The sequence below is a fragment of the Homo sapiens genome, chromosome 20 (genome assembly GCF_000001405.40).
Source record: "Homo sapiens chromosome 20, GRCh38.p14 Primary Assembly".
In the NCBI taxonomy this organism is placed as follows: Eukaryota; Metazoa; Chordata; class Mammalia; order Primates; family Hominidae; genus Homo; species Homo sapiens.
Genome location: NC_000020.11, coordinates 31,183,651 through 31,248,048, shown reverse-complemented (window position 1 = coordinate 31,248,048; position 64,398 = coordinate 31,183,651). Strand labels below are relative to the sequence as shown.

General features: G+C 39.0%; 3 annotated features.

Moving 5' to 3' along the window:
• Positions 4,477-5,050: an enhancer, noted in NCBI's record as "OCT4-NANOG hESC enhancer chr20:29830802-29831375 (GRCh37/hg19 assembly coordinates)". NCBI's record gives its function as "activates a minimal SCP1, AML or CMV promoter by ChIP-STARR-seq in primed H9 embryonic stem cells {active_cell/tissue: H9 hESC(primed)}" and the evidence as "EXISTENCE:reporter gene assay evidence [ECO:0000049][PMID:30033119]".
• Positions 13,579-14,090: an enhancer, noted in NCBI's record as "OCT4-NANOG hESC enhancer chr20:29821762-29822273 (GRCh37/hg19 assembly coordinates)". NCBI's record gives its function as "activates a minimal SCP1, AML or CMV promoter by ChIP-STARR-seq in naive H9 embryonic stem cells {active_cell/tissue: H9 hESC(naive)}" and the evidence as "EXISTENCE:reporter gene assay evidence [ECO:0000049][PMID:30033119]".
• Positions 14,091-14,603: an enhancer, noted in NCBI's record as "OCT4-NANOG hESC enhancer chr20:29821249-29821761 (GRCh37/hg19 assembly coordinates)". NCBI's record gives its function as "activates a minimal SCP1, AML or CMV promoter by ChIP-STARR-seq in naive H9 embryonic stem cells {active_cell/tissue: H9 hESC(naive)}" and the evidence as "EXISTENCE:reporter gene assay evidence [ECO:0000049][PMID:30033119]".

Genomic DNA, 64,398 nt, shown 5'->3' with positions numbered 1-64,398 from the left:
CTAGATTTTGGTCACACTCTCACTTAGGTGAGCATGACCAAAAGGGGGCAATTGTTAAATAAAAATTGTAAGAGGCTATTGTTCTGGACTAAGTTTCTGTACTAGGCCTCAAGAGACCAGACTAAAAATCAAAATGGAGTCACCCATGCTAAAGTTTCATGTCACCAAACCCAAACTAATCTGTTATTCCACCTTCCAAGAAATCAGAAGAAAGATGTAACAGCCAATTTCCCAAACGGGCCAATTTAAATCTACAATCGGCATGATAATGAAGTTCACAACATTATCTTTATTTGTTACACAACAGAAGGTAGTCTGAAGTAACCTGCTGTTAATTAATCAGTTATTCTTCTACTGTTCTATCTCCCTGTCCGCATCCTACAAGAAACATAGCTTTGAAGCAACTAATACATAGCTTCGAAGCAACTCTGTTCTTTTCTTCTGTTTTTTTTTTTTTTTTCTTTTGAGACGGAGTCTCACTCTTGTTGCCCAGTCTGGAGTGCAATGGCCATGATCCTGGCTCACTGCAACCTCCACCTTCCGGGTTCAAGCGATTCTTCTGCCTCAGCCTCCCGAGTAGCTGGGATTACAGACATGCGCCACCACGCCCTGCTAATTTTTGTATTTTTCATAGAGACAGGGTTTCAGGGTTTCTCCATGTTGGCCAGGCTGGTCTCAAACTCCTAACCTCTGGTGATTTCACCTGCCTCGGCCTCCCAAAGTGCTGGGATTACAGGCTTGAGCCACCGTGCCTGGCCTTTGCTTCTGCTTTCTTCAGCCCTTCTCTTTCTACAAGGCCAAACATTTCTGCTCAGTTCATCAGAACACTTATTCTATTTTATGAAATGAAGTGTTATTTGATGCTAGAATTGCAATAAAGCCAATTTAGATCTGAAAATTTATTGAAACTTTGTCCCTTGACATTATTTTTGACCATTTTGACTTTTAATCTTCATACTAGTGTTATGTATGATTTACCTACCACTATTGCATTATTGGAGTATTCTGAATTTGACTATGTATTTACCTCTACCAATGAGTTTTATACTTTCACATGTATTTATGATAGTCATTATTGTCCTTTTGTTTCCAGTTAAAGAACTCTCTTAAGCACTTCTTGTAAGACAGATCTAGTGGTAATTGATTCCTTCAGCTTTTTCTTGTCTAATGAAAGACTTTATTTCTCTTTCATTTCTGAAGGCAGCTTTGCTGGGTAGTATTCTTGGAGTGAAGTGGTGCCTTACCCCCAGGGACCCAGAGCTCAAGGAGCTGGCCCTAAGGTGAGGGTGCACCAGCGACTTGGATGTGGAGGATAAGTGGCTAACTGATAGCTTGGCCCTAGGGAGAAGGTCATAGCAGCAGCTCTGCTCGAGGATGGCACACTACCAGGTGGGCATGGTGCAGTGGCGGCTGAACCTCAGGGATGGAGGGATGCAAATGCTACTCACTCCCAGAGTAGGAAGCACTCTAGCAGTGGTTCTAGCTTCAAGATGGCACAAGGAGGTAGCAGCACAAACCAGGAGTGAGTTCGGTGGAGCACAGTGTGGGCTCCTTCTCTGGGGGTAGCTCAGCATATGGAGTCTAGGGACTTCCCTCAACGGGACTCAGAGCCTTTGAGGACTGCAGAAGTGTTTGTAATAGTGATGAGTGTTGCTGGGGTCCCCTTGCTTAACTTTTCCATCACAGCTCAGAGCTGGGTCTCAACTTGGGGAAGGGTGTGGTGGAGGCAAGGTGTTTCCTTACCTTTTGTTTGTGGTCATCCTGGGTTGCTGTGGTCTATGGGATTTCTGCTGCTTCTTTGCTGTTCTCCTGTGCTCTGCTTTAGCTAGCAGCTCCTGGTCGGCCATCTTGCTGATGTTCTGAAAATCCTCAATGAGATTCTGGACTTCTCATAAAGATATTTTGTTACCTATATCATTGTCAGATCTCTGTTTGTGTGAGAGAATGAGAGCTAAGACTCCCTATTCCACCATCTTGCTGATATCACTATATCAAATAAGTCACTTTCTGATTGTTAAATTTTGGAGTTCACCTATCTATTTTAATTATTTTCTAAATCAAAAATAAAATTTGTTGGGTAGGTAACTGGGGCAAAAGCAGTGTTTGGGGCATGAGGCAGCTTGCACGGAAATATTTTAACTCTGAAAACCTTCTCACCAACACTAACAGCCATATATTGTCTTAGTATGGCAGATTTTTTGAGAAGTTCCTGTGTATTTCAGAGGCTTCAGATTGATATCACTTGCCAAAATTCTGCAGCTGACTGAAGTCAGACCTAATGTCATTGATCACCTGATAACAAGCTCTTCTATTTGCCACATTTCTAAACTGTTCTTTTCAGTTTAGGATGTGGTAAGAACATGCAGTTTCTCTCTTGACCCCCAGGGCGATGCCACACAAAGCTTGGGATCTACCTGCAGGTATTAACATAATCAGAGCATGATGTTCCGAGAAAGGGATAATTAATTTGGCCCTGCAGGGTGTGCCACGTTTCTTGGACAACTCAGTGTACAATTTGAGATTTACTGAGCCATGAATGGGCTCTTGGCAGCTCCATTTATTTGCTTCTTATTACATTGTATTCCACTACACTCCATTCCTTTCCACTCCACTCCATTCCACTCCACTCCATTCCTTTCCTGTCCAATCAATTCGATTCCTTTCCACTCCATTCCATTAAATTCCATTCTATTCCATTTTATTTCATTCCGTTCCATTGCATACCATGCCATTCCATTTGATTCCATTTTATTGCATTCCATTCCATTCGAGACCGTTCAACTCCAGTCCATTCCATTCTAGTCCATTCCTCTCCAATCCATTCCATTTGATTCCATTGCATTCGATTCCATTCCATTCTATTCCATTCTCTTCAATTCCATTCCCTTCGATTCCATTACACTGCATTCAATTCCATGCCATTCGATTCCATGTCATTCGATTCCATTCCATTCGAGACCATTCCATTCCAGTCCATTCCATTCGAGTCCATTGCATTCCAGTCCATTCCATTCAATTCCATTCCATTCGAATTTGTTCCATTTGATTTCATTACATTCTATCTTATTCCATTTGATTACATTCCATTCAAACCCATTCTATTCGATTTGATTCGATTCCATTCCTTTCCATGCGAGACCATTCCATTGGATTCCATTCCATTCGATTCTTTTCCATTCGAATCCATTCCATTCGATTCCATTCCAATCGAGACCGTTCCATTCCAGTCCATTACCTTCGAGTCCATTCCATTCCAGTCCATTCAATTCTATTCCATTTCGTTCAATTCCATTACATTCGATTCCATTACATTCGATTTCATTTCATTGCATTCCATTCAATTCCATTCAAATCCATTCCATTTTATTCCATTCCAAGAGACCATTCCATTCCAGTCCATTCCATTCGATTCAATTGCATTGCAGTCCATTCCATTCAATTCCATTCGATTTCATTTCATTCAATTCCATTCTATTCGATTCCATTCCATTAGATTCCATTCCATTGCAATCCTTTCCATTCCATTCGATTGCGTTTTATTCGAACCCATTCTATTCGATTCCATTATATTAGTTTCAAATTCCTTTCTTTTGTTTCCATTACACCCGATTCCATTCCATTCAAATCCATTCCATTCAAGTCCATTCCATTACATTCCATTGCATTCTGTTCCATTCCATTGCATTCCATTGGATTGCATTCCATTCAAGTTAATTCCATTCCATTCCATTCCATTCCATTCCATTCCATTCCATTCGAATCCTTTCCATTCCATTCCATTCCATTCGAGTCCATTCCCTTCGAGTTTGTTCCTTTCAAGTCCATTCCATTACAGTCCATTCCATTCGATTCCATCCCATTTGAATCCATACCCCTCGGTTGTATTCCTTTCAAGTCCATTCCATTCGAATCTATTCTGTTCGAGTCCATTCCACTCGAATACATTCCATTTCAGGCCATTCTACTCGAGTCCATTTCATTCCAGTGTATAGCATTCAATTCCATTCCATTCGAGTCCATTCCATTCCATTCCATTTAATTGAATTCCATTCCATTCGTTTCAATTCCATTCCACAAGGTTCAATTCCATTCGATTCAATTCTATTCGATTCCATTCCATTCGAGTCTTTTCAATTTGAGTCCTTACCATTCCATTCCTTTAAATTCGAGTCCATTCCTATTCCATTCCATTCTATTCAATTCCATACCATTCTATTCCATTGCATTTCATTCGATTCCATTCCATTCCATTCCTTTTGATTACATGCCATTCGAATCCAATACATTCCATTCGATTGCCTTCCATTCGAGTCTATTCCATTGGAGTACATTTCATTCGAGTCAATTCCATTCTAGTCCATTCCAATCGATTCCATTCCTTTCCATTACATACGTACGGTTCCATTCCAGTCCATTACATTCGAGTCCATTCAATTTGATTCCATTAAGTTCGACTCCATTCCATTCCATTCAATTCCATTCCATTCGATTGCTTTCCATTCGAGTCCATTCAATTGGAGTCCGTTTCATTCGAGTCCATTCCATTCTAGTCCATTCCAATCGATTCCTTTCCATTCGATTCCATTCCATTCGATTGCATTCCGTTCGAGTCGATTCCATTTGATTCCATTACATTCGAGTCAATACAATTCCGCTCCATTGCATTCGAGTCCATTCCATTCCATTCTATTCCATTGCATTCCATTCAATTCCATTTGATTCCATTCCATTCAATTCCATTCCATTCGATTCCATTCCATTCCATTCCATTCGATACCATTCCATTCCAATCCATTCAATTCGAGTCCATTCCATTCGATTCCATTCTATTACATTCCAATCGAATCGATTCCATTCCATTCAATTCCATTCAGTATGATTTGATTCCATTCCATTCGATTCAATTCCATTCGATTCCATTCCTTTCCATTCCATTCCATTCCACTCCACTCCACTCCACTACATTCAATTCCATTCCAACACATTCCATTCCACTCTACTGCACTCCATTCACCACAATCCACTCGATTCCATTCGATGCCATTTGATTTCATTATGTTCCGTTCCATTCCATTCGATTCCATTCCATTTGATTTCTTTCCATTTGATCCCATTCCATTCGATCCCATTTTATTCAATTCCATTGCATTCGATTCCATTCCAATCGAGTCCATTGCAATCCAGTACATTCCATTCGATTCCATTCCATTCCATTCGATTCCATTTGCTTCCATTCCATTGCATTCCTTTCGATTCCATTACATTTGTGACAGTTCCATTCCAGTACATTCCATTCGAATCCATTCCATTCCAGTCCATTCCTTTCGAATCCATTCCGTTTGATTCCATTTCATTCGATTGCATTCCTTTCGGGTCCATTCCAATGGAGTCCATTCCATTCGAGTCCATTCCATTCCAGTTCATTCCATTCCATTCCATTTCATTCGAGTCCATTCCATTCCTTTCCATTACATACGTACGGTTCCAGTCCATTACATTCGAGTACATTCCATTCCATTCTATTCCATTCCATTAAATTTCATTCGATTCCATTCCATGCGAGTCCATTCCATTCAAGTCCATTTATTTGAGTCCATTCCATTCCAGTCCATTACATTCGAGTCCACTCCAGTTCATTCCATTCCGTTCCATTCCATTCCATTCGAATACATTCCATTCCAGTCCCTTCAATTCGAATCCAAACCATTTCATTCCATTCCACTTGAATCCATTCCATTCCATTCCATTCTATTTCATTGTATTCCATTCTATTCCATTCTATTTCTCTGCTTTTGATTCCATTGCATGCCCTTTTATTCCTTTTGATTCCATTCCATTCTATTTCATTCCATTCCATTCTATAACACTACTTTTGATTCCATTGCATGCCCTTTTATTCCATTCGGTTCCATTCCATTCCATTCAATTCCGTTCCATTCCATTCCATTGCATTTTAGTTGATTCCATTCCATTCTATTCCATTAAATTCCATTCCATTAAATTCCATTTCAGTGCATTCCATTCCATTCCATTCCATTCCATTCGACTCACTTCCATTCCATTAGAGGCTATTCCATTCCATTCCATTGCATTCCATTCCATTCCATTCCATTCCATTGCATTCCATTCCATTCCATTGCATTCCATTCCATTCCATTCCATTCCATTCCATTCCATTCCATTCCATTCCATTGCATTCCATTCCATTCCATTCCATTGCATTCCATTCCATTCCATTCCATTGCATTCCATTCCATTCCATTGCATTCCATTCCATTCCATTCCATTCCATTCCATTCCATTCCATTCCATTGCATTCCATTCCATTCCATTGCATTCCATTCCATTCCATTCCATTCCATTCCATTGCATTCCATTCCATTCCATTCCATTCCATTCCATTCCATTCCATTCCATTCCATTGCATTCCATTCCATTCCATTGCATTCCATTGCATTGCATTCCATTCCATTCCATTCCATTGCATTCCATTCCATTCCATTCCATTTCATTCGATTAGATTCCATTCCATTCGATTCCATAACATTCGATTCCAATTCATTCGATCCCATTCCATTCAATCCATTCCATTTGATTCCATTCCATTCGATACCATTCCATTCGTGCCCATTCCAATCGAGTGCATTCCATTGCAATCCATTCCTTTCAATTCCATTCCGTTCTATTCTGTTCCATTGCATTCTATTCCATTCTGTTCCATTCCATTCCGTTACATTATGCTCCAGTTGAGGCCATTCCATTCTAATCCATTCAATTTGTGTCAATTCCATTCGATTCCATTCCATTCGATTCTATTCATTCGATTTCATTCCATTCGAGTCCATTCCATTCCAGTCCATTACATTCGATTCCATTCCTTTCCATTCCAGTCTATTCAATTCCATTCGTTTCCTTTCCATTCGAGATCATACCATTCCATTCCATTCCTTTCGAGGCCATTCCATTCCAGTTCTTTCCGTTCCATTCCATTCCATTCCCTTCCTTTCGAGTTCATTCCGTTCCTTTCCATTGGAAACCATTCCATTCCATTTGATTCCATTCCATTCGATTCCATTCCATATGATTCCTTTCCTTTCGGGTCCATTCCATTCGAGTCCATTCCTTTCACTTCCATTCCATTCCGTTCCAGTCCATTCCATTCTTGTCGATTCCGTTCTATTCCATTCCTTTCCCTTCCACTCCATTCCATTCCATTCCATTCGATTCCATACCATTCCATTCTATTCCATTCAAGACAGTTCCATTCCAGTCCATTCCATTCGTGTTCATTTGATTTGTTCTCATTCCATTATATTCCATTCCATTCAATTACATTCCGTTTGATTGCATTCCATTCGAGTCCATGCGTTTCCAGTCCATTACATTCGAGTCCATTCCGTTCTATTCCACTCCATTCCGTTCCATTCCAGTCCATTCCATTCCATTCGATTCGATTCCATTCCATTCCATTCCATTCCTTTGAATTCTATTCCATTTGATTCTCTTCCATTCGAGACCGTTCCATTCAAGTCCATTCCTTTTCAGTCCATTGAATTCCTGTCCATTCCATTCGATTTTATTCCTTTAGAGTATATTCCAATGGATTCCATTCCATTCGAGTCCATGCCATTCGAGTCCATACCATTCCAATCCATTCCATTCCATACCATTCCATTCCATTCGATTTCATTCTCTTCCTGTCCATTCCATTGCATTCTATTCCTTTTGATTCTATTCAAATCCGTTCCATTCGATTTGATTCCATCTGATTCCATTCCATTCGAGTCCATTCCATTCCATTCTATTACATTCGAGTCCATTTCATTCCATTCAATTACATTCTATTCCATTCCATTCCATTCGAATCCATTCCATTCCGTTGCTTTCCATACCATTCCAATTCATTCTATTCCATTCCGTTCGTTACAATTTCATTCAAGACAATTCCATTCGAGTCCATTCCATTTCAGTCCATTCCATTGCAGTCCGTTCCATTCAAGTCCATTCCATTCCATTATATTTCACTAAATTTCATTCGTTTCAATTCCATTTGACTCGATTTCATTCCATTCGAGTCAATTCAATTCCTGGCCATTATATTCAAGTCCATTCCATTCTATTCTATTCCATTCCATTCCTTTCGATTTTATTCCGTCGTGTCCAATCCATTCGAATCCATTCCATTCCATTCCATTCGAGATTGAACCATTTCAATCCATTCAATTCAATTAAATTCCATTCAATGCCATTCCATTTGATCCCATTCCATTCGAGTCCATTCCATTCCAGTCCATTACATTCGAGTGGACTCTTTTCCATTCCAGTCAATTCAATTCCATTGTATTCCCTTCCATTTGAGCCGTTCCATTCCAGTCCATTCCTTACGGGTCCATTCCATTCCAGTCCTGTCCATTCCATTTTTTTTGATTCCCTTCCATTCGAGTCCGTTCCATTCCATTCCATTGCATTCAATTCCATTCAATTCCATTCCATTCCATTCCATTCCATTTTATTCTGATCTATTCGATTCCATTCCATTCAAGCCATTCCATTCCAGTCCATTCCTTTTGAGTCCATTCCATTCCAGTCCATTCCATTAGACTGCATTCCATTAAAGTCCATTCCATTCGTTTCCATTCCATTCCATTCTTTTCCATTCGAGTCCATTCCATTCCAATCCATTCCATTCCATTCCATACATTTCCTTTCCATTCAATTCCATTCTGCTCCTGTCCATTCCATTCCATTCGATTCCATTCAAATCCATTCCATTCGATTTGATTCCATTCGATTCCCTTCCATTTGAGCCCATTCCATTCCATTCCATTTGAGTCCATTGCATTCCATTCAATTCCATTCTATTCCATTCCATTCCGTTCGAATGCATTCCATTTGATTGCATTCCATACCATTCCAATCCATTCTATTCCCTTCCCTTCGTTACCATTCCATTCAAGACAATTCTGTTCGAGTCCATTCCATTTCAGTCCATTCCATTCCATTCCATTCCATTATATTCCATTCTATTTCATTCGTTTTGATTCCATTTCATTCGATTTCATTCCATTCGAGTAAATTACATTCAAGTCCGTTCCATTCCATTCCATTCCATTCCATTCAAATCCATTGTATTCCCTTCCATTCGATTCCATTGCATTCGATTCCACTCCATTCGACTCCATTCCATTCGAGTCCTTTCTATTTTAGTAGATTGCATTTGAGTCCATTCCATTCCATTCCTTTCCATTCGATGCCATTCCTTTCGATTTCATTCAATTCCGTTCCATTCCATTCGAGACCTTTCCATTCTGATGCATTCATTTTTAGTCCATTCCATTCGATTCCATTCTATTACATTCCAATACATTCGATTCCATTCAATTCGGTTTGATTCCATGCCTTTCAATTCAATTCCTTTCGATTTCATACGATTCCATTTCATTCCATTCCATTTTATTTCATTCCATACATTTCATTCCACTCCACTCCACTCCACTCCACTACATTCAATTCCAATCCAACCAATTCAATTCCACTGCATTCCTCTCCACTCCGCTGCATCTGAATCCATTCGATTCCATTTGTTGCCATTTGATTCCTTTCCGATCGCTTCCATTACATTCGACTCCGTTCCACTCTATTCCATTCCATTCCATCCCATTCCATTTGATCTCATTTTACTCGATTCCATTGCATTTGATTCCATTTCATTCGAGTCCATTCAAATCGATTCCATTCCATTCCACTACATTCCATTCGATTCCATTCCATTCCATTCCATTTGTTTCCATTTGATTCCATTCCTTTTGTTTCAATTCTATTCCATTGCATTCCTTTCAATTCCATTATATTGCATTCCTTCCGATTCTATTCCATTCAAGACCATTCCATTCCAGTACATTCCATTCAAATACATTCCATTCCAGTCCATTCCATTCGAATCCATTCCATTCTATTCCATTCTGTTCGATTGCATTCCCTTTGGGTCCATTCCAATGAAGTCCATTCTATTCGAGTCCATTCCATTCCAGTCCATTCCATTCCATTTCATTCCATTCCATTCTATTGCATTCCATTCCTCTAGAGTCCATTCCATTAGAGTCCACTCCATTTGAGTCCATTCTATTCCAGTCCGTTACATTGGAGTCCATTCCAATCCATTACATTCTATTCCTTTCCATTCCATTCCATTCTATTCCATTCCGTTCCATTCCATTCCATTCGATTTTATTCCATTCCAATCTATTCTTTTTGAATCAATTTCATTCCATTCTCTTCCATTCCATTTGATTCTATTCCATTCGAGTACATTCCATTCCAGTCCATTCCATTAAATTCCATTCGATTCCATTTCATTGCATTCCATTCTATTCGATTCCATTCCATTCGATTCCATGGCGTTTGAGTCCCTTCCATTCGAGTCCTTTCGATTCCACTATATTACACTCGAGTAAATTCCATTCCATTCCATTCCATTCCATTTGATTCTGTTCCATTCTATTCCATTCCATTCCATTTTATTCCATTCCATTCGATTCCATTCCACTCAATTCCACTCAATTCGAGACTGTTCCATTCCATTCCATTCTACTCAAGTCCATTCCATTCGATTCCATTCCATTCGAGACCATTCCATTCCAGTCCATTCCATTCGAGTCCATTCCTTTCCATTCCAGTCCATTCCATTTGATTCAATTCTATTCGAGTCATTTCCATTCCGTTCCAGTCAATTCCATTCCATTCCATTCCATTTGATGCCATTCTTTCGAGTCCATTCCTTTTGAGTCTAATCCGTTGCAGTCCATTCCATCTAGTCCTTTCCATTCCAGTCCAATCCATTCCATTCGTTTCTATTCCATTCCATTCCATTCCATTCCAATCCTTTCCATTCCATTCCATTCCATTCGAGACCTTTCCTTTCCAGTGCCTTCCATTCTTTTCCATTCTATTCCATTCGAGACCTTTCCATTCCAGTGCATTCCATTCTTTTCCATTCCATTCCATTCTATTCCATTCCTTTCCAATCCTTTCCATTCGATTCCATTCCGTTCGAAACCTTTCCATTCCAGTGAATTCCATTCTTCTCCATTACATATGATTCCATTCCGTGAGATTCCATTCCATTTGTTTCAATTACATTCGTGTCCATTCCAATCCAGTCAATTATATTCCAGTCCATGCCCTTCCGTTCCAGTCCTTTCCATTCCATTTGATTCCATTACATTCGATTCCATTACATTCAACTGCATTCCATTCGATGCCATTCCATTGAAGACCATTCCACTCCATTCCATTCCTTTCGAGTCCATTTCATTCCATTCCTTTCTATTCAGTTCCGTTCCGCTCGATTCCATTCCATTCGATTGCATTTCTTTTGATCCCTTTCCATTCGATCCCATTCCATTCGATTCCATTCCATTTGAGTGCATTGCAGTCAAGTCCTTTCCATTCCAGTGCATTCAATTTGATTCCATTACATTCCATTTCATTCCATTCCATTCAATTCCATTCCATTCGATTCTATTCCATTTCATTCTATTACATTCGATTCCATTCCATTCAAATTCATTCCTTTCTAGTCCCTTCCAATTGAGTCCATTCCACTGGAGTCCATTCAATTCCATTCGATTACATTCGAGGACATTTCGTTCCATTCCATTCTATTCCTTTCCAGTCCATTCATTCTAATCTTTTTCATGCCATTCCATTCCATTCATTCCACTCCATTCCATTCCATTCGATTGTTTGCCACTCCATTGCATTCCGTTAGATTCCATTCCATTCCATTCCATTTCATTAAATTCCATACGAATCCATTCCATTCCATTCCAGTTCATTCGAATCCATTCCATTCCATTCCATTCGATTCCATTCTTTTCCATATTATTCCATTCCATTCCATTCCATTCCAGTACATTCTGTTCCTGTCCATGCCATTCCATTCCATTTGATTCCATACCATTCCATTCCATTCCAGTACATTCTGTTCCTGTCCATGCCATTCCATTCCATTTGATTCCATACCATTCCATTCCATTCCATTAGATTCCATTCCATTCAATTCTACTCCATTGTATTCCATTCTTTAGATTCCATTACATTAGGGTCAGTTCCATTCCATTTCATTCCATTCCATTAGAGAGCATTGCATTCCATGCAATTCTATTCCATTCCATGCCATTCTATTCCATTCCATTCCGTTCGAATCCTTTTCATTCAATTCCATTCAACTCCATTCGATTGCACTCCATTCAATTTCATTCGATTTCATTCCATTCCTTTTGATTGCATTTCATTCCATTCCGTTCGAATCCATTCCATTCCTTTCGATTGAATTCCGTTCATTCCATTCCATTCTGTTAGATTCCATTACATTTGATTCAATTCCAATCCATTCTGTTCGAATCCATTCCATTCCAGTCCATTCCCTTCGAATCCATTCCATTCTTTTCAAATGCATTCCGTTCGAGTCCATTCAACTCCATTCCATTCCGTTCAAATCAATTCCATTCCATTCCATTTCATTCAATTCCATTCATTCCATTCCATTCCGTTTGATTACATTACATTCTATTCAATTCCGATCCATTCTGTTCGAATCCATTCCATTCCAGTCCATTTCCTTCGAGTCCATTCCATTCCATTCGAATCCATTCCGTTTGAGTCCGTTCTACATCATTCCATTCAGTTTAAATCAATTCCATTCCATTCCATTCCACTGCAGCCCATTCCATTCCAGTTCATTTCATTCCGATCCATTCTGTTTGAATCCATTGCATTCCGTTCCATTTCATACCATTCCATTCCATTCCATTCCTTTCAATTCCATTCCTTTCCATTCCATTCCATTCCATTCCATTCCATTCCATTCCAATCCATTCCTTTCCAGTCCATTCTATTCCATTCCATTAAATTCCATTTCATTCGATTCTGTTCCATTCCATTCCATTCCATTTTATTTCATTCCGTTTGATTCCTGTCCATTTGAGTCCATTCCCTTCCAGTCTAATCCGTTGGAGTCCATTCCATTCTATTGCATTCCATTCCATTTCAATGGATTCCATTTCATTCCATTTGAGACCGTTCAATTCCAGTCCATTCCATTTGAGTACATTCCATTCCATTCCATTGCTTACCATTCCATTCGATTCCATTTGATTCAATTCCTTTCAATTCCCTTCCATTTGATTCCATTCCAATCAATTGCATTCCATTGACTTCCATTCCATTCTATACCGTTCGATACCATTCACTTCCTGTCCCCTCCATTCAATTACATTCGATTCCATTCCATTAAATTCAATTCCATTCCGTTCGATTCCTTTCCGTTAGATTCCATTCCATTCCAGTCCATTGCGTTCAAGTCCATTCCATTCGAGTCCATTCCATTCTGTTCCATTGCACTTGACTGCATTCCATTAGATTCCATTCCATTTGACTGCATTCCATTCGAGTCCATTGCATTCGAATCCATTCCACTCTAGTCCTTTCAATTCCATTCGATTCCCTTCCATTCTATTCCATTCCATTCCAGTACGTTCAATTCCAGCCCAGTATTTTTTATTGTCTTCCATTGAATTCTTTTCCATTCTAATCCCTTCCATTCGATTCCATTCCATTCCAGTCCATTGCTTTCGACTCCATTCCATTCGGGTCCATTCCATTCGCCTCCATTCCATTTGATTTCCTTCCATTCTATTCCATTCCATTCCATTTGAGTTCATTCCATTCGAATGCATTCCAATACAGTCCATTCCATTCCATTCCAATCTATGCGATTCTATTACAATCCATTCCATTCCATTCCATTCCATTCCATTCCATTCCATTCCATTCCATTCCATTCTATTCCATTCAATTTCATTCCATTCAATTCCATTCCATTTGGGTCATTTCCATTCCATTCTATTTCGTTATATTGAATTCCATTCCATTGCATTTGGGTCCTTTCCATTCCATTCCATTTCGTTCTATTCCACTCCATTCCATTCCATTCCATTCCATTCCATTCCATTGCATTCCATTCCGTTCGATTCTATTCCAATCTATTCCTTTCCATTTGATTCCATTCCATTCGATTGCATTACATTCGAGTCCATTCCATTCGAATCCATTTCAATTGAGTTCATTCCATTCCATTCCATTCGGTTTGATTACGTGCAATTCCATTACAGTCCATTCCGTTCCATTCCATTCTGTTTGATTCCGTTCCTTTCCATTCCATTCAATTACACTCCATTCTATTCGATTCCATTCCTTCCATTCCACTCCATTTCATTCCATTCCATTCTATTCCATTCCATGCCACTCCATTTCATTTCATTCCATTCTATTCCATTCCATGCCACTCCATTTTATTCCATTCCATTCCATTCGACTCCATTCCATTCCATTCCATTCCATTCCATTCCATTCCATCCCATTCCATCCCATTCCTTTCCATTCGGTACCTTTCCATTCCATTCAATGTCGTTCTATTCAGTTACATTCCATTCCATTCAATTCCATTCCATTCGAGTCCATTCCATTCCATTTTATTCAATTCCACTCCGTTCCATTCCATTTCATTCCGTTGCATTCCATTCAGTTCCATTCTATTCCATTCTATTAGAGTATGTTCCATTCCATTCCTTTTCATTCCAGTTCATTACATTTGAGTCTATTCTATTCCATTCCTTTCTATTCCATTCCATGCAATTCCATTTCATTCCATTCTTTTTCATTTCAATCCATTCCATTCGAGTCTGTTCCATGCCAGTCCATTACATTTGTGTCCGTTACATTCCATTCTTTCCATTCCATTCCATTCCAATCCATTCCATTCCATTCCACTCGATTGCATTCCTTTCCATTACATTTGAGTCCATTCCATTCCCTTCCGTTCCCTTCCATTTGATTCCAATCTATGGGATTCCATTCCATTCTATTCCATTCCATTCGATTCCATTCCATTTGATTCCACTCCATTCGATTGCATTCCGTTCGAATCCATTCCAATTGAATCGATTCCATTTGAATCCTTTCCATTCCAATCCAGTCCATTCCATTCGATTCCATTCCATTCAATTACATTACGTTCTAGGGTATTCCTTTGGATTCCAATCCATTCAAACCCATTGCATTCTAGTCCATTCCATTCGTGTCCATTCCATTCGATTCGATTCCGTTGCAGTCCATTCCATTCGAGTCCATTTTGTTCTATTCTATTCCATTCCATTCGATTTCTTTTGATTCAGTTTCATTCGAGTCCATTCCATTCCCATTGTTTTGATTCCATTCCATATCTGTCTATTCTATTGAAATACATTCCATTTCATTCCATTCTGTTCCATTCTATTCGATTCCATTCCATTCGATTCCATTCTGTTCAATTCCATTCCATTCCATTCTATTCCATTCCACTCCATTCCTTTTTATTCCCTTCCTTTCCATTAGTGTCCATTCCATTCCATTCGTGTTCTTTCTTTTCGAGTCCATTCCATTCCACTGCATTCCATTCCATTCCACTACAGTCTACCCCAATTCACTGCATTCCATCCAACTTCATTCCATTTTATTTCACTCCAAGAAATCCATTTCACTCCATACCATTCCATTGCATTCCATTCCATTCCGTTACATTCCATTCTATTATATTCCACTCCTTTCCAATCCAGTCTGTTCAATTACATTCTTTCCCTTTCCATTCCCTTATACTCCATCCACTCCACTCCACTACACTACATTCAATTCATTTCCAACCCATTCCATTCCAACCCATTCCAATCCATTTCACCACAAGCCATTCGAATCCATTCGATACCATTCTATTCCATTCAGTTCGATTAAATTCCATTCTTTCCATTTCATTTGATCCCTTTCAATTTGAATGCATTGCATTCCATTCCATTCCTTTCGATTCCATTCCATTCCATCACATGCCATTTGATTCCATTCCATTAGAATACATTCCATTTGACTCCATTCCATTCAATTCCATTCCATTTGATTTCTTTCCTTTCGATTCCATTGCATTCCTTTCCATTCCATTCTGTTCGATTACATTCCATTTGTTTCCATTCCATTCCATTCAATTCAATTCTATTCCATTCCACTCCATTCCTTTCGATTCGATTCAATTCCATTCCATTCCTTTCCTTTCGATTCCATTCCATTCAATTCCGTTCCATTTGAGTCAATTCCATTTGATTCCATTCCATTCCAGTCCATTCCTTTCGAGTCCGATACATTAGGTTCCATTCAATTTGATTCCATTCCATTCAAGACCGTTCCATTCCAGTCCATTACTTTCGACTCCATTCCATTCGATTCCATTCCATTCGATTCCACTGTATTGGACTCCATTCCATTCGATTCCATTCCAATGCATTCTATTTCACTGCATTCTATTCAATTCCTTTCGAGTCCATTCCATTGGAGTCCATATCATTCCAGTTCATTCCATTCGAGTCCATTACATTCCAGTGCATTCCACTCCTGTCCATTCCATTTGATTCCTTACACTTCAATTTCATTCCTTTCGATTGCATTCCATTCATGTCCATTCAAACAGAGTCCATTCCATTCCATTGCATTCCATTCGAGTCCATTCCACTGAAGTCCATTTCATTCCAGTTCATTACATTAGAGTCCATTACATTCTATCCCATTCCAATCCATTCCATTCCTATCGAGTTCCTTCCATTCGAGTCCATTCCTTTTGACTCCGTTCCACTGCATTCCATTCTATTCGATTCCATCCCATGTGATTCCATTCCATTCGAGTCCATTGCATTTGAGTCCTTTCCATTCGATTCCATTCCATTCCAGTCCATTCCATTTGATTTCAATCCATTCGATTCCATCACATTCAATTCCATGCCGTTCCATTCGATTCCATTCCATTCCATTTGATTCCATTCCATTCCAGTCCATTCCATTTGAGTCTATTCTATTCTACTCCATTCCATTCGTGTCCATTCCTTTCTATTCCATTCCATTCGAATCTGTTCCTTTTGATTGCATTCCATTCGAGTCCATTGCATTCGAATCCACAATAATCGAGTCCATTCCATTCACATCCTTTCAATTCGAGTCCACTCCGTTTGAGTCCTTTCCGTTTGAGTCCATTCCATTCAATTTCTTCCATTACTGTCCATTCCATTCCATTCAATTCCAGTCCATTCCATACGAGTCCATTCCATTCCAGTCAATGACATTCGAGTGCATTCCATTCCATTCCTTCCATTACAGTTCACTCCATTCCTTTCCATTCAATTGAATTCCATTCCATTCCGTTCCGTTCCATTCCAGTCTATTCCATTCCATTCCATTCAATCCCATTCCATTCCATTCTTTTCTATTCCATTCCATTCCATTCCATTCAATCCCATTCCATTCCATTCCTTTCTATTCCATTCCATTCCATTCCATTTCATTCCATTCCAATCCATTCCATTCCATTCCATTTAATTCCATTCCTGTCCATTCCATTTGATTCCATTCCATTCCAGTTACATTCGTGTGCATTCCATTCCATTCCTTCCATTACAGTCCATTCCTTTCCATTCCACTTTTGTCCTTTCCATTCTATTCCATTTCAATTCATTCCATTCGATTCCATTCCATTTCAGTCAATTACGTTCGAGTCCATTCAATTCCATTCCTTCCATTACAGTCCATTGCATTCCATTCCATTCACTTTTCTTCCATTATATTAGAGTCTGTTCCATTCCATTCCCTTCCATTCCCTTCCTTTACATTCGAGTGCATTCCATTCCATTCATTCCATTACAGTCAATCCCATTCTATTCCATTCCATTCGGTTAAATTCCATTCCATTGCATTCCGTTCCATTCCATTATATTCCATTCCATTCCATTCCACTCCATTCCATTCGTTCCCTTCCTTTTGATTCCATTCCATTCCATTCCCTTCCATTCCATTCTATTCCATTCAATTCCATTGCAGTATATTGGATTCCATTGAACTCGATTCCATTCCATTCTATTCCATTCCTTTCGATTGCATTATATTCAATTCCATTCCACTCCATTCCGTTCCATTCCATTCCATTCCATTCCATTCCATTCCATTCCATTAAATTGCATTTCACTTGGTTCCATTCTATTCGATTCCATTCTATTCAATTTGATTGCAGTCCATTCTATTCCATTCCATTCATTTCCATTCCATTCGTGTCCATTCAATTACATACCATTCCATTTGAGTCTAATCCATTCCAGTCCATTACATTCTAGTCCATTGCATTCCATTCCATTCCATTCCAGTCCATTCCAATCCCTTCCATTCCATTTGATTCCACTCCACTCGTTTCCATTGCCTTCCATTCCATTCCATTGCATTCCAATCCATTCGATGCAATTCCTTTGCATTCCATTCCATTATATTCCAATCCATTGCTTTGCCTTTGATTGGTTTGATTGCATACGATTCCATTCCTTTCGAGACCGTTCCATTCCATTCCATGACATTTGATTCCTTTCCTTTGGCTTCCATTCCATTCAATTCCATTCCATTAAATTCCATTTCATTCGATTCCATTCCATTCGATTCCATTCCATTCCAATCCATTCTATTCGATTCCATTCCATTTCATTCCATTCCATTTGATTGCATTCCTTTCGAGTCCATTCTTTTGACTCCATTTCATTCCAGTCCATTCAAGTTCATTCCATTCCATTCCATTCGATTCCATTCCATTCGATTCCATTCCATTTGATTGCATTCCTTTCGAGTCCATTCTTTAGACTACATTCCATTCCAATCCATTCCACTCCAGATCATTCCATTCGATTCTATTTCATTCCAATCCACTCCATTCTATTAATTTCGAGATCTTTCCATTCCACTCCATTCGATTCCAGTCCATTCTATTCCATTGGAATTCACACGACTCCATTCCAGTTGATTCCATTCCATTCGATTCCATCCCATTCAATTCCATTCCATTCGATTGCTTTCTGTTCGATTGCATTCCATTCAAATCCATTCCAATCGTGTCCATTTCTTTCGAGTTCATTCCATTCGAGTCCATTCCATTTGAGTCCATTCCATTTCATTCTATTTCATTCCGTTCCATTCCATTCCTGTTGATTCCATTCCATTCACTTCGAGTACATTCCATTCGATTCCATTCCATTGCAGTCCATTCCATTCCATTCCAGTGTAATACATTCTATTTCATTCCATTCCATTCGATTCCATTCCGTACGATTCCATTCCTTTCAATTCCTTCCCATTTAATTCCATTCCACTCAATAGCATTACATTCGAGACCATTCCTTTTGAATCTATTCCATTCGAGTCCATTCCATTCAAATCCGTTCCATTCAAGTCCATTCCTTTTATATTGATTCGATTCCAGTCCTTTCCATACTCGTACATTCCATTACATTTGATTTGATTCGATTCCATTCCATTCCAGTTCCTTCCATTCCTTTCCATTCCAGTCGATTCCATTCCATTCGATTCCATTCCATTTGAGTCAATTCTATTTGAGTACATTGCATTTGAGTCTTTTCCACTCTAGTTCTTTACGTTTGAGTCCATTCCATTCCATTCCATCCCATTCCATTGCATTCCATTCCATCCCAATCTATTCCATTTGATTCCATTCCTTTCGATTCCATTCCTATCCATTAGAATCCATTCCATTCAATTACAATCCATTCGAGTCCATTCCATTCCAGTCTCTGCATTCCATTCCATTGTATTCGATTCCACTCCGATTGATTCCATTCTATTCAATTCTATTCCATTGGATCCCATTCCATTCCATTCCGTTCTATTCAATTCCATTCCATTCGAACCCATTCCGTTCGATTCCATTCCATTCAATTCGTATCACTTCCATTCGATTTCATTCTATTCTATTCCATTCCATTCGATTCCATTCCTTTCAAATCTATCCCATTCAAGTCGATATCATTCCTGTCCATTCCATTTTAGTCCATTCTATTCCGTTCCATATCATTCCTGTAAATTCCTTTTGATTACATTCCATTCGATTTCTTTCTATTCAATTCCATTCCATTCGATTGCATTCTATTCGAGTCCTTTCCAGTCGAATCCATTCCATTCGAGTCCATTCCATTACAGTCCATTCAATTCCATTCCATTGCATTCCGTTCGTTTCCATTGCATTCCATTTGATTACATTCCATTTGAGTCAATTCCATTCAACTCCATTCCATTCCAGTCCTTTATATTATAGTACATTCCATTCCATTCCATTCCATTCCATTCCAATCGAGTCTATTCCATTCATGTCAATTCCTTTCGACTGCATTCCATTAGAGTCCATTCCATTCTATTCCATCCTATTTGATTCCATTCCACACTACAGCATTCCATTCGAGACCATTCCATTTGAATCCATTCCTTTCGAGTCCCTTGCATTTGAATCATTTACATTCAAGTCCATTCCGTTCAAGTGTTTTCTATTCCAGTCTTTCATTCGTGTCCATTCCATTCCATTCAATTCGATTCCATTCCATTCCATTAAATACCATTCCGTTCCACTCCATTACCTTCTATGCCATTCCATTCAATCCCATTCCCTTCCATTCAATTCCATTCCATTCGATTCCATTCCATTCGATTTCATTCCATTTGAGTCCATTACTTTCGAGTTCATTCCATTCGAGTCCTTTCCATTCCAGGCTTTTACATTCAAGTCCATTCCATTCGAGTCCATTCCATTCGAGTTCTTACCATTCCAGCCCTTTACATTCGAGTCCATTCCATTCCATTTCATTCCAGTCCATTCCATCCCATTCCATTCCACTTGATTCCATTCCGTTCGATACTATTCCATTCCATTCGAATCCATTCCATTCGATTCAATTCCTTTCGATTACATTCTATTCCATTCCATTCCATTCCATTCGATTCCATTGCATTTTATTCCTTTCCATTTGATTCTATTCTATTCAATTCCATTCCATTCGATTTCATTCTATTGCATTCCATTCGATTTTATTCAACTCCATTCCATTCAAGTACATTCCATTCGAGTGCTTATCATTCCAGTCCATTCCATTCGAGTCCACTTCATTCCGTTCCATTCAATTTTCGTCCATAGCATTCTACTCCATTCCATTCATTTCCATTGCATTCAATTGCATTCCTTTCGAGTCCATTCCATTCGAGTCCACTCCTTTCGAATCAATTCCATTAGAGTCAATTCCATTCAATTCCATTCCATTCCTATTTGATTCTATTCCACTCCATTCCATTCCATTCCATTCCATTGCATTCCATTTGAGTCAATTCCATTCAAGTCAATTACATTGCAGTCCTTTACATTCGAATACATTCCATTCCATTCCACTGCATTCTGTTCCATTCCATTGAAGTCCATTCCATTCGACTACATTCCTTTTGACTCATTTCCTTTACAGTCCTTTCCTTTGATTCCATCCAACTTGATTCCATTCCACACGATAGCATTCCTTTTGAGACCACTCCATTTGAATCCATTCCATTCGACTCCATTCCATGCACATCATTTCCATTTGAGTACATTCGATTCGAGTTTATTCCATTGCAGTCCTTTACATTCGAGTGCATTCCATTCCATTTGATTCCTTTCAATATGAGTCCATTCCATTCGAGTGCTTTCCATTCGAGTCCTTTCCATTCCAATCCTTTACATTTGAGTCCATTCCATTGCATTCCATTCCATTCCATTCCATTCCATTCCATTCCATTCCATTCCATCCCATTCCATCCCATTCCATTCTAATTGATTCCATTTCATTTGATTCCTTTCCATTCCATTCGTATCCGTTCTATTCGTTTCCATTCTATTTGATTGCATTCTATTCAAGTCTATTCCATTCCAGTCCATTGCATTCAATTCCATTGCATTCGATTTCTTTTCATTTAATTCCATTTTTTTTGAGTCCATTACGTTCGAGTCCATGTTATTCCAGTCCATTCCTTTTGAGTCCATTCCATTTCATTCCGTATCATTCCATTCCATTCCATTCCATTATATTCGAATCCATTCCATTTGATTCCATTCTATTCGAGTCCATTCCATTGTAGTACAATCCTTTCTATTCCATTCCATTACAGTCCATTCCATTCCATTCCTTTCCATTCCATTCCTTTCCATTCCATTCCATTTGATTGCGTTCCATTCGAGTCAATTCCATTCCAGTCCACTCCATTCCAGTCCTTAACATTCGAGTTCATTCCATTCCATTACATTACATTCCTTTCCAACTCCACTGGAGTCCATTCCATTCGAGTCCATTCCTTTCGAATCCATTCTATTACAGTGCAGTCCATTTGATTCTATCCCATTTGATTCCATTACACTGTATAGCATTCCATTCAATACCATTCGATTTGAATCCATTCCATTCTAGTCCACTGCATTAAAATCCTTTCCATTCAAGTCCATTCCATTCAAGTCCATTCCATTCCAGTCCTTTACATTCGAGTACATTCCATTCCATTCAATTCTATTCCATTCCATTCCATTCCATTCCATGCCATTACATTAGATCCCTTTCCATTCCCTTCCTTTCCATTCCATTCCATTCCAGTCGGTTCCATTCTATTCGATTCCATGCCATTCGATTCCTCAAATGGACGCATTTGAGTCCATTCCATTCGATTCCATTCCATTTGAGTCCTTTCCATTCCAGCCCTTTACATTCGAGTCCATTGCATTACAGTCCATTCCATTCCATTCCATTCCTTTCCATTCATTTCCATTCCACTTTATTCAATTTCATTCCATTCAAGTCAATTCCACTTAAGTCCATTTCATTCCCTTCCTTATATTCGAGTATATTCTATTCGATTCCTTTCCATTCACTTCCGTTCCATTTGAGTCCACTCCATTCGAGTCCATTCCTTTTGAGTCCATTCAGTTACAGTCCATTCCATTGAATTCCATCCTATTTGATTCCATTCCACACGATAGCATTCCTTTCGAGACATTTCGTTTGAATCCATTCCATTTGTGTTAATTCCTTTTAAATCTTTTCCATTCGAGTCCATTCCATTCAAGTCCATTGCATTCTAGTCTTTTTATTCGAGCACATTCCATTCTATTCCATTCCATTCCATTCCATTCCATTCCATTCCATTCCATTCCATTCCATTCCATTCCATTCCTTTCTATTCCAATCCTTTCCATTCCATTCAATTCCATTCAATCCCTTTCCATTCGATTCCAGTCTTTTTGATTCCACTCCAATAGTTTCCATTCCATTTGTGTCTTTACAATTCGAGTCCATTCCTTTCCAGTCCTTTACATTCGAGTCCATTCCATAGCATTCCATTCCATTCCGTTCCATTCCATTTTTTCCAATTCCATTTTTTCCCATTCCATTTGAAGCCATTCCATTCAATTTCCACCCATTCGATTCCATTCGATTCCATTCGATTCCATTCCATTCCATTCCATTCCATTCCTTTCAATTCCTTTCGAATCTAATCCATATGATTCCTTTCCTTTCCATTCCATTCCATTCCATTTCATTCCATTCTTTCCCTTTCCATTTGATTCCATTCCATTTCATGCCATTGCATTGGATTTCATTCCTTTCTATTCCATTCCATTACTTTCCTTTCCATTCCATTTGATGATATTCCATTTGATTCCGTTCAATTCCATGTGATTCAATTCCATTCCCTTCCATTCCATTCGATTCAATTTGATTCTGTTCCTTTCCATTCCATTCCATTCCATTCCATTCCATTCCATTCCATTCCATTCAAGTCCATTCCATTTGATTCCATTGCATTCCATTCCATTTCATTCGATTCAATTTCATTCGAAACCGTTCCATTCCAGTCTTTTCCACTGGAGTCCATTCCATTCCATTCCATTCCATTCCATTCCATTCCATTCCATTCCTTTCCATTCCATTCCATTCCACTCGGGTTGATTCCATTCCATTTGATTCTTTCCTATTCAATTCCATTAAATTCGATTCGATTCCATTCCATTCCATTCCATTCATACCCCTTCAATTCGATTCCATTTCATTCGATTCGAATACCTTACATAAGTTTCCATTCCATTGGATTCCATTCCTTTTGATTCCATTCCTTTCGAGTACAAAACTTTTGAGTCTATATCATTCCAGTCCATTCCATTCGAGTCCAATCAATTCCTTTGCTTTCCATTCCAGTCCATTCCATTGGATTCGATAGCTTTCCATTCGGGTTGATTCCATTCACATCCATTACATTCCACTCCTATACATTCAAGTACATTCCATTTTATTCCATTCAATTCCACTCCTATACATTCGAGTATATTCCATTTTATGCCATTCCATTCCATTCCATTGTGTTCAATTCCATTCGAGTCCATTCTTTTCTAGTCCATTTTTTTGAGTCCCTTCAATTACAGTCCATTTCATTTATATTCCATTGCATTTGATTCTATTCCACTCTATAGCATTCCTTTCAAGACCATTCCATTTGAATCCACTGCATTCGGGCCCATTCCGTTCGAATCCTTTCCATTCGAGTCCATTCCATTCAAGTCCATTCCATTCCAGTACTTTACATTGGAGTACAATCCATTCCGTTCGATTCCATTGCATTTCATTCCATTCCATTCAATTCTATTCCATTCCATTACATTCTATTCTATCGCATTCCATTTGATTCCATTCCATTTGATTTCATTCCATTCAAGTCGATTCCATTCCTTTCCATTGCTTTTGATTCTATTCCATGTGATTCCATTCCATTCCACTCGATTCAATATCATTCCCTTCCATTCCATTCCATTCCATTCCATTCGACTCAATTCCCTTCCATGCCATTTCATTCCTTTCCATTCAAGTCCATTCCTTTTGATTTCATTCCATTCGATTCCATTCCATTCGACTCTTTTACATTTGAAACCGTTCTAGTCCTTTCCATTCCATTCGATTCATTTCCATTCCAGTGTTTTTCGTTTGATTCCTTTGCATTCAATTCCAATCCATTTGATTCCTTTCTATTCAATTCCATTCCATTTGATTGCATTCCATTGCATACCATTCCATTCGATTCCATTCCATCCGAACACATTACATTCGTTTTCATTCCATTCGATTCCATTCCATTCAATTCCATTCCTATTTAGTCCATTTCATTCGACTCCATATCATTAAAGTCCATTGAATTCGAGTCCATTCCGTTGCAATCGAGTCCATTTCATTCCATTTCTTTCGAGTGCATTCCATTCATTTCAAGTCAATTCCATTCCATTGCTTTCGAGTCCACTCAATACCATTCCATTCCTTTCGAGTCCATTCCATTGCATTCCATTCCATTTGAGTCCACTACATTCCATTCCATTCCATTCCATTCCATTCCATTCCATTCCATTCAAGTCCATTTCACTCCATTACGTTCCATTCCACTCGAGTCCATTCCATTCCATTTGTGTCCATTCCATTCCATTCCATTCGAGTCCATTCCATTGCATTCCACTCGTGTCCATTCCATTCATTTCCATTCGAGTCAATTCCATTCCATTCCATTCTGTTCCATTAGTGTCCATTCCTTTCATTTTGAGTCCATTCCCTTCCATTCCATTCGAGTCTATTCCATTCTATTCCATTTGAGTGCATTCCATTCCATTCCAGTAGGATCCTTACCTTTAAGTTGCATTTTATTAAATTCGAGTCCATTCCATTCCATTCCGTTCCTTTCATGTTCATTCAATTCCATTCATTTCCATTCCATACTATTCATTTGAAATCCGTTCCTTTCCATTCCATTCTATTCCATTCAAGCCCATTCCATTCCATAACATTCCACTCCATTTGAGTCCATACGATTCTATTCCATTCCATTCCATTCCAATTGGGTCCAATCCTTTCCATTCCATTCGAGTCCACTCCATTCCATTTGAGTCCATTCAATTCCATGCCATTCCACTCGAGTAATTTCCATTCCATTCCATTCCATTCTAGTCCGTTGTTTTCCTTTGGAGTCCATTCCATTCCATTCCATTCCATTAGAGTCCATTCCATTCCATTCTATTCCATTCCATTCCATTCTTTTAAAGTCCATTTATTTCCATTCCATACGATTTGAGTCCATTCGTATACAGTCCATTCCATTGTATTCCATTCGAGTCCATTCCATTCCACTCGAATCCCTTTCATTTCATTACATTACATTACATTCGAGTCCGTTCCATAGCATAACACTCTGTTTGACGTGAGTCCATTCAATTCCATTCTATTTCATTCAAATCCAGTCTACTCTATTCTATTCGAGTCCATTCCATTTCATTCCATTCCAGTCGCATCCATTCCATTCCATTCCATTCCATTCCATTCGAGTCCATTGCATTCCTTTCCATTCTTGTCCATTCCATTCCATTCGAGTCCATTCCATTCCATTTTATTCGAGTCAATTCCATTCCATTCCCTTCTATTAAATTGAAGTAAATTCCATTCCATTGCACTCCATTCCATTCCAGTGCATTCCACTCCATTCCATTCCATTCGTGTCCATTCCATTCGAGCATATTCCATTCCATTCTATTTAATTCGAGTCCATTCCATTCGATTCAATTCATTCAAGTCCATTCCATTCCATTCCACTTGATTCCATTCCATTCGAGTCCATTCAATTACATTAAATTCCTTTTGACTCAATTCCATTCCATTCACGTCAATTCCTTTCCATTTCATTCGAGTCCGTTCCATTCCATTCCATTCTATTCCATTAAAGTCCATTCCTTTCCTTGCTACTCTTTTCCATTCTATTGCTTTCCATTCCATTCCATTCCATTCCATTCCGTTAAATTCCTTTCAATTCGTGTCCATTCCATTCCATTCCTTTCGAGTCCATTCCATTCCATTCTATTCTATGCGAGTACATTCCATTCCATTCCATTCCAATCCATTTCATTCGAGTCCATTCCATTCCATTCGTGTCCATAACATTCCATTCCTTTAGATTTCATTCCATTCCATGCCACCCCATTTGAGTCCATTCCTTTCCATTCCATTCCAATCCGTTCCATTCTGCTCCATTCCATTCCATTCCAATCCTTTCCATTCCATTCCTTTCTAGTTCTTTTCTTTCCTTTACATTCCATACCATTGTAGTTCATTCCATTCCGTTATGTTCCATTTCATTCTATTCAATTCAAATCCTTTCCATTCCATTTGAGTACATCCCACTCCATGCCATTCGAGTCCATTCCTTTCCATTCGAGTCCAGTCCATTCCATTGCATTCGAGTCCATTCAATTCCATGCTATTCCATTTGAATCCATTCTTTTCTATTCCATTCCATTTGAGTCCAATCCATTCAAACCCATTCAATTCCACTCCTCTCAATTCCATTCCATTCAATCCATTCCATTCCATTCCATTTCATTCCATTCCATTCCAATTCATTCGAGTCAATTGCATTCCATTCCATTCCTTTCCATTTCTTTAGAGTCCATTCAATTCAGTTGCATTTCATTAGAATGCATTCCATTCCATTCCACTCCATTCCATTCCTTTCGAGTCCGTTCCATTCCATTCCACTCCGTTTGGGTAAATTTCATTCCATTTCATTCCATTCCATTCCAGTCCATTCTTTTCCGTTATATTCCACTCCATTCATCTCCATTCAATTCTATTCCATTCCATTTTCTTCCATTCCACTCCATTTCATTTGATACCACTCATTCCCTCTCCATCCACTCCATTGTATTCCATTCGAATTCTTTCCATTCCATTCCATTCCATTCGCTTCCTTTCCATCCCATTCCAGTTCGTTCGAGTCCATCCGAGTCCATTCCATTCCATTCCATTCGAGTCCATTGCATTCCTTTCCATTCGAGTCCATTCCATTCCAACCTGTTACATTCGAGTCTTTTCCATTCCATTCCGTTTGAGTCCATTCAATTCCATCTCATTCCTTTCGAGTCTATTCCATTCCATTACATTCGAGTCCATTCCATTCTATTCCATACCAGTCCATTCCATTGCATTCCATTCTATTCCTTTCTAGTCCCTTCCATTCCATTCCATTCCATTCTTTTCGAGTCCATTCCATTCCGTTCTCGTCCATTCCATTTCTTTCCATTCGTTTCCATTCCATTCCTTTCTAGTGCAATCCATTAAAACCATTTCCACACGAGTCCATTCCATTCCATTCCATTCGAGTGCATTCAATTCCATCCAATACTATTTGAGTCCATTCCATTGCATTCCATTCCATTCCATTCCAGTCCAGTCCATTCCATTCTATTCCAATCAAGTTCACTCCATTCCATTTGAGTCCGTTCCATTTAATTCCATTCCATTCCATTCCTTTCCATTTCATTCGGTTCCATTCCTTTGGAGTCCATTCAAATAAATTGCTTTTCGTTCGAGTCCATTCCATTCCATTCCATTCGAGTCCATTCTATTCCATTGCATTCGAGTGTATTCTTTTCCATTCCACTCCATTCCGTTCCATTTGATTCCATTACATTCCATTACATTTGTGTCCATTCCACTCCAACACATTCCAGTCCATTCGAGTCCATTCAATTCCTTTCCATTCCATTCGAGTCTGTTTCTCTCCATTCCATTCGACTCGATTCCATTCCACTCCATTCCATTTGAGTGCATTCCATTCTATTCAATTCGAGTCCAGTCTATTCCATTCGAATCCTTTCCATTCTATTCCATTCGAGTCCATTCCATTCTATTCCATTATATTTTATTCGAGTCCATTACATTCAATTCCATTCTACTGGAGTCCATTCAATTCTATTCGTATCCATTCCATTCCATTCCATTCAAGTCCATTCCATTCCATTCTATTCCATTTGAATCCATTCCATTCCATTACTTTCTAGTCCATTCCACTCAAACCCATTCCATTCGAGTCCATTCCATTCCGCTCCATAAGTGTCCATTCCATTAGATTCCATTCCATTGCATGCGAGTCCATTCCATTCCTTTGAAGTTCATTCCATTCTGTTCCTTTCAAATCCTTTCCATTCCATTCCTTTCTATTCCATTCAAGTTCGTTCTATTCCATTCAAATCCATTCCATTCCTTTCCATTTCATTCGGGTCCATTCCATTCCATTCCATTGCATTCAAGTGCATTCTATTGCATTCGAGTCCATTCCATTCTATTCCACTCAAATCCATTCCATTCCTTTCCATTTAATTCGAGTCCATTCCATTCCTTTCCATTCCATTCGAGTCCATTCCATTCCATTCCATTCGAGTCGGTTCCATTCCATTCCTCTCCTTTCCATTCCATTCCATTCCATCCCATCCCATTCCATTTGGTGTCTTCCATTCCATTACATTCCAGTCCATTCTATTCCATTTGGGTCCATTCCAATCCATTCCATTTGAGTCCATTCTATTCCATTCGAGTGCATTCCATTCCATTCCATTCTAGTCTATTCCATTCCATTCAATTCCATTCGATTCCATTCCGTTATATTCCACTTCATTCGAATCAATTCGTTTCCACTCCATTAATATCCATTCCATTCCATTATATTCCATTCCACTCCATTCAGGTCCATTCCATTCCATTCCATTCCATTCGAGACCATTCCTTTCCATTGCATTTCATTAATATCCATTGTTTTCCATTCCACTCGAGTCGATTCCATTCCATTCCATTCCAATCCATTCTAGTCTATTCAATTCCATTCCATTCATTTCCATTCCTTTCGCGTCCATTCAGTTCAGTTGCATTCCATTAGAATCCATTCCATTCCATTCCATTCCATTCCATTCCATTCTTTCGATTCCATTCCATTCCATTCCACTTCATTTGAGTAAATTTCATTCCGTTCCTTTCCATTCCATTGGAGAGCATTCTATTCCATTCAATTCCATTCCATTCATCTCCATTCAATTCTATTCCATTCCATTTGATTCCATTCCACTCTATTCCATTCGAGTCCACTCCTTTCCTCACCATTCCATTTGAGTCCCTTCCATTCTATTCCATTCGAGTTCATTCCGTTCCATACCATTCCATTCCAGTCCATTCCATCCCATTCCATTACGTTCGAGTCCATTCGAGGCCATTCCTTTCGTTCCATTCGAGTCCATTCCATTCCATTCCATTAAAGTGCATTCTTTCCATTCCATTATATTCCATTCCATTCCATTCCATTCCATTCGAGTGCATTCCTTTCCATTCCAATCCATTCCATTCCATTTGATTCCTTTATATTCCATTCCATTCGTGTCCACTCCATTCCAACACATTCCAATCCATTCGAGTCCCTTCAATTCCATTCCATTCCATTCGAGTCCATTTTACTCCATTCCATTGGTGTCAATTCCATTCCATTCCATTCCATTCTACTCAATTCTAGTCTAATCTATTCCATTTGAGTCCTTTACATTCTTTTCCTTTCGAGTCCATTCCATTCCATTGCATTCCATTCTAGTCCATTCGATTCCGTTCTATTCAATTTGAAACCATTCCATTCCATTCTTTTCTAGTCCATTCCATTGAAACCCATTCCATTCGAGTCCATTCCATCCCACTCCACAAGTGTCCATTTCGTTAAATTCCATTCCGTTACATTTGAGTCCATTCCATTTATTTGAAATCCATTCCATTACTTTTTTGTCTTTTCCATTCCATTCTATTCTATTCCATTCTAGTGCATTGCATTCCAATCCATTCCATTCCATTACCTTCCTTTCCATTCCATTCCTTTCCATTCCATTCCATTCCATTCCATTCCATTCCATTCCATTCCATTCCATTCGGCTCCATTCCATTCCATTCAAGTCCATTCCATTCCATTCAAGTCCATTCCATTGCATTAGAGTCCTTTCCATTCTATTGCAGTCAAGTTCATTCCATTCCATTCGAGTCCCTTCCACTCCATTCCATTCAGTTGGAATCCATTCCATTCCATTTGAGACCAATCAATTCCCTGCAGTTCAATTAGAGTCCGTTCCATCCCATTCCATTCAATTCGGGTCCATTCCATTGCATACCTTTCCATTCATTTCGAGACCATTCAATTCCATTCCATTGTATTCGAGTCCATTCCATTCAATTCCATTCGATTCCCTTCCATTCCCTTCCATTCCATTCCATTCTTTGTGTCCATTCAATTCTATTGTATTCCATTCGTGTCCATTCCAATCCATTCCATTCCATTCCATTCCATTCAATTTGAATCCATTCCTTTCCATTCCATTACTTTCGAGTCCATTTCGTTCCGTTACATTCCATTCCATTCGAGTTCATTCCATTCCGTTACTTTCCATTCCGTTCGAGTCCATTCATTTCCATTCCATTCCATTCGAAACCATTCCCCTCCTTTCCGTTCGAGTCCAATCCATTCCATTCCATTCCATTCCATTCCATTCCATTCCATTCCATTCCATTCCGTTCGAATCCATTTGAGTCCATTCCATTCCATACAACTCCATTCCATTACATTCCATTCAAGTCCATTCTTTCCATTCCATTCCATTCCATTCCATTCCATTCCATTCCATTCGAGTGCATTCCTTTCCATTTCATACCATTTGATTCCATTACATTCCATTGCATTCGTGTCCACTCCATTCCAATACATTCCAATCCATTCGAGTCCGTTCAATTCCATTCCATTACACTAGAGTCCATTTCACTCCATTGTATTGGAGTCCATTTCTTTCCACTGCATTCCATTTGATTCCATTCCATTCCATTCAATTCCAGTCCATTCTATTCCGTTTGTGTCCTTTCCAATCTTTTCCATTTGAGTGAATTCCATTCTATTCCATTCGATTCCATTCCATTTCATTCTATTCAATTTGAATCCATTACATTCAATTCCTTTCTAGTTCACTCCATAAGAGTCCACTCCAGAAGAGTCCATTACATTAAGTTCCATTACTTTACATTCGAGTCCATTCCACTCCTTTGGATTCCATTCCATTCCATTACTTTTGAGTCCATTCCATTCCATTCCTTTCCATTCCATTCCATTTCATTCCATTCCATTTCATTTGGATCCATTAAATTCCATTGCATTCAAGTCCATTCCATTCAATTCAATTCCTTTCCTTTCCATTGTACTCCAGTCCATTTCATTCCATTCCATTGGTGTCCATTCTATTCCATTCCAATTAGAATCCATGCAATTCCATTCCAATCCAATTGAGCCCAATCAATTTTAATCTGTTCAATTCGTGTCTGTTCCATTCCATTCCATTCCATTCTAGTCCATTCCATTGCATTCCATTCAATTCATTTCGAGACCATTCAATTTCATTCCATTCTATTCGAGTCCATTCCATTAAATTCCATTCGATTCCTTTCCATTCCATTCCATTCTATTCCTTTCGGGTCCATTCAATTCTGTTGCATTCCATTCGGGTGCATTCCAATCCATTCCATTCCATTCCATTCCGTTCCATTCCATTCCATTCCAATCAATTTGTGTCCATTCCGTTCCATTCGAGTCCATTTCATTCCGTTACATTCCGTTCCATTCGAGTTCGTTCCATTCTGTTCCATTCCATTCCATTCGATTCCATTCATTTCCATTGCATTTCATTCGAGACCATTCCACTCCATTCCGTTTGAGTCCAATACATTCCATTCGAATCCATTCCATTCCATTGCATTTGAGTCCATTCCATTAAAATCCATTCCATTCCAGTCCATTCAATTCCATTCCTTTCGAATCCATTAAATTCCATTCCAATTGAGTGCAATCCATTCCTTTCAATTCAATTCGAGTCCATTCCATTCCATTCCATTTGTGTCCATTCCATTCAATTCCATTCGTGTCCCATTAAATTCCATTCGAGTCCACTCCATTGCTTTCCATTCCTTTTGAGTCCATTCCATTCGCGTCCATTCCAATGCATTCCATTCCATACCTTTCAAGTCAATTCAATTCCATTCCATTTCATTTGAGTCCATTCCATACCATTCCATTTGAGACCATTCCATTGCATTCCATTCCATTCATGCCTTTTCTATTATATTCCATTCGAGTCCATTCCTTTCCATTCCATTAGAGTCTGTTACATTGAATTCCATTGTAGGACTTTCAAGTCCACTCCATTCAATTATGTTCCTTTCGTGTCCATTCCATGCCATTCGATTCCATTCGATTCCTTTCCTTTCACGTCCTTTCCATTCCAATCCATTCTATTCCATTCCATTCCCTTCCAATCCATTCCATTCGTGTCCATTCCATTCCATTCCATCCTTGTCCATTGCATTCCATTCCATTCCATTAGAGTCCATTCCATTCCATTCCATTAGAGTACATTACTGTAGATTGCAATCCAGTAAATTCCATTCTATTCCATTTTAGTCCATTCTATTCCATTCTATTCCATTCGAGTCCATTCCATTGCATTCGAGTCCTTTCCGTTCCATTCCCTTCGATTCCCGTCCATTCCATTCCATTCCATTCCATTCCATTCCATTGCTTTGCATTTTATTCCATTCCTCTCCATTTCATTTCATTGCTTTCCATTTCATTCCGTTCTCTTTCATTCCATTTTATTCCATTCCATTCCTTTCCTCTCCATTCCATTCTTTTCCATTCCATTAAATTCCATTCGTGTTCATTCCATTCCATTCCATTCGAGTCTATTCCTTTCCATTGCACAGCATTCGAGTCCATTCCACAGCATTCCATTTCATTCGAGTCCTTTCCATTCATTTCCATTCCTCTCCACTTGGGTTGATTCCATTCCATTCCATTCCATTTCATTCCATTTCTTTCAAATCGATTGGATTCCGAGTCCATGCCATTCCATTCGAGTTCAATTATTTCCACTACATTCCATTCAATTCGAGTCCACTCCATACCAATACGTTCAGTTCAATTTGAGTCCATTCCATTCCATTCCATTCCATTCCATTCCATTCCATTCCGTTCCATTCCATTAGTCCTTTCCACTCCATTCAGTTCGATTCCTTTCCATTCCATTCCATTTGAGTCCATTCCTTTCTATTCCTTTCGAGTAAATTCCATTCCATTCCATTTTAGTCCATTCCATTCCATACTGTTCCATTCCACTCATCTCGATTCCATCTAATTCCATTCCATTTGAGCCCATTCCATTCCTTTCCATTCCATTTGAGCCCATTTCTTTCCATTCCATGGCATTCCACTCTAGTCAATACCATTCCATTCCATTCCAACCGAGTTCATTCCATTCCATTCGAGTCCAATCTGTTCCACTCCATTCGAGTCCATTCCATTCCATTCGAAACCATTCCATTCCATTCCATTACTTTCAAATCCATTCAATTCCATTCCATTCCATTCGGCCTCATTCCATTCCATTTCATTCCATTCCATTCCTTTGCATTCCATTCCATCACTTACGAGTCCGTTCCAATCCATTCCATTCCATTCCATTCCATTCCATTCCATTCCATTCCATCCCACTCCAATCCATTCCATTTGATTCCATTCAATTCTCAAGTGCTTTGCATTCCATTCGAGTCCATTTCATTGCATTCCATTCGAGTCCTTTCCATTCCCTTCCATTCCATTCGGAGACATTCCGTTCTATTCCATTCGAGTGCATTCAATTCCATTCCATTTCTCTCCATTGTGTTCCATTCCATTCCAATCCATTCCACTCCATTCCGTTCCATTCCCTTTGGGTCCATTCTTTTTTTTCCACTCGATTCCATTCCATTCAATTCGAGTCCATCCATTCCATTCCATTAGAGTCCATTCCATTCCATTCCCTCAGAGTCCATTGCATTGCATTCCATTCCATTCCACTCCATTCCATTCTTTTCCATTCCTTTCTGGTCCCTTCAATTCAACTGCATTCCATTCGAGTGCATTCCATTGTATTGCATTCCATTACTTTCCATTCCATTTCGTTCCATTCAATTCCATTCGAGTCCATTGCATTGCATTCCTTTCGAGCTTATTTCATTCCATTACATTCCATTCCATTCGAGTTAATTCTATCCCCTTATGTCCCATTCCTTTCGAGTCCATTCCATTCCATAGCATTCCATTCCATTCGGTTGCACTCCATTCCTTTCCTTTCGAGTCCGTTTCATTCCATTCGAATCCAATCCATTCCATTCGAGTGCTTTCCATTTTTTCCATTCGAGTCCATTCCATTAAATTCCATTCCATTGCATTCCTTTTGATTCCATTCTATTAAATACCATTCCATTCCATTCGTGTCCATTCCACTGCATTCCATTCGAGTCCATTCCATTGCATTCCATTCCATGAGAGTCCATTCGTTTCTTTTCCATTCGAGATGATTCCATTCCATTCCTTTCAAGTGCATTCAATTCCATTCCATTTCATTTAACTCTAGTCGACCCCATTCCATTCCATTCCATTTTATTCAATTCCCTTCCATTCTATTCCATTCTAGTCTATTCTATTCCATTACATTACATTCGTTTCGAGTCCATTAAATTCCATACCATTCCATTCCTTTCCATTCCACTCCATTCCATTCCGTTACTTTCCATTCAACTCCATTCTACTCCATTCGAGCCCATATCGTTGCATTCCATTGGAGTCTATTCCATTACGTTCCATTGCATTCAGAGCCATTCTATTTTATTCTATTCGAGTCCATTCAATGCAATTCCATTCCTTTCCATTCAAGTCCATTAAACTCCATTCGACTCCATTCCATTCCATTCCATTCAGGTCAATTCCATTCCATTTCATTCAGGTCCATTCCACTGTATTCCATTCTATTCCATTCAAGTCCATTCCATTCCAGTCCATTCCATTCCATTTCATTCCATTCCAGTCCACTCCTTTCAATTCGAAACCATTCCATTCCATTCCGTTCGATTACAATACATTTCATTCTGTTCTATTCCACTCGATTCCTTTCCGTTCCTTTGCATTCCATTGCATTCCTCTCCATTGCATTCCATTCCATTCCATTGTGATCCATTCTCTTCCGTTCCATTCCACTCTATTCCATTCCATTCCATTCGAGCACATTTCATTCCATTACATTGCATTCAATTCGAGTTCATTCCATTCCGTTATACTGCATTCCATTCGACTTCATTAAATGCCATTCAATCCCGTTCGAGTCCATTTCATTCCATTCCGTTTGAGTCCTTTCCATTCTATTTGAGTCCGTTCCATTCCATTGCATTCGAGTACATTGCATTCCATGTTATTCCATTTGAATCCGTTCTATTCGATTCCATTGCAGTCCATTCCATTCAAACCCATTTTATTCCACTGCATTCTATTCCATTCCGTTCTATTCCATTCTATTTGAGCCCACTCTATTCCATTTTATTCCATCCCATTCCACTCCATTCCATTCAGGTGCACTCCATTCAATTCCATTTGAGTCAAATCCGTTCCATTCCATTCGAGTCCATTCCAGTGCATTGCATTCCATTCGAGTCCATTCCATTGTATTCCATCCCATTCTTTTCAAGTCCATTCCATTCCATTCCATGCAATTCAAGTCCATTCCATTGCAGTCCATTCCCTTCGTGTCTGTTCTATTCGACTCCAATCCATTCCATTCCATTAGATTCCGTTAGAATAAATTTCACTGTATTCAATTCGTGTCCATTCCATTCCATTCCATTCCATTCCATTACATTACATTCTAGTCCATTGCATTCCATTCGAGTCCATTCCATTCCATTCCACTCTGGTCCAATCCAATCCAATTCTTTCGAGTCCATTCAATTGCGTTCCATTCTATTTCATTCAAGTGTATTCCGTTCCATTCCATTGCAGTCCAGTCCATTCCAATCCATTCCATTCCATTCCATTCCATTCCATTCCATTCCATTCATGGCCATTCCATTCCATTCCATTCCATTCGTAACCATTCCATTGCTTTCCCTTCGATTAAAATCCATTTCATTTTATTCTATTCCATTCGATTCCATTCCATTGCATTGCATTCCATTCCATTCCTCTCCATTGCATAACATTCCAATCCATTCCAATCTACTCCATTCCATTCCAATCCATTCCATTTGGGTCAATTCCATTCCATTCCATTCGAGTCCATTCCATTCCATTCCATTCCATTCAATTCCATTCCATTCCATTCATTTCGAGTCCATTCCATTCAACTTTATTCCATTCGAGTCTTTTCCTTTCCAATCCATTCCAATGCATTCCATTGCATTGGAGTCTATTCCATTCCATTCCATTCCATTCGAGTCCATTTCATTCCATTAACTTCCATTCCATTGGAGTCCATTCCATTCCGTTACATTCCATTCCTTTTGAGTCCATTGAATTCCGTTCCTTTCCATTTGAATCCATTGCAATCCATTCCATTCGAGTGCAATCCATTCCATTCCCTTTGATTCCATTCCTTTCTATTACATTCAAATCCATTCCATTCCATTCCATTCCATTCCATTCCATTCCATTCCATTCCATTCCATTCCATTGTGTTCCATTCCAGTCTATTTCATTCCATTCCATTCCTTTCAATTTGTGTCCATTCCATTCCGTTCCATTCTGGTCCATTACATTCCATTCGAGTCCATTCTTTTCCATTCCATTCAAGTCCATTCCATTAAATTCCTTTCAATTCCATTACATCCTAGTCCATTGAATTCCATTCCATTCCATTCCATTCGATTCCATTCCATTCCATTTGTGTCCATTCCATTCCATGCCATTCCACTAGATTATTTTCCTTTCTATTCCATTCGAGTCCATTCCGTTATATTCCATTCCATTCCTGTTCATTCCATTACATTCTACTCCATTCCATTCTGTTCCATTCAAGTGAACTCCAATCCCATCCTTTGCATTCGAGTTCGTTCCATTCCATTCCATTCCATTCCATTCCAATCGAGTCCATTGCATTGCATTCCATTCCACTCGAGTCCATTTTACTCCATTCCATTCGAGTCCAATCCATTCCTTTCGATTCTGGTCCATTCCATTCCATTTCATTCGAATCCCATTCATTCCATTCCATGCTTTTCTATTCAAGTCCATTCCATTCCATTCCATTCATTTCATTCCATTCCATTCCATTCCAGTCCATTTCATTCCACTCCATTTCCATTCCATTCGAGTAAATTCCATTCCATTCCATTTGACAACTTTCCATTCCATTCTATTGCATTCGAGTCCATTCCATTCTTTTCCATTAGAGTCCATTCCATTAGAGTCCAATCCGGTAAATTATATTCTATTTCATTTGACACCATCCCATTCCACTCCATTGCATTTGAGTCCATTCCACTCCATTCGAGTCCATTCCATTCAATTCCATTGGATTCCAATCCATTCCATTCCATTCCATTCTATTCCATTCAGGTCCTTTTCATTCCATTCCATTGTATTTCTGTTCATTCCATTGCATTACATTCCTTTCTGGTCCATTCTTCCTCATTACATTACATTCGAGGCCATTCCTTTCGATTCTGGTCCATTCCATTCCATTTCATTCGAGTCCCATCCATTCCATTCCATGCTTTTCTATTCAAGTCCATTCCATTCCATTCCATTCCATTCCATTCCATTCCATTCCATTCCAATCATTCCATTCCATTCCATTCCAGTCCATTTCATTCCACTCCATTCCATTCCATTCGTGTAAATTCCATTCCATTCCATTTGACACTTTTCCATTCCATTCTATTGCATTCGAGTCCATTCCATTCTTTTCCTTTAGAGTCCATTGCATTAGAGTCCAATCCGGTAAATTATATTCTATTGTATTCGACACCGTCCCATTCCACTCCATTCCATTTGAGTCCATTCCACTCCATTCGAGTCCATTCCATTCAATTCCATTTGATCCAATCCATTCCAATTCATTCCATTCTATTCCATTCATGTCCTTTTCATTCCATTCCATTGTATTTCAGTCCATTCCATTGCATTACATTCCTTTCTGGTCCATTCTTCCTCATTACATTACATTCGAGGCCATTCCATTCCATTCGAGTACATTCCATTCCATTCCATTCCGTTCTATTCCATTCCATTCGAGTCCATTCCATTCCATTCGAGTTCCATCCATTCCATTTCGTTCCATTCGTGTCCATTCCAATCCATTTCACTTGGGTACATTCCATTTCATTCCATTCTATTCAATTCAAGAACATTCCATTCCAAACAATTCCATTCTATTCCAGTCCATTTCATTCCTTTCCATTCCATTCCATTCCATTCCAATCCACTCGTCCCATTGCTTTCCATTCCATTGGATTCCATTCCTTTCCATTCCATTTCATTCCATTCCATCCCATTACATTCGAGTGCATTCCATTCCATGCCATTCAATTCGAGTCCGTTCCATTCCATTCCTTTCCATTCCATTCCATTCCGCTCCGTTACTTTCCTTTCCATTCGAATCCATAGTATTCTATTCCATTCGATTCCATTCCATTCCATTCCCTTCAAGTCCATTCCATTTCATTCCATTCCATTCCATTCGAGTCCTTTACCTTCCATTCCATTCCGTTCGAGTCCATTAGATTCCATGCCATTCCATTCCATTCGAGTCCATTACCTTCCATTCCATTCCGTTCGAGTCCATTCGATTCCATGCCATTCCATTCGAGTCCGTTCCATTCCTTTCCATTCCATTATATTCGGGTCCAGTACATTCCATTCCTTTCGAGTACTTTCCATTGCATTCCATTTCCTTTGAGTCCACTCCATTCCCTTCCATTCCACTTGAGTTGATTCAATTCCATTCCATTCTATTCTAGTTCATTCCATTGCATTCAAGTCCATTCCATTCCATTCCATTCCGTTCCATTCCATTCCATTCCATTCCTTTCCATTCCATTCCTTTCAAGTCCATTCCATTCAACTGCATTCCATTGGATTCCATTCCATTCCATTCCATTCCATTCCATTCCATTCCATTCGAGTCCATTCTATTCCATTTCGGTCCGTTCCATTCCATTCAATTCGATTCCATTCCATTCCATACCTTTATAGTCCATTCAATTCCATTCCATTCCATTAGAGTCCCTGCCATTCCATTGTATTAGATTCCAATCCGTTAGTGTCCATTCTATTAAATTCCATTCCTTTCTATTCGAGGCCATTCCATTCAATTCGAGTCCTTTCCATTCCATTCCCTTCAAATCCATTCCTTTCCTTTCCTTTCTATTCCATTCAACTCCATTCCATTCTATTCCATTGCATTCCTTTATAGTCCATTCAATTCCATTCCATTCCATTAGAGTCCATGCCGTTCCATTCTATTAGATTCCAATCCATTAGTGTCCATTCTAGTAAATTCCATTCCATTCTATTCGAGGCCATTCCATTCAATTCTAGTCCTTTCCAATTCATTCCCTTCGAATCCATTCCTTTCTATTCCATTCAACTCCATTCCATTCCATTCCATTGCATTCCATTGCAGTCCATTCCATTCTTTTCAATTCGGGTCCATTCCGTTCCATTCCATTTTGGTCCATTCCATTCCATTCGAGTCCATTCTATTCCATTCTATTGCATTCCATTGCATTGTATTCGTGTCCATTCCATTCCGTTCGATTGAATTCCATTATATTGAATTCAAGTCCATTCAATTCCATTAAATTCGAGCCCTTTCCATTATATTCCATTCGTTCCAAATCCATTCCATTCTATTGCTTTTGAGTACATTCCATTCCATTAGAGTCCGTTCATTAAATTAAATTCCATTCCATTCCATTGCATTCCCTTTGAATCCATTCCATTCCATTCCATTCCATTCCATTTTATTCCGTTCGAATCCATTCCATGCATTTCCATTCCATTCCATTACATTTCATTGGGTTCCATTCCATTCAATTCCTTTCGAGTTCTTTCCATTCCATTCCACTCGGGTCCATTACTTTCCATTCCATTCCATTCCATTAAATCCATTCCATTCCTTTTGAGTCCCTTCAATTCAGTTGCATTCCATTCGAGTCCATTTCATTCCATTCCATTCCCTTTCACTTGAGTCCATTTCTTTCCATTCAATTCGAGTCCATTTCATTCCGTTACGTTCCATTCCATTCGAGTCCATTCCATTCCATTCCATTCCATTGGAGTCCATCCGAATCCATTCCATTGAAGTCCATTCCATTCCACTCCATTCTGTTCATATCCATTCCATTTTCTTCCATTCAAGTCCATTTTATTCCATTCCATTTCAGTCCATTCCATTCAATTCCATTTCATTCCATTCGAGTCCATTCCATTCCATTCCATTTGGTTCGAGTCCATTCCATTCCAGTCGTGTCCATTCCATTCCATTCCATTAGCATCCATTCCATTCCATTGTATTCCATATGTGTCCATTCCATTTCATTCCATTCATGATAATTCCATTCCAACACTCTCGATTCCATTTCATTGCATTCCATTCCTTTTGATTCCGTTCTGTTCTATTCTAATCGACTCCATTCCATTCCATTCCAATTCAGTCCATTCCCTTTCATTCCATTGTATTCCATTCGAGTCTATTCCATTCCATTCGATTGCATTCGAGTTCATTCCATTCCATTCGATTCCATTCTATTGCCTTCAATTCAAGTCCATTGCATTCCATCCAATTCCATTCGAGACAATTGCATTCCATTCCATTCGAGTTCATTCGTTTGCATTCCATTATATTCGGGTCCATTCCTTTACATTCCATTCGAGTCCATTCCATTGCATTCAATTCCATTCCTTTCGAGTCCATTCAATTCTATTCCATTCCATTCCTATCCATTCCATTCCATTCCATTCCATTCAAGTCCATTCCATTGCATTCCATTCCATTCGAGTCCTGTGTATTCCATTCCATTCAAGTCCGTTCCATTGCATTCCATTCCTTTCCTTTCAGATCAATTCAATTCCATTCCATTACATTCTTGTCCTTTCTACTTGAGTCCATTCCATTGCATTCCATTCCATTCAAATCCATACTATTCTATTCCATTCGAGTCTATTCCATTCAATTCCGTTCAAGTCCATTCCATTCTATTCCATTAGAGTGCCTTCCATTCCTTTACATTAGTGTTCATTCTATTAAATTCCATTGTATTCCATTTGAGTCCATTCTATTCTATTTCATTTCATTCGTGTCCATTCCATTCCATTTGGGTCCATTCCATTCCATACCTTTTTTCCATTCATGTATATTTTATTCCAATCCATTCCATTCCAGTCCGTATCATTCCATTCCATTCCATACCATTCCTTTCCATTCCATTGCATTCCATTTGTGGCCATTCCTTTCCATTCCATTCAACTCCATTCCATTATGTTTCATTGCATTTGATTCCAGTCCATTCCATTCCCTTCCATTCGAGTCCGTTTCATTCCATTCCATTCCATTCCATTACATTTGGGTCCATTCAGTTATTTTGACTCCAGTCTATTTCATTTCATTGTATTCCACTTTAATCGTTTCCATTCCATTCAATTTCATGCGAGTCCACTCTATTCCATTTGAGTCCATTCCATGCCATTCTATTCGAGTCTATTCCATTCCATTCCATTCCATTCCAATCCTTTCAATTCCTTTGGAGTCCATTCCATTCCATTCCACTCTATTCCATACCATTCCATTCTATTCAAGTCCATTTCCTTCCATTGCATTCCATTCCATTCGAGTCCATTCCATACAGTTACATTCTTTTTTATTCGAGTCCATTCAATTCCATTGCATTCCAGTCGATTCCATTCCACTACATTCCATTCAAGTTCATTCGATTCCTTTCCATTCCATTTCATTCCACTAGAGTCGATTTCATTCCATTGTATTCCATTCCATTCACGAACATTCCATTCCTTTCCAATCAAGTCCATTCCATTCCTTTCCATTCCATTAGAATCGGGTCGATTTCATACCATTTCATTCTATTCCAGTTCTTTCCCTTCCATTCGTGCCCATTCTAGGCCATTCCATTAGAGTCCATTACATTTCATTTCATTCCATTCCATTGCATTGCATTCCATTCCATTCCTTTCAAGTCCATTCAATTCCATTCCATTCCGTTCACCTCCATTCCGTTCCATTCCCTTCCTTTGCCTTCCATTCCATTCCATTCCATTCCATTCGATTCGGGTCCATTCCATCCCATTCAATTCGATTCCATTTCATTAAATTCCGTTCCATTCCATTCCATTCAATTCCACTCCATTCCCATCCATTCCATTCCATTCCATTCGAGTCCATTACATTTCATTCTAATACATTATATTCAGGTCCATTAAATTCCATTCCTTTCAAATCTATGCCACTTCATTTCATTCCATTCAAGTCCATTCCTTTTCATTCCTTTTCATTCCATTCGAGTCCATTCCATAACATTCCATTCCATTCGAGTCCGATCCATTCCATTTCATTCCATTGGAGTACATTCCATTCCATTCTATTCCGTTCCATTCCATTCCATTCCATTCCATTTGAGTCCATTCCATTCCATTCCGTTTCATTCAGTTCCTTTCCATTCCATTCCATTGAAGTCCATACCATTCCATTGCTTTCCTTTCGAGTCCATAACTTTCCATTCCATTGGCGTACAATGCATTCCATTAAATTCTATTCCATTCAAGGAATTCCATTCCATTTCATTCTATTCCATTCCCCTACAGTCAATTCCATTCCATTCGATGCCATTCCATTCTATGCGGGTCCATTCCATTCCATTCGATTCTATTCCTTTTCTTTCTTTTCAATTCGACTCCATTCCTATACATTCCATTCCACTCAAATCCATTCCATTCCATTGCATTTCATTCCATTCCATGCCATTGCATTCGAGTCCATTCCATTCCGTTCCATTCGAGTCCAGTGCATTCCATTCCATTCGAGTCCATTTCGTTGCATTACATTCCTTCCCTTTCGACAACATTCAATTCTATTACATTGTGTTTGAGTCCCTCCCATTTGATTCTATTGTATTGCATTCCATTCCATTGGATTCCTTTCCATTCTATTTCATTCGTCTCCATTCCATTTCTATCCATTAGTGTCTTTTCCTTTAAATTCCGTTGCATTCCATTTGAGTCAGTTCTATTACATTCCGTTACATTCGTGTCCATTCCATTCCACACGAACCGATTCCATTCCATTACTTTCGAGTCCATTCAATTCCATTCCATTCTTTTCCAAACTAGTCCATTCCATTCCTTTCCATTCCTTTCCATTCCATTCCATTCCATTCCGTTCCATTCTGTTCCGTTCCGTTTCATTCCATTCCATTACAATCCATTCCAGTCCATTCCATTCCATTCCATTCTGTTCCGTTCTGTTCCGTTCCGTTACATTCCATTCCATTCCATGCCTTTCCATTCCATTCAATTTGGGTACGTTTCTTTCCATTCCATTCGATCCCAATCCAATCAATGTGAGTCCACTCCATACCATTCCGTTTGAGTACGTTCCATTCCTTTCCGTTCGAATCCATTCCATTCCATTCTATTCCATTGAAGTCCATTACATTCCATTCAAGTCCATTCCATTCCCTTCCATTCCTTTCGATTCTACTCCATTCTATTCCATTTGACTCCATTGCAGTTCATTCTTTTGAGTGCATTCTATTCCATTTCATTTTAGTCGATTCTATTCTATTCCATTCCTTTCGACACCACTCCATTCCATTCGATTTCATTCCATTCAATTCCATTTGAGTCCATTCCATTCCAGTCCATTCCATTCCATTGCAATCCATTCGATTCCTTCTAGTCAATTCAATTCAATTGCATTCCATTGGAGTCCATTCCATTCGAGTCCATTCCATTTCATTGTATTTCATTTCATTCCATTCCATTCAAGTCCATTTCTTTGCCTTACACTGCATTCCATTCGCGTCCATTCCATGCCATTGCATTCCATTCCATTCGAGTCCTTTCAATTCAATTCGTTTCCATTGTAGTCCATTCCTTTCCATTACATTCCATTCCATTCGTATCCTTTCAATTCCATTCCATTCTAGACCATTCTACTCCATTCCATTCAAGTCCATTAAATTCCACTGCATTCAATTCAACTCCATTCCATTCTATTCCATTCGAGTGCATTCCATTTCATTTCATTTGAGTCCATTCCATTCCATTCCATTCGAGCCCTTTCCATTCTATTCCATTTGAGTACTTTCCATTCCATTCTATTCCATTGATTTCCTTTCCATTCCATTCAGTTCCACTCCATTTCATTCCATTCGAATCCATTCCACTCCATTCCATTCCATTCGGGTCCATTCCATTCCATTTCATTCCTTTCAAGTCCATTCCAATGCATTCTATTCCATTTTAGTCGATTCGATTCGATTCCATTCCATTCGAGTCCATTCCTTTCCATTTGTGTCCATTCCATTCCATTCTATTTGAGTCCATTCCATTCAAGTCCATTCCATTCCATTCAAATCCATTCGATTCCTTTCGAGTGCATTCCATTCAATTGCATTTCACTGGAGTCCATTCCATTCAATTCCATTCCATTTAATTCGAGTCCATTCCATTTCATTGCATTGCATTCCATTCCATTCGAGTCCTTTTCTTTGCATTACATTGCATTCCATACGAGTCCATTCCATGCCATTCCATTCCATTCCATTCGAGTACTTTCAATTCAATTCCATTCCATTATACTCTATTCCATTCCGTTACATTCCATTCCATTCGAGTCCTTTCAATTCCATTCTATTCCATTCTAGTCCTTTCTACTTCATTTCATTCAAGTCCATTCCATTCCGCTGCATTCCATTCGAGTCCATTCCATTCTATTCCATTCGATTCCATTCCATTTCATTCCATTCGATTCAGTACCACTCTATTCCTTTCGTGTCAATTCCGTTCCTTTCTATTCCATTTGATTCCATTCCATTCCATTCCACTCAAATCAATTCCATTTCAACCCATTCGATTCCATTTCATTCCCTTCCATTCCTTTCGATTCCATTCCTTTCTATTCCCTTTGAGTAAATTCCATTCCATTTCATTATAGTCTATTCCATTGCATTCCATTCCATTCGAGTCCATTCCATTCCATTCCTTTCGAGCCCATTCCACTTCATTCTATTGTATTCCTTTCAACTCCTTTCCGTTCCATTCCATTGCTTTCATGTCCATTCCATTCCCTTCTAGTCCATTACATTCAAGTCCATTCCATTCCATTCTATTACTTTTGAATCCGTTATATTCCATTCAATTTCATTCGAATAAATTCGAATCAACTCAATTCAAGTCAATTAAATTGCATTCCATTCCATTCGGGTCCAATCTTTTCCATTCCATTTGAGTCCATTCCATTGAATTCCATTCCATTCCTTTCAAGGCCATTCTATTGCATTCCGTTCCTGTCGAGTGCATTCTATTCCATTCCAATCCATTCGAGTCCTTTCCTTTGTATTCCATTCCATTCGAGTCCATTCCATTCTATTCCTTTTGAATCCATTCCATTCCATTCCATTATGTTCCGTTCCATCAAGTTCCACTGTATTCCATTCAAGTCCATTCCATTCCATTCCATTCCATTCCATTCCATTCCATTCCATTCCATTCCAGTGTATTGCATTCCGTTCCATTCCATTCCATTCCATTCCATTCCATTCCATTCCATTCCACTCCATTCCACTCCATTCCATTCCACTCCATTCCATTCCATTCCATTCCTTTCCATTCCATTGCTTTCCATTCCTTTCGGATCCATTCAATTCCGTTTTATTCAAGTCCATTCCATTCAATTCCATTGCATTGAATTCCATTCCATTCCATTGCATTCCATTCCATTGCATTCCATTCCATTTGGGTCCGTTCCTTTCCATTCCATTTGTGTCCATTCCATTCCATTCCATTCCATTCCATTCCATTCCATTCCATTCCATTCGAGTCCATTCTCTTTCATTCCATTCCACTCGATTTTTTCCATTCCAATCCATTCCATTCGAGTCCTTTCCATTCCGTTCCTTTCGAGTCCATTCCATTCCATTCTATTCTCTTCCATTTCATTCCCTTCAAGTCCGTTCCATTCCATTCCATTCCATTCAAATCCATTCCAATCCATTCCATTGTATTCCATTCGAATCCATTCCATTCCATTCCATAGCATTCCATTTCATTACTTTCTAGTCCATTCAATTGGATTTTATTCCACTCGAGTCCATTCCATTCCATTCTACACGAATCCATTCCATTCCATTCTATTCTGTTTCTTTCGATTCCATTTCATTCCATTCCATTCCGTTATAGTCCATTCCATTCCATTTGAGTCCATTCCTTTCCAAATCATTCAAGTGCATTCCATTCCGTTCCATTCCTTTTTATTCTGTTCCATTCCTTTGTATTCGAGTCCATTCCATTCCATTTCATTAAATTCGATTCCAGTCCATTTCATTCCTTTCCATTTGAGTCCGTACCATTCCATTCCATTCGATTAAACTTGGGTCGATTCCATTCCATTCCATTCGAGTCCATTCCATTCCATTCAATTCCATCCTATTGCATTACATTAGAGTCCATTCTATTCCATTCCATTTCATTCCATTCCATTCCATTCCATTCCATTCAAGGTTGGTCCATTCCATTCCATTCCATTCGAGTCCATTCGATTGCATTTGATTCCATTCCATTAAATTCCTTTAAATTTCATTCGAGTCCTTTCAATTACATTGGAATAAATTCCATTCCATTCCCTTCGAGTCCATTCCATTCCATCCCATTCATTTCCATTCAAGTCCATTCCATTCCATTTTATTCCATTCCATTCAAGTCCATTCCATTCCAATCCATTCATGTCTTTTCCATTCCATTTCATTCCACTCGAGTCGTTTCCATTCCATTCCATTCGGGTCCATTCCATTCCATTTGAATCCATTCCATTTCATTCAGGTCCATTCCATTCCATTTAATTCTATTCCATTGTATTCCGTTCGAGTTCATTCCATTGCATTCCATTCTAGTACATTCCTTTACATTCCGCTCTATTCCATTTGAGTCCATTCCATTCCATTCGAATCCATTCCATTCCGTTCGAGTCCATTCCATTCCAATCCATTCCACTCCATTCGATTCCTTTCTATTCCATTTCAGTCCATTCCATTCAATTCCATTCCATTCCAAACCATTTCATTAGATTCCATTGCATTCCATTCCTTTCGAATCCATTCAATTCTATTCCATTCCATTTGAGTCCAATCCATTGTATTCCATTCGATTCGAGTTCATTCCATTCCATTCCGATTGAATCTATTCCATTCCTTTCCATTGCATTCTATTCCATTCTGTTACATTCGAGTCCAATACACTCCATTCCATTCCATTCGTGTCCATTCCATTCCATTCCATTGCATTCCATTTGGGTCCATTGCTTTCAATTCCGTTCAAGTCAATTCCATTCCATTCCATTCGAGTCCATTCCATTCCACTCCATTCCATTACGGTCCATTACATTAAATTCCGTTGTATTCCATTCCATTCTATTGCATTCCATTCTTGTCAATTCCATTCAGTTAGAGTCCATTCCCTTCCTTTTAAATCCATTCCTTTCCATTACATTCTATTCCACTGAAGTCCATTATATTCCATACCATTCCATTCCATTCCAATCCATTCCATTCCATTCCGTTCCAGTCCTTTCCATTCTTTTCCATTCGATTCCATTCCATTGCATTCCATTCCATTCTTTTCGGATGCAATGCATTCCATTCCGTTCCATTCCATTCGCATACATTCCTTTCCATTCCGTTCCATTCCATTCGCATACATTCCTTTCCATTCCGTTCCATTCCATTCCACACGAATCCAATCTATTCCTTTCCATTCGAATCCATTCAATTGCATTCCATTCCATTCGATTCCATTCCACTATATTCCATTTGAGTCCGTTCCATTCCATTCATGTCCATTCCTTTACATTTGACTCCATTGTATTCTATTCCGTTCATGTGAATTCCAATCAATTCTATTGCATTGGATTCCATTCCATTCCATTCAATTCGAGTCATTTCTATTCCTTTTCATTCCATTCGAGTCCATTGCATTCCATTCCATTCCACTCGAGCCTATTGCACTCCATTACTTATGAGACCATTCCATTCAATTTCATTCAAGTCCATTCCATTCCGTTTGTGTCCATTTCATTCCGTTTTTTCGAGTCATTTCCATTCCATTCATTCCATTCCATTCCATTCCAGTCCATTTCATTCCAATCCATTCCATTCCATTCCATTCGAGTCCATTCCTTTCCACTCCATTCAAATCCATTCCATTGCATTCTATTTCATTCGTGTTCTTTGCATTCCTTTGTATTACAGTCAATTCCATTCCATTCAATTACATTCCACTCGCGTCAATTCCATACCATTCCATTCGAGTTCTTTACTTTCCATTCGAGCCCATTCCTTTCCATTCCATTCGAGTCCATTCCATTCCATTCCATTCCATTCCATTCCATTCCATTGCATTCCTGTCCATTCCATTCCTTTCAATTCCATTCAATTCCATTCCATTCCGTTTGAGTGCATTCCATTCCTTTCCAATCCATTCAATTCGAGTCCATTCCATTCCTTTCCATTCCATTCCATTAGAGTCCATTCCATTCCATTACTTTCCTGTCCTGTCCATCTCATTCCATTCCATTCGAGTCCAATCCATTCCCTTAAATTCCACTCGAGTCATTTCCATTCCATTCCATTAGAATCCTTTCCATTCCTTTCGATTCCATTCCATTCCATTCCATTCCATTCCATTCCATTCCATTCCATTCCATTCCTTTCCATTCCTTTCGAGCCCATTCAATTCAGTTGCATTCCACTCGAGTGGACTCCATTCCATTCTATTCCATTGCATTCCATTAGAGTCCATTCCTTTACATTCCATTTCATTTGAGTAAATTTCATTCCATTACCTTACGTTCCTTTTGAGTATATTCCATTGCATTCCATTCTATTCCATTCTATTCGAGTCCATTCATTTCCATTCCATATTATTTGTTCCAAGTGCACTCCATTCTTCTCCATTCCATGCCAGTCCCTTCTATTCCACACCATTCCATTCGAGTCAATTCCATTCCATTCCATTCAAGTCCATTTCACTCAATTCCGTTTGAGTCAATCCCTTTCCATTCCATTTGAGTCCATTCCATTGCATTCCATTACTTTCGAGTCAATTCCATTCCATTCCCATCGATTCCATTTCATTAAAGTCCATTCTGTTAAATTTCATTCCCTTTCCTTCGAGTCCATTCCATTCCATTCCATTCCATTCGAGTACATTCTATTCCATTTTCTTTGATTGCTTTCCATTCCATTCCGTTATAGTCCATTGAAGTCCATTCCTTTCCTTTTCATTAAATTCCATTCCAGTCAATTCCTTTCCATTCCGTTCCATTGCATTCTGTTCGATTCCATTCCACTCCATTCAATTCCATTCGAGTAAATTTCATTATATTACCTTCCATTCAATTCGAGTACATTCCATTCTGTTACATTCCTTTCTTTTCGAGTTCATTCATTTCCATTGCAATCAAATCGTTTGCAATGTACTCCATTCCATTCGAGTCCATTCCGTTCCACTCCATTCCATTCATGTCCATTCCATTCTATAACATTTCAATCCTTTCCATTCCATTACATTCGAGTCCATTCGATTCCATTTTATTCGAGTCCATTCCATTGCATTCCATACCGTTTGATTACATTCCATTAATTTCCATTCGAGTCCATTCAATTCCAATCCATTCCATTTGATTCCATTCCATTTTATTCCTTTCATACCCATTCCATTCCTTTCCATTCCATTTCATTGCATTCCATTCCTTCCCATTCTATTCCATTCCATTCCATTCAATTCCATTCAATTCCATTCAGGTCCAATCCATTCAATTCCATTGGAGTCAATTGCATTCCATTCCATTCGAGTCCTTTCCATTGCATTGCATTCCAATCCTTTCTAGTCCATTCAATTCCATTTCATTCCATTCGAATCCATTCCATTCTATTTTGTTCGAGTCCATTCCATTGCACTCCATTCCATTCGAGTCCAGTGCATTTTAGTCCATTTTTGTCCACACCGTTCCATTCCATTAGAGTCCATTCCATTAAATTTCGTTGTATTTCTTTCGAGTCCGTTCCATTCCATTCCTTTCCATTTGAGTCCATTACAGTCTATTCCATTCCATTGCATTCCATTCCATTCCATTCCTTTCCATTCCATTCCATTCCGTCCGAGACTATTCCATCCCATTCGAGTCAATTTCATTCCATTTCTTCCCACTCACATCGAGTCAATTCTACTCCATTCTTTCGATTCCATTCCACTCCAATCCGTTGGAGTCCATTGCATTCCACACAATTCCATTTGAGTCCATCCCATTCTATTCCATTCTTGTCCATTCCATTCAATTCCATCCGAGTACATTCCATTCCATTCCATTCCATTCAGGTCCTTTCCATTCCATTCAATTTGAGTCCATTCCACTGCATTCCATTCCAGTCTGTCTGAGACCATTCCATTCCATTCTATTAGATTCCGTTCGAGGCGATTTCATTCCATTACCTTCCATTCAAGTCGAATCCATTCAATTATAATCCATTCGAGTCCATTCCACTCCATTCCATTCGAGTCCATTCCATTCCACACCATTCCCTTCAAGTCCATCCCATTCTGTTCCATTCGAGTCCATTCCAGTCAGTTCCATTCGAGTCAGTTCTGTTCCATTCCATTTGAGTCCATTCCATTCCATTGCATTCCATTACATGCGAGTCTATTCCATTCTATTCCATTCCATTCTATTCCTTTCCATTCCATTCCATTCCATTAGATTCCATTCCATTAGAGTGCATTCCATTAAATTCCATTCCATTCAATTCGAGTCCATTCCATTTCAATCTAGTTCATTCCTTTCCATTCCCTTCAAGTGCATTCCACTCCATTCTTTTCTATTCAAATCCACTCCAATCCATTCCACTCATCTCCATTCCAAAACATTCCATTCCATTCCATTCCATTGCATTCCATTCTATTCCATTCCATGGCATTCTGTTCCATTCCATTCCATTCCATGACATTCCATTCCATTCCAATCCATTCTATTCCATTCCACTGTGGTCCATTGTATTCCATATGATTCCATATGATTCCATTCCTTTTCATTCCATTAGTTTTGAGTCTTTTCCATTCCAACCCATTCCATTCGAGTCCATTCCATTCCATTCCATTAGAATCCATTACATTCAGTTACATTCTAGTACATTCCATTCCATTCCGTTCTATTCTGTTCGTGTCCATTAAATTCCATTACATTCCAGACTAGTGCATTCCATTCCAGTCGATTCCATTACATTCCATTCCTTTGCGGTTCATTCCATTCCATTCTATTCCAATTGATTCGATTCCATTTCATTCTATTCCATTTGAGTCCGTTGCATACCATTCAATTCCATTAGAATCCATTCCATTCCAACCCATTTCATTCGCGGCCATTCCATTACATTCCTTTCGAATCCCTTCCATTCCATTTGATTCCAATCCATTCCATTCCATTCCATTCAGATCCACTCCACTCCATTCCATTCCATTCCATTTGAGTCCATTCCTCTGCATTCCTGTCCATTCCATTCGAGTCAATTCCATTCCAATCCATTCCATTCCATCTGATTCCATTTCATACTATTCCATTCGTGTCCATTGCATTCCATTCCATTCTAGTACATTCCATTCCATTTAATTGTGTTCTGTTAGTCTCCATTCCTTTCCATTTAATTCCATACAAGTCCGTTCCATTCCATTCCATTCCAGTCCATTCCATTCCGTTCTATTCGAATTGAGTCAGTTCTATTCCATTCTATTCCATTTGAGTCCATTCCATTCCATTCAATTCCATCAGAGTCCATTCCATTCCAACCCATTACATTCGAGTCTTTTCCTTTCCATTCTGTTCGAATCCATTCCATTCCATTCGATTCCATGTGGCTCCATTCCACTCCATTCCATTCCATTTGATTCCATTCCATTCCATTCCATTCCATTCGAGTCCAATCCATTCCATTAATTTCTATTCCATTCAAGCTCATTCGATTCCATTCCGTTCCATTTCATTTCATTCCATTCCATTCCAATCCAGTGCATTCCATTCCATTCCATTCCATTCCAGTACAGTCCATTCCATTCCATTCGAATCCATTCCATTCTTTTCATGTCCATTCCTTTCCATTCGTTTCCATTGGAGTCCATTCCATTCCATTCCATGCCTTTCGAGTACATTCCATTCCATTCCAGTCAATGCCATTCCATTCGCTTCAATTCCATTCTATTCCATTCCATTCCATTTGAGTCCTTTCCATTCCTTTCGAGTCCGTTTCAATCCATTACATTCCATTCAAATTGACTCCATTCAATTCCATTCCATTCGTGTCTGTTCCACTCCATTTCATTCGAGTCTGTTCAATTCCACATCATTCCCTTTGTGTCCATCCCATTCTGTTCTACTAGAGTCCATTTCAGTCAATTCCTTTTGACTCAATTCCATTCCATTCCATTTAAGTCCATTCCATTGCATTCCATTCCATGTGACTCTATTTCATTCCATTCCATTCAATTCGATTCCATTCCATTCCATTGGATTCTATTCCAAAGAGTCCATTCCATTAAATTCCATTCCATTCCATTCCAGTCCTTTCCATTCCATTCGAGTCCATTCCTTTCCATTCAATTCAAGTCCGTTCCATTCAATTCCATTCAAATACACTTCATTCAATTCCACTCATCTCCGTTCCACTACATTCCCTTCCATTCCACTCAATTCCATTCCATTTCATTCCATTCCATTCTATTCCATTCCATTCCTTTCTATTACATTCCATTCTATTCCATTCCATTCCAGTCAATAACATTCAATTGCATTCCATTCCAATCCATTCCATTCCGTTCGGGTCCAATCCATTCCATTCAAGTCCTTTCCTTTCCATTCCATTCCATTCGAGTCCATTCCTTTCCATTTTATTCCACTCGAGTCCATTACATTTGATTCCATTCCATTCCTTTCCATTCCATTCCATTCAAGTCCAATCTATTCCATTATATTCTATTCCATTCATGCCCATTCCATTACATTCCATTGCATTTCATTCAATTCCATTCCTTTCCAGTGCTTTCCATTCCTCTCCATTCCAGTAGGGTCCATTCCATTCCATTCGATTCCATTCCATTCAATTCGGGTCCATTGCATTCCATTCATGTCCATTCCTTTCCATTCCATTCTGTTTGAGTCCATTACTTTCCATTCAATTCCATTCGAGTCCATTCCTTTCCATTCCATTCCAGTCGAGTCAATTCCATTCCATTCAAATCCTTTCCATTTGAGTCCATTCCATTCCTTACGAGTTCATTCCCTTCGATTCTATTCCTTTCTATTGCTTTCGAGTCCATTCAATTCAGTTGCATTCCACTCGAGTCGATTCCATTCGATTCGAATCTATTCCATTCCATTCCATTGCATTCCACTCAAGTCCATTCCATTCCATTCCATTCGATTCCATACCATTCCATGCCATTTCATTCAGATCCAATCCATTGAACTCCTTTTGATTCAGTTCCATTCCATTACATTTGAGTCCATTGCATTGCATTTCATTCCAATCCTTTCTAATCCATTCAATTCCTTTCAGTTCCATTTGTGTCCATTCCCTTCCATTCCATTCGAGTCTATTGCATTGTATTCCATTCCATTCAAGTCCATTCCATTTTATTCCATTCGAGTAAACAGCATTCCATTCCATTGGTGTCCATTCCATCAAATTCCATTGTATTTCATTCGAGTCCGTTCCATTCCATTTCATTCCGTCTGAGAATATTCCATTCCATTTGGTCCGAGACCATTCCATTCCATCCGAGTCCATTTCATTCCATTCCATTCCATTCCAATCGAGTACACTTAATTTCATTCGAGGCCATTCCACTCCATTCCATTCCAATCCATTCCAATCAACACCATTCCATTCGAGTCCATTCCATTCTTCTCCATTCGAGTCCATTCCCTTGACTTCCATTCGAATCAATTCCATTCTTTCCATTCGAGTCCATTCCATTGCATTCAATTCCATTCGAATCCATTCCATTCCGTTCCGTTCGAGTGCATTCCAATCCATTCCATCGGATTCCATTCCATTAGATTCCATTCTATTACATTCCATTCCCTTCCATTAGAGTTCATTCCATTCCTTTCGAGTCCATTGCTTTCCATTCCCTTCGAGTCCATTCCATTCCATTCCCTTCTATTCCATTGAAGTCCATTCCATTCCATTTCATTCCATTCCTTTCCATTCCATTCCATTCCTTTCCATTCCATTCCATTCCATTCTATACCATTGAAGTCCATTCCATTCCATTTCATTGAATTAAATTTGATTCAATTCCATTCCATTTCATTCTATTCCCATCCTTACCATTCCATTCGATTACATCCCCTTGTATTCCATTCCATTCAATTCGATCCCATTCCATTTGATTCCATTCCATTCGATTCAATTCCTTTCGAGTCCATTCCATTCCAGTCCATTCCATTAGAGTCCATTCCATTCAATTCCATTCCATTCTATTCGAGTCCACTCCATTCGAGTCCTTTCCATTCAATTCGATTGCATTCGATTAAATTGTATTCCATTCCTTTCCTTTATATTCGACTCCATTCCATTCGATTCCATTCCGTTCGAGACCATTCCATTCCACTCCATTCCATTCGAATGTATTTCGTTGCAATGCATTCCGTTTGAATCTATTCCATTTGAGTATATTCAATTCAAATGCATTCCATTGGAGTCCATTTATTCCATTACCTTCCATTCCATTCCCTTCATTTCCATTCCATTCGATTCCACGCATTTTCATTCCTTTCCATTCCCTTCCATTCCATTCCATTTGAGTCTTTTCCATTCCAGCCTTTCCATTCCAGTCTATTCCATTCCCGTCCATTCCATTCGATTCGGTTCCATTTGATTCTCTTCCTTTTGATTCCATTCCTTTGGATTTCATTCCATTCGATTCCATTTCATTTGATTCCATTCCAGTCGTGTCCATTCCATTTGAGTCTATTCCATTCCAACGAATTCCACTGCATGCCATTCGCTTTGATTCCATTCCATTTGGTTCCATTCCTTTCGATTCCATTCCATTCGATTCCATTCCATTAGAGTTCCTTACATTCGGGTACATTACATTCCAGTCCATTACATACTAATCCTTTCCAATTCATTAGATTCCATTCCATTCTAATCCTTTCCATTCCGTTCGATTCCATTCCATTCATTTTATTTCCATCCGACCCCATTCCATTCCATTCCTTTCCATTCGATTAAATTCCATTCGAATTCATGTGATTCTATTCTGTTATATTCTAGACCATTCCATTCCAGTTGATTCTATTCAATTCGTTTCCATTCGATTACATTCCTTTCGTTTCCATTCTATTCGAGTCCATACCGTTAGACTACATTACATTCCAGTACATTCCATCTGAGTCCATTCCATTCCAGTCCATTCCATTCGATTCCATTCCAGTCGTATTCATTCCATTCGAGTCAATTCCATTCGAGTACATTCCATTCCAGGCCATTCCATTCGAGTACATTCCATTCACTTCCCTTCCATTCCAATCTATTCTATTGGAGTCCATTCCATTCGATTAAGTTCCCTTTTATTACATTCGATTTCATTCAATTCTATTCCATTGGACTGTATTGCATTCAATTTCTTTGCAATCAATTCCATTCCTTTACATTAAATCCTATTCTATTCAAGTCCATTCCATTCCATTCCATTCCATTCCATTCCATTCCATTCCATTCCACTCCACTGTACTCCACTGGATTCCATCCCAGTCCACTCCATTCAATTACTTCTTTGCCCTCCATTTCTCTCAATTAATTTCCATTCCATTGCATTCCATTCCATTCAGTTGCATTCCATTGCATTCCACTCGATTCCATTCCCTTCCATTCCATTGCATTCCATTTGATTTGATGCCTTCCATTACATTTCATTCAATTCGATTTGATTTCATTTCATCCGATTACATTACATGCGAGTCTATTGCATTTGAGTCTATACCATTCCAGTGTATTCCAATGGAGTCCATTCCATTTGATTCCTTTGCATTCTATTCCATTCCATTCCATTTCATTTCATTCCATTCCATTCCATTCCTTTCCTTTCCATTGTATTCCACTCCATTCCTTTATATTCGATTCGATTCCATTCAAGTCCATTTCATTCAAATCCATTCCAGTCAACTCCATTCCATTCGATTCCATTCCATTCGATTCCATTCCGTTCGATTCCATTCCATTCATTTTCATTCCATTGGAGTCCATTTTATTCGGGTTCATTCCTTCCCAGTCCATTCCATACGAGTCCATTCCATTCATGTCCATTCCACTCCAGTGCATTACATTGGAGTCCATTGCATTCCATTCCATTCTTTTCCATTCTGTTCCATTCCATTCAAGTCTATTACATTCGAGTCCATTCAATTCTGGTATATAACATTCGAGTCAATTCCATTTCATTCCATTCCATGCGGTTCCATTTCATTCCAGTTCATTACATTCGAGTCCTTTCCATTCCATTCCCTTACATTGTATTCCAGTCCGTTCGATTGTATTCCGTTCGGTTGCATTCCATTACATTCTTTAGATTCCATTCTTTTCGAGTCCGTTCTTTTTTAGTCCATTCCATTTGGGTCCCTTCCATTCCTATCGATTCCGTTCCATTCAATTACATTTGATTCCAATGCATTCCATTCCAATCCTTTCCATTCCATTCGTTAACATTCCATTCGATTCCATTCCATTCAACTCGATTCCATTCCATTTGATTTCATTCCATTCAATTCAATTCCTTTCGAGTCCTTTCCATTCCAGTGCATTACGTTAGAGTCCGTTCCATTCGACTCCATTCCATTCCATTCCATTCCATTCTATTCAAGTAATTTCCATTTGAGTCCATTCCATTCTATTCCATTCCATTTGAATAAATTCCTTTCCATTTCTTTTTATTCTATTCATTTCCATTCCAGTATATTCTATTTCAGTCGAGACCATTCCATTCCACACTATTCCATTCCCATGTATTCCATTGCAGTCCATTCCGTTTGAATCTATTCCATTCGAGAACATTCCATTCGAATCCATTCCATTCGAGTCCATTCCCTTCCATTATCTTCCATTCCATTCCTTTCCATTCAATTCGTTTCCATTCCATTCCATTCCTTTACATTCCGTTCAATTGCATTCAACTCAATTCAATTGCATTCCAATCGAGTCCATTCCAGTAAATTCCATTCTAGTCCATTCCATTCCATTCGAGTTCATTCCATTACTTTCCATTCAATTCCATTCGAGTCCATTACAGTCTATTCCATTCCATTCCCTTCGTCTCCATTCAATTCCATTCGTGTCCAATCCATTCCATTCTATTCTAGTCCATTCCATTCCATTATATTCAATTTGAGTCCACTCCATTTCATTCAATTCGTGTCCATTCCATTGCAACACATTCCATTCGAGTCCACACCATTCCGTTTCATTCAAATCAATTCCGTTCTATTCCATTCGATTCCATTCCTTTCCATTCCATTCGAGATCATTCCATTCCATTCGAATCCATTCCCTTCAATTCTACTCCATTGAAGTGCATTCCATTCCATTCCAATGCATTCCATTTGATTCCATTCCAATCCAAGCGGTTCCATTCCATTCCCTTCGAGTCCATTCCATTCCATTTGAGTCCATTCAATTCCATTCCATTCGAGTTCATTCCTTTCAATTCCTTTCGATTCCATTCCATTCCTTTCCATCCCTTTGGAGTCCATTCCATTCCATTCCATTCCATTCCATTCCATTCCATTCCATTCCATTCCATTTGAGTCCATTCCATTCCATTCCATTCCATTCCATTCCATTCCATTCCATTCCATTCCATTCCATTCCATTCCGTTAGGGTCTGTTCCATTCCATTCCATTCTGTTTATTTTCATTCCATTCCATTCGATTCAGGTCCATTCCATTGCATTCCATTCGAGTCAATTCCATTCCATTCAAGTAAATTCCATTCCATTCAATTCGAGTCTATTACATTTCATTCGAGTCCATTTTATTCCATTCCATTCCTTTCAAGTCCATTGCATTCCATTCATTTCCATTTCATTGCATTCATGTCCATGCCATTCCATTCGGGTAAATTCCATTCCATTCCACTCGATTCCATTACATTGCATTCCATTCATTCGAGTCCATTCCATTCCATTCCATTCAACTCGAGTTGATAACATTTCATTCCAGTCCATTTGGCTTCATTCCATTCAATTCGAATCCATTCCATTGCAATCCATTCCATCAGAGTCCATTCCATTCTCTTCCTTTTGAGTCCACTCCCTTCCATTCCATGAGTTTCCATTGCATTAAATTTCATTCTATTCCAATCAAGTATGTTCCATTCCATTCCATTCCATTTTATTCATGTCCATTCCATTCCATTCCATTCGAGTCCATTCTATCCCATTCCATTCAAGTCCAATCCATTCCATTAAATTCTCTTCCATTCAAGTTCATTCCATTCCGTTCATTCACTGCATTCCTTTCAGGTCCATTCCATTCCATTCCATTCCATTCCATTCTAGTCGATTTCATTCCACTCATTTCCATTCGAGTCCATTCCATTCCATTCCATTCCATTCCATTCGAGTCCATTCCATTGCATTCCATTCCATTCGAGTCCATTTCATTCCATTCGAGTCCTTTCAATTCTATTCCATTCGAGTCCATTTTATCCATTCCATTCGTGTCCAATCCAATCCATTGCATTCCGTTCGAGTCCATTCCATTCCATTCTGTTCCATTCCAGTCCATTCCATTCCATTCCATTCCATTCCATTCTATTCCATTAAATTCCATTCAATTCGACATCATTCCATTCCATTCCTTTCCATTCCATTCTATTCCATTAAATTCCATGCAATTCGACATCATTCCATTCCATTCCTTTGCATTCCTATTCACTCTTTTCCATTCCATTCCATTCCATTCAAGTCCATTCCATTTGAGGTCATTCCTTTCCCTTCCATTACATTGGATTCCTTTCCATTCCATTCCATTCCATTCGAGTCCATTCCGTTAAACTTCATTCGAGTTGTGTCCATTCCATTCGAGTCTATTTCATTCCAATCCATGCCATTCGAGTCCATTCCATTCCATTCCATTCCATTCCACTCCTTTCCATTGCATTCAATTGCATTCGAGTCTATTCCATTACATTCCAATCCATTCGAGTTAATTCCATTCTATTCGAGTGCATTCCTTTCCATTCAAGTGCATTCCTTTACTTTCGAGTACATTCAAATCCATTCCTTTCCATTCGAGATCATTCAATTCCATTCCATTTCATTCGACTCCATTCCATTCCAATCCATTCGATTCCATTCCTTTCCATTCGAGTCCAGTCCATTCCATTCAATTCCATTCCATTTCGGTCCATTTCTTTGCATTCCATTCCACTGAATTCCATTCGTTTCCATTCCTTTCCATTCCATTCGACTTGAATCCTTTATATTCCATTCTATTTCTTTCCATTCAAGTCCATGCCATTCCATTCCATTCCATTCCGTTCAATTCCATTCCATTCCACTCGAGTCCATTCCGTTCCATTCACTTCCATTACATCCCATTCAAATCCATTCCATTTGATTCCACTTGACTCCATAGCATTCCATTTCATTCGTTTCCATTCCATGGCATTCCATTCCATGGCATTCCATTCCATTCCATTCCATTCCATTCCATTCCATTCCATTCCATTCCATTCCATTCCATTCCAGTTGTTTCCATTCAATTCAAATCGATTCCATTCTATTTCCTCCATTCCATTCCATTCCATTCCATTGCACTCGCATTGATTCCATTCCATTCCATTCCATTGCATTCCACTCCATTCCGTTCCATTCCATTCCATTACACTCACATTGATTCCATTCCATTCCATTCAATTCCACTGCATTCGATTCCATTACATTCAGTTCCTTTGCATTCCATTCCTTTCCATTCCGTTCCTTTCCATTTCATTCCACTCGTGTTGATTCCATTCCATTCCATTCCATTCCAGTTGACTCCATTCCATTCCATGCCCTTGCATTCCTTTCCAATCCATTCCATTCCATTCCATTCCATGTCATTCCTTTCCATTCTAATCGGGTGGATTCCATTGCATTGCATTCCATTCCGTTCCCTTCCTTTCCATTCTACTCGGGTTGATTCCATTGCATTCCATTCCATTCCCTTCCATTCCATTCCATTCCATTCCATTCCATTCTATTCCACTCGGGTTGATTCCATTCCATTACATTCCCTTCCATTCCATTCCATTCCATTCCACTCGCGTTGAATCCATTCCATTCCATTCCATTGAAATGCATTCCATTCCATTTCATTCCATTCCATTCCACTCGCTATGATTCCATTCCTTTCCATTCCATTCCATTCCATTCCATTCCATTCCATTCCATTCCATTCCATTCCATTTCATTGCATTCCATTCCATTCCACTCGGCTTGATTCCATTCCATTCCATTCCATTCATTTCCATTCCATTCCATTCCACTCGGGTTGCTTCCATTCCATTGCATTCCATTGCATTCCATTCCATTCCATTCCATTCCATTCCATTCCACTCGGGTGGATTCCATTCCACTCTATATCATTCCATTGCATTCCATTCCAGTCGTGTTGATTCCATTCCATTCCTTTCCATTTCATTTCATTCCATTCCATTTCATTCCACTCGTGTTGATTCCATTCCATTCCATTCCATTCCATTCCATTCCATTCCATTCCATTGCATTTCAGTCAGGTTGATTCCATTCATTCCATTCCATTCCATTCCATTCCATTCCATTCCATTCCATTCCATTCCACTCGTGTAAAGTCCATTCCATTCCATTCCAATCCATTCCATTCCACTTGTGTTGATTCCATTCCATTCCATTCCATTCCATTCCATTCCATTCAATTCAATTCCACTTGGTTTTATTCCATTCCATTCCATTCCATTGCATTCCATTTCATTCTATTCCATGTCATTCCATTCCATTCCACTCCATTCCATTCCATTCCTCTCATTTTGAATGCATTCCATTCCATTCCATTCCATTCCATTCCATTCCATTCCGTCCCATTCCATTCCATTCCATTCCTTTACATTGCAGTCGGTTTTACTCCATTTCATTCCATTCCATTCCATTCCATTCCATTGCAGTCCGTTTTACTCCATTTCATTCCATTCCATTCCATTCCATTCCATTCCATTCCATTCCATTCCATTCCATTCCATTCGGGTTGATTCCATTGCATTCCATTCCATTCCATTCTTTTCCATTCCATTCCCTTCCATTCCAGTAGGGTTGACTCTATTCCTTTCCATTCAATTCCTTTGCATTCCATTCCATTCCTTTCCATTCCTATCATGTTGATTCCATTCCATTCAAATCCACTATATTCCATGCGGTTTGATTCCAATCCATTTCATTCCATTCCATTCCATTCCATTCCATTTAATTCCATTCCATTCCACTCGGGTTGATTCCATTCCCTTCCATTCCATTCCATTCGGTTCCTTTCCATTCCATTCCATTCCATTGCTTTCCATTCCATTCCATTCCATTCCTATCCATTCCACACTGGTTGATTCCATTCCAATCCGTTCCATTCCATTCCATTCCATTCCATTCCGTTCCATTCCATTCCATTCCATTCCATTCCATTCCATTCCATTCCATTCCTTTCCACTCGGGTTGATTCCATTCCAATCCATTCCATTCATTCCATTCCATTCCATTCCTTTCCTTTCCAATCAGGTGTATTCCATTCATTTACATTATATTACTTTTCATTCCATTCCATTCCACTCGAATTTATTCCATTCCAGTTCATTCCTTTCCATTCCATTCCATTCCATTCCGTTCCATTCCTTTACACTGGATTGGATTCCATTCCATTCCATTCCATTCCGTTCAATACCTTTCCATTCCATTCCACTCGGGATGATTCTATTGAATTCCACTCCATTCCTTTACATTCCATTCCATTCCACTCGTTTTGATTCCATTGCATTTCTTTCCTTTCCATTCCATTCCTTTCCATACCATTCCATTCCATTCCATTTCATTCCATACCTTTCCCTTCCACTCACGTTCATTCCACTCCATGCCATTCCATTCCATTACATTACATTCCACTCGGGTTGATTCCATTCCATTCCAATCCATTCCATTCCATTCCATTCCATTCCACTCGTGTTGATTCCATTCAGTGCCATTCCATTCCTTTCCATTCCATTCCATTCCTTTCCATTCCACACGGGTTGATTCCTGTCCATTCCATTAGATTCCATTCCTTTAGTGTCCATTCCATTAAATTCCACTCCATTCTTTTCGAGTACATTCCATTCCATTTCTGTTCAATCCATTTCATTTCCTTCAATTCCATTCCATTAAATTCCGTTCTTTACCATTCAAGTCCATTCCAATCCATTCCATTCCAGTCCATTCCATTCCATTCCTTCGGGGTCCTTTGCATTCCATTGTACTCCATTCTATTCGGTTCCTTTCCTTCCATTCGAGTAAATTCCATTCCTTTCCATTCCTTTTGAGTCCCTTACATTCCATTCCATTCCATTTGAGCGCATTCCATTCCATTCCATTGCATTCGAGTCCATTCCATTCCATTCCATTCCATTCCATTCCATTCCATTCCTTTTCCACTGCACTCCATTCTATTCCATTCCATTCCATTCGTGTCCATTCCATTCCATTCCAATCCATTCCATTCCATTCCATTCCATTCGAGTCCATTCCATTCCATTTCATTCTAATCGAGTGGATTCCCTTCTATTCCATTCCATTCGAGTGCCTTCCATTCCATTCAATTCCATTCCTTTCCATTCAAGTCCATTCAATTCCATTCATGTACATTCATATCCGTTCCATTCCATTCAATTACATTAAATTCGATTCCTTTCCATGTGACTCCATTCCATTCCAATACATTAGAGTCCATTCCTTTCTATTCGATGCCATGCCATTCCATTCAAGTCCTTTCTCCTCCATTCCATTCTACTAGAGTGCATTCCATTTCATTCGAATCCATTCCATTCCATTCAATTCCATTCCATTAGACTCCATTCCATTCCACTCCATTCGATTAAATTCCATTCCATTCGAATCCTTTCCTTTCTATTCCTTTCCATTAGAGTCCTTTCTATTCCATTTCAATTCATTCAATTCTAGTCCATGCCATTCCATGCCATTCCATTCCATTCCATTCCTTTCCATTCCATTCCATTCAATTCCTTTCCATTCCATTCGAGTCCATTCTGTTACATTCCATTCCATTACATTCCATTCGAATCCATTCCATTCCATTCCACTCGAGTCCATTGCATTTCATTCCAATCATTTGGAGTCCATTCCTTGCTTTCTATTCCTTTCGAGGCCATTCCATT